This window comes from Paroedura picta, chromosome 4, assembly GCF_049243985.1.
Source record: "Paroedura picta isolate Pp20150507F chromosome 4, Ppicta_v3.0, whole genome shotgun sequence".
Classification (NCBI taxonomy): Eukaryota; Metazoa; Chordata; class Lepidosauria; order Squamata; family Gekkonidae; genus Paroedura; species Paroedura picta.
In genome coordinates, this window is record NC_135372.1 from 65,974,499 (window position 1) to 66,046,587 (window position 72,089).

Sequence of the window (72,089 nt, forward strand, 5' to 3'; positions counted from 1 at the left end):
ACTGAAGGTTTCATGCTGGGCTGCAGGCTGGAGTTTTAGTTGTGGCAGGTTGCCCCACCTCTTCCTGCAACCACACAGGGAAGCATTTGGCCCGGTGTGCCTTATCCACCCACGATTTGTGCTCCTGCACAGGAGCTGGGGCAGTAAAGTTCTCAGTGCATAAACGGTCCATGTGAGTGAAGAAGAAGAAGAAGAAGAAGAAGAAGAAGAAGAGTTGGTTCTTATATGCCACTTTTCTCTACCCGAAGAAGGCTAAAAGCGGCTTACAGTCGCCTTCCCTTTCCTCTCCCCACAACAGACAGCCTGTGGGGTAGGAGAGGCTGAGAGAGCCCTGATATTCCTGCTTGGTCAGTGTTGTGATGAGCCCAAAGTCACCCAGCTGGCTGCATGTGGGGGAGTGCAGATTCAAACCTGGCTCGCCAGAATAGAAGTTTGCACTCCTAACCACTACACCAAGCTGGCTCTTGGAAGAGGTGGGGCAACCTGCCATGACTAAAACTCCAGCCTGCAGCCCGGCATGAAACCTCCAGTGTGTAAATAATCAAAGTGGCTTACAATAGCCTTCCTTTCTTCACTCCATAACAGACACCCTGTGATGTGGGTGGGGTGGAGAGAGCTCTAAGAACTATAATTGACCCAAGGTCACCCAGCTATCTGTATGCAGAAAAATGGGGAATCAAATTCAGCTCTCTAGATTGGAGGCTGCCACTCTTAAAAAACAACAACAAAAACACGCAGTCTATGGTGTCTTGAACAACTTTCCAGGATGTGTTTGCCATCTTCTGAGATGCATAATGAATATAATTTACTCACAATAGTGTCCTGATCCAGAGCTCTTGATTCCATGTTCTTTCTCTTTAACAGAGCTAGTAGCTTCATGAAAGCATCCCTTTGTGGTCCTTAAGTCCCCCCTCCCACTGAGATGATGAGGCTCTGTGCCCTCAAGCAAGCCCTCAGCTGGGAAAACTAAATCACTTGTGTTCAACCTCAGCCAGTCAAAAGTGTATTTATCAGACATATCAAAGACCAAAAGAGTTACATATCAGGTAAGCAAGGTAATTTTGATGGTCAAGTTCCAGAATTAGAGTCAGGTGTTTGCAATGCAAAAGAGTTACAAGAAAGATAAAAGACTGAGTTTGAGGATTTAAAAAAATCCCTCTGAAGTATTATCTCCTACAGTCTGGGGGAGGAGGCTGCACAGGAGTGAGCTAAGAAAAAAACATAGCTTGCTTTTTAAATGAGTTCAGGTGCAGACAATAACATAGCCTATAGCTCCCAGTTAGGAAAATAACCTAACTGTGATGCATATCTGCATTATCAGTAAATAGAATACCTTTCTTATCTTGGTCTGCAGCAGAATTCTTTGATCTTCTGCTACTTTTGTTAGCCATACTACTGTGGTCTTGGTTAAAATATTTCCACTGTTGTGAAAGACTTTACCACTTTACAAGATATGATGTAACCATGCAGAAATAGCCATACCCTCCCAAGCTACAATCAATGGGGTATTTGTGCCTTATTATGATTAGTACAGAACTCAAAAAAGTAGGAAAAATGAAAAAAATACCACTGTAGTAAAAAAAAAAAAACATGTGAGAAATATTCAGCTGAACAGGCTGACACTGCAAAATCAGTAAATTAAAAGGTAGTCCACAAAATGCCTAAGGGTTCAGTCTCAAAAAATCCCTTTGACTAATCCATTGAAGTCACTAAGAGCTTTTTCACTGGTGTTAACCAGAATCATAGCTCTTTCCTGAACCTCAATTATGTCACTGTTATGGCCCTGCATTGACCTAATAGAGTTGTTGTTGTTGTTATGTGTGAAGTCGTGTCCGACCAATCGCGACCCCATGGACAATGATCCTCCAGGCCTTCCTGTCCTCTACCATTCCCTGGAGTCCATTTAAGTTTGCACCTACTGCTTCAGTGACTCCATCCAGCCACCTCATTCTCTGTCGTCCCCTTCTTCTTTTGCCCTCGATTGCTCCCAGCATTAGGCTCTTCTCCAGGGAGTCCTTCCTTCTCATGAGGTGGCCAAAATATTTGAGTTTCATCTTCAGGATCTGGCCTTCTAAAGAGCAGTCAGGGCTGATCTCCTCTAGGACTGACCGGTTTGTTCGCCTTGCAGTCCAAGGGACTCGCAAGAGTCTTCTCCAGCACCAGAGTTCAAAAGCCTCAATTCTTTGACGCTCGGCCTTCCTTATGGTCCAACTTTCGCAGCCATACATTGCAACTGGGAAGACCATAGCCTTGACTAAACGCACTTTTGTTGGCAGGGTGATGTCTCTGCTTTTTAGGATGCTGTCTAGATTTGCCATAGCTTTCCTCCCCAGGAGCAAGCGTCTTTTAATTTCTTTGCTGCAGTCCCCATCTGCAGTGATCTTGGAGCCCAGGAAAATAAAATCTGTCACTATCTCCATTTCTTCCCCTTCTATTTGCCAGGAATTGAGAGGGCCGGATGCCATGATCTTTGTTTTCTTGATGTTGAGTTTCAAGCCAACTTTTGCACTCTCCTCCTTCACCTGCATCAACAGGCTCTTTAGTTCCTCTTCACTTTCTGCCATTAGAGTGGTATCATCTGCATATCTGAGGTTGTTGATATTTCTCCCTGCAACCTTGATCCCAATTTGTGACTCCTCTAATCCCGCATTTCTCATGATGTGCTCTGCATACAAGTTAAATAGGCAAGGCGACAGTATACAGCCTTGCCGAACTCCTTTCTCAATTTTGAACCAGTCAGTGATTCCATGTTCAGTTCTCACTGTTGCTTCTTGACCTGCATATAAATTTCTCAAGAGACAAATAAGATGCTCTGGTATTCCCATCTCTTTAAGAACTTGCCACAATTTGTTGTGTTCCACACAATCAAAGGCTTTAGCATAGTCAATGAAGCAGAAGTAGACGTTCTTCTGGTACTCCCTAGCTTTCTCCATGATCCAGCGTATGTTGGCAATTTGATCTCTAGTTCCTCTGCCTCTTCGAAATCCTGCCTGTACTTCTGGAAGTTCTCGGTCCACATATTGCTGGAGCCTAGCTTGTAAGATTTTGAGCATAACTTTGCTAGCATGAGAAATTAGTGCAATGGTGCGGTAGTTTGAACATTCTTTGGCATTGCCCTTCTTTGGAATTGGAATGTAAACTGACCTTTTCCAATCCTGTGGCCATTGTTGAGTTTTCCAAATTTGCTGGCATATTGAGTGTAGCACTTTTACTGCATCATCCTTTAAGATTTTGAATAGTTCAACTGGAATGCTGTCACCACCACTAGCTTTATTGTTACTCAGACTTCCTAAGGCCCATTTGACTTCACATTCCAGGATGTCTGGCTCCAGGTCAGTCACTACCCCATTGTGGTCATCAGGGATGTTAAGCTCGCTCTTGTATAGTTCTTCTGTATAATTTTGCCACCTTTGTTTAATCTCTTCTGCTTCTGTGAGGTCCCTACCATTTTGGTCCCTTATCATACCCATCTTTGCATGAAACGTTCTCTTCATATCTCCAATTTTCTTGAAAAGATCTCTGGTCCTCCCGATTCTATTGTTTTCTTCTATTTGTTTGCACTGTTCATTTAAGAAGGCATTCTTATCTCTTCTAGCTTTTCTCTGGAATTCTGCATTCAGTTGGGTGTATCTTTCTCTTTCTCCCTTGCCTTTCACTTCCCTTCTCTCCTTAGCTATTTGTAAAGCTTCCTCAGACAGCCATTTTGATTTCTTGCATTTCTTTTTCTTTGGGATGGTTTTAGTTGCTACCTCTTGTACAATGTTGCGAACCTCCATCCATAGTTCTTCAGGCACTCTGTCTATCAGATCTAATTCCTTAAATCTATTTGTCACCTCCACTGTGTATTCGTCGGGGATATGATTTAGTTCATACCTGAGTGGCCTAGTGCTTTTCCCTACTTTCTTCAATTTAAGCCTAAATTTTGCAACAAGAAGCTCATGATCTGAACCACAATCAGCTCCTGGTCTTGTTTTTATTGACTGGATAGAACTTTTCCATCTTTGGCTGCAGAGCACATAGTCAATCTGATTTCTGTGTTGACCGTCTGGTGATGTCCATGTGTAGAGTCGTCTCTTGGGTTGCTGGAAAAGAGTGTTTGCTATGACCATTGTATTATCTTGACAAAATTCTACCAGCCTGTGCCCTGCTTCATTTTGTACTCCAAGGCCAAACTTGCCTGTTATCCCGGTTATCTTTTGGCTTCCTACTTTAGCATTCCAATCCCCCATGATGATAAGCACATCATTTTTGGGCGTTGCTTCTAGAAGGTGTTGTAGAGCTTCATAGAACTGATCAACTTCATCCTCTTCAGCAGCAGTGGTTGGGGCGTAGACCTGGATCACTGTGATGTTGAATGGTTTGCCTTGGATTCGAACTGAGATCATTCTGTCATTTTGGGGATTGTATCCCAAGACTGCTTTTCCTACTCGCTTATTGATTATGAAGGCTACTCCATTTCTTCTGCGAGATTCTTGTCCACAGTAGTATACCTGATGGTCATCTGAATTAAATTCACCCATTCCTGTCCATTTTAGTTCACTGATTCCTAAAATGTCGATGTTCAGTCTTGTCATTTCTTGTTTAACCACGTCCAGCTTGCCTTGATTCATGGATCTGACGTTCCAGGTTCCTATGGAATAAAAATCTTTACAGCATTCAGTTACTTCCACAACTGAGCGTCCTTTCGGCTTTGGCCCAGCCACTTCATTCATTCTGGCGCTACTCGTACTAGCCGTCTGCTCATCCCCAGTAGCATATTGGACACCTTCCGACCTGAGGGGCTCATCTTCCAGCGTCATATCGTTATGCCTATTGGAACTGTCCATAGAGTTTTCATGGCAAAGATACTGGAGTGGTTTGCCATTTCCTTCTCCAGTGGATCACCTTTTGTCAGAGCTCTCAGCTATGACCTGTCCGTCTTGGGTGGCCCTGCACGGCATAGCTCATAGCTTCACTGAACTACGCAAGCCCCCTTGCCACAACAAGGCAGCGATCCTTGAAGGGGGCCTAATAGAGTTGCTTGAGACTAATTTCATGTTATCTGTATTTAGTAACCCTCAATCCAGAATGCAATTCAATGATGACTCAAGTTAACAATAGATATCAGCAGTAGTGAAATTATTTCCAGATATAATTTTGAAACACAGTAGAACATGTCACCCATGTTCTTCTTTTGTTTCTTCCTCTTTCTTTGCACTTAACACTGCTCTTATGTGACCCTTGTACTTGCAAACAAATCAGATACCGTCAGTCCCAGCTACTTTCACATGGACCTTCAGGCACATTTTCTATATCTTCAAACACACTACTTCACAAAGATAGATTCTGTTGGGTAGCCATGTTGGTCTGAAGCAACAGAACATCCAGTTTAGAATGGTAATATGAAAAGGGCCTCAAGTTTGGAACAACAATGATAACAACAACAAAAGATTCTGGATCCTTTTGAGTCCTACTTAATAGTACACAGTTGACTTAGAATATTTATTTGTTTGTTTATTACTTTTATATACTGCCCTACCCTTAGGCTCAGGGTGGTTCACATGGAGCAAAGAACAAGAATAATACATAAAAATCCAATGGCTGTGTCAGATGAATAATAACAATAATAACAGTAATGAACAAGGAGGATAACACTCTAACAAGTAACAATCTAACAGACCCATAGTTGGTTAGTTCATGTGTATGGATTCATGGGACGGAGGTTTGGGGGCCCAGTCAATGTTGATTAGCTTTGGCTGACCTCAATCAAATGCCTGGTGGAGGAGCTCCCTTTTGCAGGCCCTGTGGAATTGTTTTAGTTCTGTTAGTACTAGAGTACCGCACAGACTACAGATGATTCCCGACAAATTTCTGTAGTATTATTCCATGATACTGGGAACTGTGGCTGCCAAAATTATCATTAATCTTGTCCATAGGTTCCTTGATACACAGGAATGTGTTGAAGGGCATGCTTATTCAAACAGTACCATAGATGTTTTAGATGAACATATTGAGTTTTTTGATTGAGAAGGTAATTTCTGCTTTTCGTGGGGACAAAGCTCATTTGTGGGTGGTTTTGAGGTAAGGAAAATGAACAAGCTTGATCTGCCCCTACTTCTAATTATCTTGTTATTAGAGAGAGCTTCCAAGTTTCTCCAGCCTGCCAATACAGCTTTCCTAATATTTAATATGATTCTGCTTTCATTTATGTCTTCCTGGTAGGTAGGCACTTCAATTTAAATGAGCTCTTCCTAAGAGACGGGCTCAAAGGATTATAGTTATGCACGCAAGTGTTGAAATAAGACATATCCTAACCTTTAATTATGAATCACTGACTATTGAAAGGGGTGGGGGAGAGAAAAAGACAGCTTAAATCATAGTGCTATGTTTTAAGAAGGTAAAATCCTGTGATTGAAAATGGAGTGTTCCGTTACTTTAAAATGCCATATGTCAAAGCCTTAGTTAATACAGATTGGCAGGGGTCACACTGTCAAGGGTAAATCATCATTCCTAAATCCTTTGTTTCAGGCTACAGTGAAACTTAATCCCTGTTGTGTTTTTGCCTAGCCATGCATGCATGTAGAGATATTTACCACATCTTTGGCAGTAGTGCTGTCTTCCAAGCACATCACTTCTAACTGCGAGGCATTTGATTTCTCGTAATTAATCAGCTCATCATACATGCTGCTGTCTCCCTGGGACCCTGTTCAAGTTAGTGATCCAGATCTGGCCCTGAGGGGGAAAAAAGAAACTCTTTATGTTCTTGGTGAATAGACTGAAAGGCCAGTAAACAGTTTTAACTAAATACTAGACAATCTTTTCTGTGCAAATGACATTTGGCTTGCTAATTTATTTCCATGTCTTGGGCATCTTTTGCTATACCCACACAGGATCTGCCAGGGTGTTATTTCCAAGTTTACCTTTCCAATGTTTCCACAAACATTGCCTGAAAGATGAGTGTTCATTAAGATAAAATAAAAACTTATTTCTTGAATGTTTATCATTCTTCCTTGATCACGGATGCCTTCATGTTTGGCTTTAGCATTAGAATAACTCCCTTACTGCTCCTTTTATCAGTTGCAACAAGAACACCTGAGCTTGTGTTTTGTTATTTTTCACGCCCAGAGAGGCAGCAATATGGGCCTCTTTTCAATTACTTACCAGTCAGCTTTAAGTGGTGTTTGTGAATTCATTTTTTATTAAAGAGCTGTGAGAGCTGTGGAAATCTTACCTAAAAGGCAGGCTCTGGTTCTCACTTCCTTCTTCTTATTTCACAAAGCAAAACAAAAAAATAAAAACAAAAGCCAAACCCCACAAACTATATTGCATTTTTCAGTTTCAAAGGCATCAAAAGCTCGGCTTGTGAGAGTAACCTGTTTCCTGATCTCTATCAGTTCCCATATTTATGGCAATCCTCATTGTTCTCCTAAAGCATTAGCATGCGGAACAGTTGTTTCCTGCAGTGACTAGACTTCCATCTTGCCAACATTATTCGTAGGCAATTTGGGGGGCATAAAATATGTTTTAGGCATATGTCTTTATTTCCCCCTCCCCCAAGGGCAAAGTCAAAATATCAAAATGAGTTATTTCACCTAATTGCTTCCCCCCACCCCTGGGCTGTTGTGAGAATTAATGTTTGTGATGTACATTTGAAGCTTAGGTGGGGGGAAAGTGCAAAAGCACAGTTATTATTGGTTTTCAGTTCATTACAAAGCTATCAAATGAATGAATAGGTTCCTACTTGTAATTTAGATAAAACTGGTCAGACTTCTTTGTTACTACAGATAATCGTTTCATAGTTTATTCTTTTTGTAATGATATTTTTTTCCATTTAGTGTCTGTCTTACAAGTTTGTTAAGCACCCCATATGACATTTGATTTAGCAAAATGACTCCTTTATTTTAAGAACATAAAGTACCATTACTAAAGATATTGAAAACCAATTATTTTATTTTGTTGGGTCATCCTGAAATGAACTATAGTATAGTAATTAATTTATAACTATAGTAATTAATTTATATTTCACAAATTAACTTAGTGCTACAACATACTGGTGTTGTTCATTAAGTTATAATTTTGCTTTGGGTGGCTTTGTTAAAATCAGAGGCCAGCGTGAATCTAAAACCTGCAGGATTCTGGAATGCATAAAAGTCCTCAAAATCAATGAATTTTCATCTTCAGGAAATCAGAATTCTCTACTATATAAGCCATATTGGTGATGGTTCATCTTTTAGTAGTGACTGCCAGGTATGGACACAATGCATGGCACCCTTTTTTCTGTGTGAAGTCAGCACATGGAGCACACCATCACCCCCTAACTGTATGTTCCCCTGACTAAAGAGCACCTATACTGAGTAGCAGCAGTGATGGTTGGGCCACATTGCAACCACCTTGGGTCTGCAGGGGAAGCATTTAAAGAGCCCACCAAGTAGCTGATCCTCAGGATCATAGAAGTGTATGAGGATAGTTCTTGAGGAAAGTGCCCCATTCACACATGAAAACTACTAGACCCTACCCATCTTCCAGTTCAGGATACTCCTTTGGCAAAGATTTCCTAAAGGTGCATACATGTGCTTTGTGTATAGTAAACAGCAGAGAAACTATGGTTTGCATGTGACTGGGTTTTTTTGGCTCATCCTTTACATTACTTTTATATGTCTCCTATCTGCTGTGACTGATGCCTTGTTGCATTGATGACATATTCAAGACCTGCTTAATAGGGCTGTCCCATTTGTAAGGTCATGTCCCACTCCAGTTTCCTCTTACTGCAGCCCTGAAGCTGGGAAACAACCTCAATACTGTCTTGTGAAGTCCGTTCTGACTGACTGTATGAAGCAAGAGTTTCACAAGAGGTTATACTTAGGAAAACATATCCACAGAAGAAACAGAAAATGAGATGGGGACAGTCCATGGAAATGTTTATGTTATTGTAAGTATTCAATTGTTGTTTGCACACCCTGTTTGCATCAGTTATGAAATTGCCAAAGTATACAAATATCACATTTCTACCTGGAAGATATATAGAGATATATAGATATACACATATATGTATTCTCAGATTTTTCTGGAGATTCTTATGGAAGGGAGTTTGGAAGTAAAGGGATAGAGACTGATAAAAATTGGAGCCTGTCAGATCAGGTGGCCCTTGGAGGTGCCTGATAGTTGGTTGGAAGCAAACAAAAAACAACAAAAATGTACAAGTCACTGTTGGCCAAATGCAGAAAATGTTCATAAAGACAGGATCACTGAAAAGTAAGAATAGGGAGAGAAAAATGTATGTGGGTTCTGAGTGAAGGAACCTTCTTTCATTTCATTCAGCTTTTTATCCAGAGAATGAACTCACCATTTCAGTCTCCAAGTCTAGCCAAACCTCAAGACCTAGCATCTCAAACACCGATGAGACTTGGTGTTGCCAAGACCCAGGAGGAGCCCAGAGATCTGATAGAATTATCAGTAATCTCCAGAGATCAGTCACCCTGAAGAAAATGGCTGCTATAGAAGGGGTACTCTATCATTGCACCCTGTTGAGGTCCCCCTCCAGGCTTTACCCCCCAAATCACGGGGATTCCAATAGAAACCAATAGAAACTGGTCACTTGGAGCAAAATATTAACAAAACAAGGAGTGAATGTAGTATTATTTAAGGCTATCAAATTTCCAGTACTCCTGCACTGTTTTTAATTTCTCCTGTTTCAGTTTGAGGCATACCATCAAGATAAGTAAAACAAACAACCCTGGGCTACAGATTAAGTCAAATATCAAAATCATTGAAAGCTGACCATGAAAGTGCACTCATGCTGAACATTTGGGGGTTATCATGATCAAAAAACACTGTAATATTTGTCCAAAAACATAGCCCACCATGGTTTAGCCTTCATTAACTTGGTATGTATTTGAAGAACTCAACAGCGCTAATGCAATCTGATTCTCTGCAGATTTTTTTCTTTTGACTTAGGAAAAAACCATTTATCCTCTTGGAGAGATATGTATCAGTTTATAAATGTTGTGAAAGGAAAAAATAATATAAGGCTCACATATGTGATTGGGTTCTCTGAATGCAATAAGCTCGACAGGGATGCATTATGCTTTTGTACGTGAAGAGTCAAGAATGAACTTGTCATTTCAGTAATACCGGTAAAGCTTATTTCACATATAATAGTGCATCCTGCTGTGTGCTGGATGATACATTTTTTTATAGCTTGGATTAAAAAAAAAAAAAAAGGAGAAGGAGGGAGGATGGGCCAGAGACAACTTAGGCAGAGTAGAACAGAACATCCAGCTAGGGAATAACATTCATTTTTAGATTTTTTGGTCATGGCTAAAAACAATAGTTCTTATACATAGATTTTCACTCCTCCACACCATCATTAGTACTATTATTAATGCTTGCTGAGGCTAAATTTTGTCTTAGGTGTGATAATGTTTAGCGTGGGGATTTTCTCTCTCCTTTGGACCAAATTCCTTGGAGGACTCCGGTTTCCAAGAAGACTACTCCAGCAGCAGGCCCCCAGCCCCAACAGAGCAGCGCCCCAGTCAGGGTAACTGCAGCAAAAGTTGGTCTTTTGTGAATGACTTTGCAGGAAAAAACAATAGGTACACACAGAACAAGTAATTGGCAAAGATGGAAGACAAAGGAAACATGAGGGTTTATATATACTCAGGCTCCTGCCCCCCAATAATGCACAGGCCCTGTGGAACTCTGTTTTGCAGGCCCTGTGGGTCCCAACAGGGACTGCAGCTCACTCGGGAGCTCATTCTACCAGGTAGGGGCCAGGATCCGAAACGCCCTTAATTTGAGCATGCCAATAGAATTCAGCTACACGCACCCCATGCTCAGAGTGTTCTGTTTTGTTTTTTAAATGCATTAACAATATACTTCAGACCAAACACTCATGGTTGAAAATAACATACGTGACATGAGTGAGACATGACATGAGGTTTCCCAATAAGTCACAAAGACCCATTATACATGAGTTGGAATGCCTGTGCTGGAGGGAGAAGAGCATCAGGGAAAATCGCCGATTATGCATGCCCCCACCACCAGCGTGGTCATGGCTTGGCCCAGGGCCATGGAAGGCCCACGTTATGGGAACGTAGGAACTTCCACGGTCCCCAGGATACCGTTGACGCTGGCAGGGGCTGGGGCGGGCCAGCGCCATGCATAATTGATAGTGCCGGGCCATTTGGACCACCCAGCCTCAACCTGCGGTGTCCCTGTGGGGACACCACACACCCCTGCGAGCTCCATGGAGCTGGCAAGGGCATCCCTCTGCCCCCACCATAGCATGGGGGGATGGGCCCTCCCCACTCCCCCCTGGCCACTACCATTACCGGTCAGTATCCCAGGCTTCCTTGCCCCTGTGCACAGCATGTGCGTGCACTACGCTGGGGCATCCTCATATGCTGGGGGAGCCCCATCCCCATGCATACACGGGGGAATGGTACGGCGGCCGCCCGGCGTAGCAACTGCTCTGCATAATGGGTCAAATGTAGGCAGGTTCACCCTATGCAATCATTTTAGTATGCTGTTATAAATTTGTGCACTGTGTGCCCTTGGATTACTGGAAACTGATCTCTGCTTCTTATATCACTTCCCTTTCTGTAAAGCATCTCTTAGAAGCCCTGAAATCTTTGCCTGCCACTCTTTTCATTTACTGGTTACTCTTGCATCCCACTTGTTTCTCTGACAAATGCCAAACCTCTCTGAACTCGTTGGATTTATCTGCAGCCTTTGATACAGTAGATCATGCTATCTTGTTGAGGCACCTGGCAATAGAAGAAGGTATCGGGATCTGTGCTGAACTGGTTGACATCATATCTCATGGATTGGACTCAAAGGCTTTCTATAGAAAACCAATCATCATCCGTGTGGCACCTATCTTGTAGGGTTCCACAGGGTACAATTATTTCCCCCATGCTTTAAATATCTATGCAAAGCCTTTAAGACAAATCATTCATACTTTGGGGGTGGTTATCATCAATATGCTGATGATACTCAGCTCTAGATATCCTTATTCAAATCTGGTAATGTGGTAGACGTCCTGAATCATTACCTGGCCACAGTGGTCAACTGGCTAAAAGTCAAAACTTAAATGGACCTTTGAAAAGCAGAGGTAATGCAAGTTGGGAAGGCAGTTTGTTCTCTCCATTTTCAATGGAGTTCAACTGACCCTTGTTGACTCAGTTATTGAAGTCATATTGGATCCAGCTTTATTATTAGAGAAGCAAGTTAATGCAGCTGCAAAAAAGGCTTTCTTCCAATCCAGCCTGGCCAATAAAATGGCTATGGAATACATTGTATATTGGTTTCCCCCTCAAAATCAGTTCAGAAACTCCAACTGGTCCAGAATGCTGAGCTTTGACTATTAGCGGGACGTAGATGGAACATAATACTTCTATTCTACAAACCCTCCATTGGTTGCCCATTTACTATGGAGCTCAATTTAAGGTATTGACTATCACAAATAAAGTCCTTCATCATCTTGGCTCCTATTATTTACAGGACCACTTATCACTCTGCTGCAACTTTGCTCATATCAGCAGGGGCTCTTGCAGGTGCTACCCTACAAACGAGCATATTACTGCTTTATGTTGCAGCAAGCAGGGTTTCTGGTTAGGGGACTGTACATGTAGAATCATAGAATCATAGAGTTGGAAGGGACCTCATGGGTCATCTAGTCCAACCCCCTGCACTATGCAGGACACTCACATCCCAATTGTTCATCCACTGTAACCTGCCACCCCTTTGCCTTCACAGAATCAGCCTCTCCATCAGATGGCTATCTAGCCTCTGTTTAAAAATTTCAAAAAATGGAGAACCTACCACCTCCCGAGGAAGCCTGTTCTACTGAGAAACCACTCTAACTGTCAGGAACTTCTTCTGGATGTTTAGACGGAATTTCTTTTGAAATTCGTTCTGGTCTGTCCCTCTGGGGCAAGAGAGAACAATTCTGCTCCATCCTCCATATGGCAGCCTTTTAAATACTTGAATATGGTTATCAGATCCCCTCTCAGTCGTCTCCTCTCTAGGCTACACAGAGCAAGCTCCCCCAACCTTTCTTCATATGTCTTGGTCTCCAAACTCCTCAGCATCTTTGTTGCCCTCCTCTGGACATATTCCAGTTTGTCAACTGGGGTGCCCAAAACTGAACACAGTACTACAAGTGAGGCCGAACCAGAGCAGACCAGATGTGGTAGGTAGTCTGTGTTCTTCCTCTTGCTGTCTAAAAGATTATCCTTGTTTCTTCATATTTGTGCTGGCATCCTACTTCACGGAATTCAAAATCATGCTTCTTCTTTGACATATGATTGCTTTCTCTCAGAGAGCTGTTGAGGATTTGACAGGAATATTTTCTGTGAATGTTTATTATCATCATCATCATCATTAACAGTAATAAAAATAAATTAAAGGCCCTAGTCTGCCATAGCAAGAGGTATTCTGTATTTCCTATCTCCCATCTCTTGTGTTCTGCTTGTGGGTAGCATTGATGTGATGCTAGGATGGGTTATCATCATCAGACTGTGTTTATTGGTAGCTTCTATATATGGTCATTGTGATGGAGGTGTCAACATTATGATTTATTGGTTGTGGTAGGGTACTATACACTTTTGTGCAACAGTTATATTTTGACTCCATGGAATTGGGTATTCCTAGTACATATTTCTTTTCTGCTTAGTGAGCTTCACTGACTAGAAGTCCTGGTACTGTACCACTATTGGTGATATACCAGACCTGGAGCTTAGGTTTAGGCTGCCCAGAAGGTATTTGTTTCACCCAGGGTACTATCAGTATTGTGTATTATTATGTGGTTTCTTGATCTTATGCAAGTTAGCCAATTTCCCTTGATTTTTTTTTTTTTTACTTTGATGAAATAGGAGCAATATGCAGTCATGTCCACTTCAGAATTATTAAAAGCTCAGAAACCTTTAACATCAAGATTATGGTTTCTTTGAAATTTCTTCCTTTAGAAGTAAAATGGAATTGCCATATTAGAAAAAAATCCATATTGATTTATATGAAGATTATAATTAGCCTGCTTTAATGTAAGTTTTACATTTAATTTCCTTCTTATTTAGAGGGAGAAAATGAATACTGGTCTAATTATGGGTTTAGCAGTATCAAATTCAGCAATCTGTAAATTAGATATACCCCCAGACTTTGAATAAAACTTTGGATTAAGCATAGGCAAAACTAGTCTCTTAAGGAGCAAAGCAATAACATTCTCTTGTGTGAAGAATTCTGGTTCACACATGCTGGAAAAGTCCTTGTGAAAACAATCTAAATAACATATCAAGGAAAGACTGCTTTTATTTATTAATGTATTTGCAAATAGTCCCCAAGTCATGATTCCAGGAAAAAAAAACAAATGATCAAGCAGTACTTCCTGATGAAAAATAAACTAAAATATCTTAATTAAACTACTGATTACTCTGTGGAAGTCCCGGCCCAACCACTCAGCTAAAGTTGTGGTGTATTGATTTGTGAATATTGATGTTGATGTTAGTTGCTAAGTCATGTCTGACCATCGTGACCCCATGGACAATGATCCTCTAGGCCTTCCTGTCTTCTACCATTCCCTGGAGTCCATTTAAGCAAGTACCGACTACTTCAGTGACTCTATCCAGCCACCTCATTCTCTGTCGTCCCCGTCTTCTTTTGCCCTCATTCACTCCCAGCATTAGACTCTTCTCCAGGGAGTCCTTCCTTCTCATGAGGTGGCCAAAGTATTTGAGTTTCATCTTCAGAATCTGGCCTTCTAAAGAGCAGTCAGGGCTGAACTCCTCCTCTAGGGCCTAGTCTGCACACATAGGATAATGCACTTTCAGTGTGCTTTGGCAGCTGGATTTTCCTGTGCAGAACAGGAAAATCTACTTTTAAAGCGCATTAAAAGTGCATTATCTATTGTGTGCAGACTAGGCCTAGGACTGACCGGTTTGTTCCAAAGGACTCGCAAGAGTCTTCTCTAGCACCAGAGTTCAAAAGCTTCAATTCTTTGATGCTTGGCCTTCCTTATGGTCCAACTTTCACAGCCATACATTGCAACTGGGAAGACCATAGCCTTGACTAGACACACTTTTGTTGACAGGGTGATGTCTAGGCTTTTTAGGATGCTGTCTAGATTTGCCATAGCTTTCAAGCATCTTTTAATTCCTTTGCTGCAATCCCCATCTGCAGTGATTTTAGAGCCCAGGAAAATACAATCTGTCACTACCTCCATTTCTTCCCCATCTATATGTCAGGAATTTGAGAAGGCCGGATGCCATGATCTTAGTTTTCATGATGTTGAGTTTCAAGCCAACTTTTTTACTCTCCTCCTTCACCTGCATCAAGAGGCTCTTTAGTTCCTCTTCGCTTTCTGCCATTAGAGTGGTATCATCTGCATATCTGAGGTTGTTGATATTTCTCCCTGCAATCTTAATCCCAATTTGTGATTTATCTAACCCCGCTTTTCTCACAATGCACTCTGCATACAAGTTAAATAGGCAAGGGGACAGTATACAGCCTTTCCGAACTCCTTTCTCAGTTTTGAACCAATCAGTGATTCCATGCCCGGTTCTCACTGTTGTTTCTTGACCTGCATATAGGTTTCTCAAGAGACAGATAAGATGTTCTCATATTCCCATCTCTTTAAGAACTTGCCACAATTTGTTGTGCTTCATATAATCATAGTCAATGAAGCAGAGGTAGATGTTTTTCTGGAGCTAATTCTAATAATGAAATATAAATTTACACTGCATGCCAAATTCATGCTATTGAGCTTCATGCCCACAACTATGCCAAAAGAGCTAAGAGAATTCTTAGCGGCACGACTGATAGTGGCGCAGAGATGGAAACTGACTATTTTGCCTGAAATAGAAGTTTGGAGGAACAAACAAGAAGATCGTCTCAATGGCCAAATTATCAAGCTTACTCTTCAGGAAATCATATATTTTGAAACATGCACACTTCAGTTCTTGCATATCCCAACAAAGGAAAGCTTGACCCTGTTTTGAACGGATAGCTACACCAGCTGCAATGTGAGTAATGATTAGTAAATTTCACAGAAAATATAAAAGAAGATGACTAATATTTCCATTGAATGAGACAATCTTAGGCTACTCCATAAAGGATAATAAGAATGACTTTTAGGTTAAATGCTTGAACAGGGAACTTAGTTCCCATTTCTATTTTGGAACAAGTTGAATATGCTGTTGGCACAGAATTTGCTTTTCTCCTTATCAGTGACTGTTGAGACCCCCCATCCTTGACTGGTTTCAAGAAAGCTTAAAAGTCTTCTGTGGAAGGAGTCAAAGATGCTGCAAGAAACAGAGGACATAAAAAGCAAGCAGCACAGCAAAACTTTCATCTGTTCAGCTTTGGAATGGGTGGATTGCAGAGCATTCATGTTAGCCATTTTATGCAGTTTCTAACAACAAGAAAAGTTAATCAAATCCATGATTGTGGCTTACTCACATAATGTCCTGCTAGAAAAACCAAGTTCCTGCTCTGTGGGGCTGTGCATGGAATAGTAATGCAGGTTGCAAAGCAAGTGGAAATCTTTCCAGTTCATGTATCATTGCAAACAGAGAACCGGTTACTACTGGTCAGTGGCAACACATCACACAATGTTCCTATATTGCCATTAAGAAGCCACCCGTCTGTAAAACATGTCATCACCAAAGGTGTCCCCAGGCCTTTAGTCCTAGGTCCATTATACTTAACAACTATGCCAATAAAATATGTCCCACCAAGGGCGACATGTTTCCATTATTTACTGCACCATGTTGATCATCAAACATAGCAAGTATGTTTATAGATAACCACATTAAAAAAATCCCAATAAATATGTGGTACAGGAGATCTATGGATGCTTACATCTATGTCATGTGTTTTACCAGCCTCCTGTTCTGTTATTCTTGATAATGCAATATATGCCGATAAAATGTATTTTCCTTTTCTATAATTAATATGACTGCAACATTTGTGCTAAAGTGAGCAGAGGTATTACCGTGAAGGTTAATTACTTGCATGTAGAGAAATGAGGTTGTTAATGGTAGCCACTATGGTATGAACAGACCAGTTTAGCAATCCACCTTAAAACTAATGTGATGGCAGTGCTCATTTTAAAGCTGTCAATCAAAAAATACATATATTATTTTTCTAAGCTGATAATAGCTGCAGTGCCTTTCAAACAAAATATTTACTAGCAGATGGGTCATTTCAGCTTTATTTCCGTTATTTAATTAGAAAACACAGCCGGGACTCATCTGAGCTACTGCTGATGCTGTCAGGATTGTAGAATCTCTGTCATAAATTAGCCTGAGTTCCTCCATGTCAGTTATATTACTAGATGGGGCCCGGCGCCTGCTAGTCCCGGCCTTGTAGTTTGTAAGCAATAAAATAGAATAGTGATGTTATGTTAACCTTATCTTGTTATGGGCAGAAAGGGCTGTTTGTCACCTCTTTCAAGGATGGGAGTTTGGAATCCTGTTTTGGTTTCACATATGTCTTTTCTCACTCACCTCCCCCCCTTGGGAACTGTCAAGTTTTGGGCGGGAGAAATGTATTGATAAGCTGAGGAAAATCTGGCTTCTAGTCAGATTTGACTTTTCAGTCCATTGCGTGTAGTGCAATCAATAAAACTATTTTTCTTTTGAATAAGTTTTGTTGTGAGTTTCCTGTGCGCTTGACATCAAGTCAAATCTCACAACTCCTTTCACCTGCAAAATGCAGGGCGAGGGACATACTTTTTCTGATCAGGGAGAGGGCCTGGATTGGGACCTCTCCCAGGCCGAAGGCGCTGGTGCGGGGCCGCACAGCTCGGCCATGATGCGGGCTGTCTCGGGGGCAACCCCGGGACCCGAGGAATTTTTGGAACGTCACATCACCCAGCGCAGGCGGTTGTCAAAATACGACCGCCCTACTGGGGATGAACGTTGGCCGGAGCACCTGGGACTGCCTAGCTACGCGCTGGAGCCTGTGGGTGAGACACAGGACTTGCAGTACAAGCTGGACAGGGTGACTAACTGGCTGCAGGACCTCTCGGGTCGGCTGGATCCGGAGGAGAGACGCCGAACACAACGCCTGCTAAAGGACGTGCTCGGTGGGGGTGCACACGATACCAGTGCACGGAGAGAGAGCGGTGGGTTTGCACTGCAGGAGCACGGCATGGCGGCCGCGCAAGCAACGGCAGAGGCGGCTGAGGCGCTGGCCAGAGCCCGGGCTCAGCTAGAGATCGAAGCCGAGGCGGAAGCACGCGCAAGGGCGCAGAGGGAGAGAGAAGACGAAGGCGAGGAACGAGAGGACGAAGGTGGCGCTGGCGGCGACGGTGCTGGTGGAGACGGCGCGGACGGAGGCGAGGACGCAGCAGCGGCGGCGGCGGCACGGGCAGCGGCGGATGTCGCGGGAGCCGAGGCGGCGGCAGCGGCGGCGGCGCGTGAAGCAGCGCGAGCGGCCGCGCGAGCAGCAGCAGCGGCGCAGGCAGCGGAGCGAGCGAGAGTGGCGGCTGGGAGAGGGAGAGGCATTGGCCGGGGTGCAAGACCCCCGGCCCCGGCCCCAGCACCGGCGGACTGGGGCCCAGGGCGCCTACCTGCCCACCTCCGTGGAGTGGAAATGCGGAACACCTATAAGTTCAAGGCAAAGTTTTCTGGGGACCCCTCCGATTTCCCCATGTTCCTGGTGCACCTCCAAGCCTACATGATGGACATGGGGTTCACTTTCCAAGACGACGCCGAACGGGTGCATTTCGTGGGGCAAGCCCTGGAAGGCAAAGCTGCCAAATGGTTCGTGGATTTGTACCGTTACCACCCCCAAGCCACCCGCGACTACAACCATTTCATGAGGGCCCTGCGCCAGATGTACGTGGAACCGTTTGAACGGGAGACTGCGGAGAAGAAACTCCGGGCTCACCGGCAAGGAAAGTTGTCCGTGGTTGAGTACGCCAGGGAATTTAAGGAGCTGGCTTCCTCTGTACCAGACTGGACGGAGCCCCAACGTGTGCTGGCGTTTGTAGGGGGCCTCAATCCCACTCTGGCTGACAAGTGCCTCCTCCTGGAAGACCCACTCACTGTCGAAGGGTGGGTCCAGCTGGCTGGAGAAATGGAAAACCGCTTGGAACGGGCCTCAATGGTGCAAGCCCTGGCCGGGAAAACCATGGCGAAGACTTCCACCCCGGTGAAGACCAAGCCCCGAACCAAATTGGAACCGGCGGAGCGCACTCGGCGCATGGAGAAAGGGCTGTGCTTGGGATGTGGCCAAGCCGGGCATTTCCTCGCACACTGCCCAACGAAAGCGGCATCAACCCCGAAAGCTGCGAGCAGCGCCCCATCGAAAGCCCTTTCTGCCAAGAAAACCACCACCAAGAAAAGCACCAAATCTCTCCTGGTTCCAGTGGCTGCCGTGCCAGCGGTGGACGACTCGGAGGAGGGAAGCGGGCTGGAGGACGAGGATCAAGCTGAGGAGCAGTCGGGAAACGAGGACGGTCTGCTGTAAAGGCGCCCCGCCAGCAGGCCGCCAACAGGGGCAAACGCGTGGTGAGTGATTCCCCCTTGCTACTCCTACCGGCCAACCTTTCTAACCCCAAGTCGGGGAAAACGGTGGGAATCCGATGTATTGTGGACTCGGGGTGCACCCAATCCCTAGTGAGCCCGGCACTGGCCGAGACTTTGGGGGTGGGGAAAGTGGCACTGAAAGAACCCTTGCCAATCACCCAGTTAGATGGGAAATGCGCTCCCGGTGGGGAAGCCACGGCAAAGACTCGCCCCATGGACTTGGACATAAAAAAACATTGGGAGCAAATCCAACCTTTGGTGGCCCCTCACTCTGCCTTCCCATGCGTGTTGGGGTTGGATTGGCTGAGGGAACATGATCCCCTTGTGAAGTGGAAGGAAGGGACTGTGGAATTTACCTCCGCCGCTTGCGAGCAGCACACGCGGCAGGAGGGTCCTCCGAGATCCGGGGTGGTGGCTGCTTTGGGGGTGGGGGTGGACGCGCTCCCTCCTGAATACCGGGACTTTGGTGATGTGTTCGCGGAGGTGGAGTGCAACCAGCTCCCCCCCCACCGCAAAACTGACTGTGCCATCGAATTAAAGAAGGGAGAGTCTCTCCCCAAAGCCAAACTGTATTCCATGAGCCCGCGAGAGATGGCAGAGCTTAGAGAATTTTTGGATAAGAACCTAGCGAGGGGTTTTATCAGACCAGCCACATCTTCCTTGGCAGCCCCAGTCCTTTTCGTAAAAAAGAAGGACGGTTCGCTAAGGTTGTGCACCGACTACCGCGGGTTGAACGCGGTCTCCACCTGCAACGCCTACCCGCTTCCCCTGATAAAAGACTTGCTGGGCCACTTGGGGAAGGCGCGCGTTTTTTCGAAACTGGACTTAAGGGAAGCCTACTATCGAGTTCGGATCAAGAAAGGGCATGAATATTTAACAGCTTTTAATACGCCCCTGGGGCAGTTTGAATACACCGTTATGCCGTTCGGCCTCGCCGGCGCTCCGGGCGTGTTCATGAATATGATAAATGAAATTATGCATGATTTATTGTACCAAGGGGTGTTGGTTTACATTGATGATATTCTTGTGTATTCAGAGAATGTTGAGAGTCATACTAAGCTGGTCCGCGAAGTGCTCCGCCGCTTGCGGAAGCACCAGTTGTTTGCTAAACTGTCAAAATGTGAGTTCCACCGCGAGGCAGTGGAGTTCTTGGGTTTCCGGGTCTCCCAGGCTGGGATCGAAATGAACCCTGGCAAAGTGCGTGATTTGCTGGCATGGGAGCCTCCCCGCACCAGGAGGCAATTACAAAGTTTCTTAGGATTCGCTAATTTTTACAGGACCTTCATCCCCAACTTTGCCAAGGTTGCGCTGCCTCTCACTGACTTGTTAAAAACCAAAGGGGGGAAGACGGCAAGCCGACCTGGGGCGCCTCTCCCTTGGACTCCCTCCTGTCAGGAGGCGTTTGATAAACTAAAGCTGTTATTCACGTCTGAACCTGTGTTGGCCCATGCCGACCCCTCTAAGCAATTTACAGTACAAGTAGATTCCTCGGACGTAGCAATGGGGGCCGTGATCCTCCAAGAGGGGGGGGACGGGAAATTGCACCCCCTGGCCTATTTATCAAAGAAATTTTCAGCGGCAGAAAGAAATTGGGCAATTTGGGAAAAAGAGGCGGCTGCAGTGAAATTGGCCCTTTCCACGTGGCGGCATTGGCTGGAGGGGTCCACAATCCCGTTTGTAGTCTGGACAGATCATAAAAACCTTCAGGCACTCAAACAGCCCCGCTCGCTTTCAGCCAAACAAATGAGATGGGCGGAGTTTTTCGCTCGTTTCAACTTCTCCCTAAAGCATCTTCCTGGCAAACTGAATTTTTTGGCTGATGCACTATCGCGCCTGCCTCAGTACAACAGCAAACGAGACCCATTGGTAGATACCGTCTTTACTCCCGCCCAACTGGGGATGGCCGCTGTGACGCGCAGCCACACAAAGACTGTTACGCCCATCCCAGGGGGCTGGGTCCAAAAGGACTTGTCAACTGACCCAGAGTTTTGTTCCCTCCGCCCTGATTTGTCTGAGAAGGGGGGGCTCTTTTTCAAAGGCGAAAGACTCTTTGTGCCTGCCGCGGCCCGAGGGAAGGTTTTGAAACTTTGCCACGATGCCAAAACCGCTGGACATTTTGGTTTTGTGAAAACTCTGCACCTGGTCAGGAGACAGTATTGGTGGCCATCCTTGCGTAAAGATGTGGAGAAATATGTGCAGGGGTGCCCCATTTGTATTGCCTCAAAGCCAATTGGGGGCAAGAGGAAGGGACTTTTGCAGCCGCAGCCCACCCCCTCACGTCCATGGACTGATGTAACTATGGACTTTATTACAGACCTTCCCCCCAGCCAAGGGAACACTGTCATATGGGTTGTAGTGGATGCTTTTTCCAAACAGGCTCATTTCATCCCCTGCACGGGCGTGCCCTCAGCACCAAAGCTGGCCTCTCTTTTTATTAAACACGTGGTACGTCTGCACGGGATCCCGACACGTGTCCTGACGGATCGGGGCCCCCAGTTCGTTTCCAAGTTTTGGAGGGAGCTTCTTAAACTATTGGGTGTGGAGCAAGCCCTCACCTCGGGCTATCACCCGGAGTCAAATGGCCAGACCGAGAGAGTAAACCAAATCCTGGAGCAGTATTTACGCTGTTTTATCAACCACCAGCAGGATGATTGGGTTTCTTTATTGCCACTTGCTGAATTCGCCTATAACAATGGGGTCCACTCCTCAACTGGGGTATCGCCCTTCAAGGTGGTGTATGGAACTGATTTAGTGTCAGCCCCCACTTGGGGACTTAGCTCCGCAGAGGTCCCTGACATAAACAAATGGGCAGCCTCCATCAGTACGGGCTGGCCAGAAATCGTTGCTAGCCTCAAGGAAGCCAAAGATGCCTATAAGGCTCAAGCTGACAAGAAGAGGTTCCTGCCCCTGATTGGAAAGTGGGTGATTTAGCCTACCTGTCTACCAAGAACTTAAGGTGCCAGCAGAAATCCAGGAAACTTGGTCCAAAGTTTGTGGGACCATTTAAAGTGGTGAAATTGATAAATGCTGTGACTGTGGAGCTAGCTCTACCAAAAACTTATAGGAATGTGCATCCGGTTTTTCATTCCAGCCTGCTGCGAAGAGCTCCAGCCCCGGACGAGTGGCACCCTCCTCCATCTATGCCTGTTCCAATTTACATCGATAAGGACACCCACTATGAAGTCAACCAAATCTTAGACTCTCGCTTGCATAAGGGTCGCCTTCAATATTTGGTCGATTGGAAGGATTTCCCCTCTGGGGATAAAGAGTGGGTTGAGGCTGGAAATGTGAAGGCACCCCGCCTTCTCCGGGCTTTCCATCGAGCATTTCCTGATTGTCCTCGCCCGGTTGATGCCGGCTAGGTGGGGGAGTGAAGTTAGTTTTAATGCGGAGGGATGTCAGGATTGTAGAATCTCTGTCATAAATTAGCCTGAGTTCCTCCATGTCAGTTATATTACTAGATGGGGCCCGGCGCCTGCTAGTCCCGGCCTTGTAGTTTGTAAGCAATAAAATAGAATAGTGATGTTATGTTAACCTTATCTTGTTATGGGCAGAAAGGGCTGTTTGTCACCTCTTTCAAGGATGGGAGTTTGGAATCCTGTTTTGGTTTCACATATGTCTTTTCTCACTCACCTCCCCCCCTTGGGAACTGTCAAGTTTTGGGCGGGAGAAATGTATTGATAAGCTGAGGAAAATCTGGCTTCTAGTCAGATTTGACTTTTCAGTCCATTGCGTGTAGTGCAATCAATAAAACTATTTTTCTTTTGAATAAGTTTTGTTGTGAGTTTCCTGTGCGCTTGACATCTGCGGAGGAAGGTAGGCGAAGGAGGATCCGGTAGGCAAGCGTTCCAAGTCACATGGCTGGCCACGGGGGGGGGGGGGGGGTGATAGGCGTGGAGCTACTTAAGGAGTTTTGTGCTCAGAGCCCGGCCTACTCTCAGCCGTAAAGCTAAGCATGGCCCACTCACCCACCCTTATAAGTTAATGCTTTATGGTTCATTACTGAATTATGGAATGTTTTTTAGATTGTTATATCATTAGTCACAGCTGTCAGAATAGGACAAGGAGAGGAGTCTGCTCGAGTTGAGGGTGTCATTTCAGGAGCACGTGACTCCATGGCATATGGGTCTCCATTGATGTGGCAAAACTGCAAATTGGGCCAAACCTGGCTGGGGAAAGTAAAGTATCTTGCAGGGCCAGATGGCCTGAGGTAGGCCAATGGAGGTTTACGCCTTCAGTAGCACCCTGGGTGGTACATCTCCCTGGGGAATAAGCTCAAGGACTAAGGTCTGTGTCTGCAGGTGAGCAATGCAGAGGAACCAGGATACCATTGGGTGAGGGGTATCAGTGGTTGGCCATCCACAAAAATGCACGCTCTCATTGGCTGGCCAACATTCCCTGTTTCAAATGTTAAGAAAGCTGTGGCCTGTTTGAAAGTCATATGAGACTCTGTGTCATTCCTGAGCCATCATATGCCTAAACGCGTAAATCAACATCAATAAACATTATCAGTATAAGAGCCAATAATTCCCCCTCCCCCCAATACACCATTGCTTTCAATGGCAACACAGCAAATCTATGAATTTTCTTAAATGAAATTGGAATGGTTCTTGCAGATAAACATTCCATAATATAGTCAACCAGGTTAGCTGTAGTTTAGACTGCAAGCCAACATTGTATAATATACATCAGCCCATTACAAGTCAAGGATTTAAGTGCTCAACTATCTTAGTTTGGGAGCCTAATGTATAGATGAAAAGTTTGTTTTCATCAGGCTTAGCAAATAGGTTTCAACTTAAAACAACCTTATTTCAAACAAAAATAGTTTTTGCAACTGGAAGGTTGTTTATTTTAAGCCATTTTGGAGACAGCAATACATAGACTATTGAATCTGAGAGAAATCCAGGCTCCAAATTGTCCTTCAGTCATGAGAAGTGGCCTTGGTCAAGTTACTTGCCATCTTTCTACCAGTACTAACACCAAGACTTTTTGTGGGTACATGTGAAACTTCAGTTGTTTTAAAAAAATGCTATATTAAGCCTAGGCCTTTTCACAGAAACTGGTATGGGCACCATGTTTAATTGAAGTGGGCCTGGCATATGAGACTAGGGGTGTGTACCGAAGGAAAAAGATATTTTCATATAGGGTGGGTGGGTGGAAGGGTGCTATAATTGTTCATGTAAGATGTTATTGGTTCAGGACTCAAATCCACTCTTTTTGTTTTGTTTTTGTTTTTGCAGGGGGTTCTTCTGCTTTGAGATCATTGTTTCCAGTGGAGAATCTGTTGGTGGGCCTGGAGTAGCTTTTTATTTACAAAGACATCAAATTAGCACAGAGCATATTCTCCCCTCCAATCTAAAGATGCCCCCTCTCCACAAGTTTCATATAATATATATAATATATAATATATATATATATATATATATATATATATATATATATATATATATATATATATATAATTATATATATAATATATAAGTTTCATATAATATAATTTTATAACCCCCTGAAGTAGATGCCTCTCAGCATATATGTTAGAATTTATGACATGTCCTAACCACTGATTCCCATTGGGGGGAGGGGAATAGTTTCAGCAACAAGTATTTTTAAAAAAATCTCCATTGTTTAATTTACTTATTCATATAGTCTGACAGTTTTTTTAAAAATTACCTTTCTGCTGAAAACTCGGCATTTGCCATGCTCCTTGTTGTGTTCTATTGTTGTTTTTTTACAAAGATTGTTTATGCACTGGAGGTTTCATGCCACACTGCAGGTTTCCAAGAAGACTACTTGTCACAACCCACAGAAGGCAGTCCAGCAGCAGGCCCCCAGTTCCAACAGAGCAGAGCCCCAGTCAGGGTAACTGCAGCAAAAGTTGGTCTTTTGTGAATGACTTTGCAGGAAAAAAACAGTAGGTACACACAGAACAAGTAACTAGCAAAGATGGAAGACAGAGGAAACATGAGGGTTTATATATACTCAGGCTCCTGCCCCCCAATAATGCACAGGCCCTGTGGAACTCTGTTTTGCAGGTCCTGTGGAACTCAAGGGTCCCAACAGGGCCTGCAGCTCACTCAGGAGCCCATTCTACCAGGTAGGGGCCAGGACCCAAAAGGCCCTTAATTATTGCACATCAGGCTCCAACCTGAGGTCTACGACTCTAGTGCAACAAGTTATAGACCACAGACCTGCAGAATATTCCTATGTGCTGCCACCATACTAGAACTTCTGGGCATGGAATTTGGAACTAGTTTCCATTCTTCCAGCCTTCCCTCCTCCTTGACAGTTTAATTTTCAACTCAAGTATCATACATCTTCCTCATTTTCAAGCATGTTTTACCAAAAATGTTTAGAATGGACTAATGCTGATCATAAAATCTTATGCTAGAAAGGCGTTGCAGTCCTGTTCTGGCCCTGAACAAGTGCCTCTGAGCTGAGACTGGAAGAACGTTGATCTGTACAATTGCAAGGGGGTACCATTGGTCAGCATGGCCAATTAGTTAAATTTAAACTGTGGATAAATTGGACAACTTGCTTCTACAGTGGTAAGATCCAAACAGATTATTTATCAGTGTAGTCTGTGAAAACCATCTTTCTGGGATAAGAAACACCTTATTAGTGGAGCTTGCATTTCTGAGGCATTCATTGGCCTTTGACTGGACTCTGTGACATCTTTGGTAATGGGTTTGGGTGACTGAAAACTCTGGGATACTTGGTGACTGGGCTTTCAGAAAGTACTGATTAGCATCTCAAAATGAGCTTGGTTCCCAACTATTCAGTTAAAACCTGGTAGTGCTGTTTCTTCACAGAATCACAGAACCATAGAGTTGGAAGGGGCCATACAGGCCATCTAGTCCAACCCCCTGCTCAACGCAGGATCAGCCCAACTTATTCTTAACCTATTACTCATCGGGCTGCATTTTTGTTGGATCTTTTTTTTTTGCCATCTCATCCCTGTGTCTGGTACCTCACTCTCTTCTTGGTCTGTTTATGGCTCACTGAGCAAGCCAGCATGAGAAACTACTAATCAAAGTGACTCAATGATGTCTCTCCATCATCTGAAACTTTGGGAGATGTGTTCTCAGGAACCATTCAGCTTCCAATGAATTCTGGATCCAACTTAGTAGCTTCCCTGGAGTGGTCCTCCCTGGTACCAGACAGAATAATGGCTAGTGATAATACTGAACCCTGTCTTCCCTCTTGAAGAGGAGTCTCAAAGTAGCTTACAGTTGCCTTCCCTTTCCTCTCCCCACAACAGTCACCCTGTGAGCTGGGTGAGGCTAAGAGAGCCCTGATATCCGGTCAGAACAGCTTTGTCAATACTGTGGCAAACCCAAGGTAACCCACCTGGCTGCATGTGGGGGGGGGGGCAGGGAATCAAATGTGGCTCACCAGATTTAGAAGACACCACTCTTAACCACTACACCAAGCTTGGGGTAGGGAGACAAATTGTGTTTGGAAGAATGTATTTATTATGTATTCTATATTTGGGGGGAGAGATACATGGTTCTCTCCTTCAGTCTTATTCTTATGAAGACTAAGATACATTTGGCTGAGAGAAGAGTGACTGACCCAAGGTGACCTTCACAGACTGCTTTGCTACTTATAGATGTTATGCCTAGCTATTCTAATGTAAACCATGCTTTTGCTGCCAACCTTTAAGTATGGTTTAAGTGTTCAGACACAATGTTTAACCTTGATTAATAAAAGAAACATAGTTAAGCCTTATATCAGCATGGGGGCAATGGGGAAAGAACTAAAGATTTGAATCCTAGTCTCTCTACCCTAATCCATTACTTGCTAGGCCATTGAGGGTCAACAGTTTTTTTTAATTATTTCTTCTTTCTAATGATTAATTATGTGGATAATTAAAGTAGAAGAAAAGAATAAACAGAGTCTTTTGCTCTCACTCCTGCTTGCCACTAAGTATTTATTTTGGGGTTCTGCTTGCCAACCAGATAGCTGACAGGATGTTTCATATTTTGGAAGAATGAGGTGGTGACATCATTTCTCATAATTTCATTACATTTTTGCTATATTGTTTATGGAAAACAGTGGCTATGCCAAATCTCTTTTTATTTCAGAGAATGTAAAACCACATTGTAGTATTAGTCATAGCTTTTAAATACATCAAAACATGTATATACATTTTGTCAGCTACACGGATGAGTCTCTAAATATATTTTGATATTCTTGGCATTTCCCAGTAGCTGATGTGGCTAATATCTTTATTTTCATCACTGTCTGATGGCAGCTTTTCCTTTTGGATAGAGACACAGCCATAGGAAACCACACATCATTGCCAAACAAATTGGAATCAAAAGCTCTTCCAGCCAGGGTGTTGATGACTTCTGCTGGAATGTGTTGTGCAGATGGTGCTTCACTTTAAAAGGGAAGCAATGCGACCGATTAGATGTTTGTTCCATGCAGCGTAGGTTTTAGCAACTTGGAAATAAGTGGTTTCAAAACCATTGAATGTCCTGTGTTGTGTCTAATATTACCTGTTCAGGTCTGCCGGATATTACAGCATGCTTTTATTTCCACTTATAACAGCTTTTATGGTGCTAGTCCAAAAACTGCGAGAGATCAAACTCTGAGTTTGCCTCTGTACTCCCATGTTTTTCCGTTTCCTCCATACAGAAAACAGAAAAAAAGGCAACTACTTCATAGAGAACCTGGTTTTCTTGAGCATCACTGTCATTCTACCAGATGGAATGCATACTGCACCCCACATCAAGTGCAGGAAGGCTTGTTAAGACAATGCACATTCTGGTGGCAATGACAGGAGAGAGCTTGGCAGTGCAGTTTGAGGCAGAAAACCCCACTCCATTGTAACTTTATTGTGCACTTTACTTGTCTCCCCCTCACCCCACCCTGTCATTGGAAGATAATTCAGGTTATTAGTTGTATTCTGAAGTTGAGCACCTTAAAAGCTTCATAGGTGTGCAGTGTTAGCAATGTGCTGGGAAAATATGTCTGCTGTCCTTGATAATTAGTACAAAGTTCCCTTGCTCTACAGTTCCCACTGCCCATGCAGCTCGTGTGTGTCCTAAGTGTGACCAGTCACACTCCAGGCAATTAAAATTATCTTTTTGTTCCTCCTGTTGCTAATAATTTGTTTTTTTCCTCTTGAAGCTATCACAGGCAGCATCTTTTCTTCTACTTCATGTAAAGGAGAAAAAGGCAGATATATGTATGTATACCTTAGCTGGATGCCAAATTTGTTCTTCTGCTTCAGACAAAACGTGGCTACCCACCTGAATCTATATACATGTACTTTGTTCTAGATGGGGAAAAATGGCAATGCAGCACCATCCACTTTCCTCCCCAACTTTCATGAGGGTGCATACACACCCTTCCTCTGGAAAGCAAAGGAACATGTTGTTGATTCTTTTTCCCACATCAAAGCAACTGTTTGCATCTTTCAGAGGACATAAAGGTATGTTTTCCCACTGTGGGGAATTACATTTTGGGTTGATGATGATGATTTGCTTGGGGGGGGGAGCAGCTGAAAGGTTTTTGCACACTGTAATTTTTGTACAAGCTGACATTTTGTGACTGGCTACATCCACCAAGCTGTCCTTTTGAGACTGCTCTATTGGCATAATAAACTCTTATAATAAATCAGTGACAACCTGAGTCTCACAAAGGCATGTGGAACACATATCTGCTCAGGGGCTCCTTGGACTCCCTCCTCTTCCCTCAGACATACACACACACACACACACACATAACTCTTTGGACCCCCTCCTTGGACCCCCTCCTCCTCCCTCAGACATACACACACACATTCATCCCCCACCCTCACCACCAATACCTTTGGCTTACCTGACATCCTTCCTGGTCCCTACAGTAGAATGACAGTTCCTAGGACCAAATAAATACTCTGGGACTGGAATGACAGCCACTAGAGTGAAAGTGGACTTCGTGATGTGGGAGTCTAATGACAGCTGCCACTATGGAATGATGGTCCCTGGAGCCATATAAACTTGCTCTGGGACTTAAATGACAGCCCGAGGAGTAGAAGGTCATTCCTGGAAGTAGCATAAATGTTCTTGGAAGGAATGTCTCTCCCCTGAGTGAAATGACAGCCTTTGGGATTATAATAAGTGCTCTTGGTGTAGGATTCCCAGAGTAGAATGATGATCCCTGAAAGTAACAACTAGTAAGACACCTGGGGCCATTCCGCACCAGGATCTATGTGGCAAATTGGTTGCGGGATGAAAAAACGCCATTTTAAATAGTGGAATTCGTTGTTATGCATACTGGCTTTGTAGTGGAATCCAGTTGCGTTTCTATAGTTTCCCACAGGTTTCCGGTCTCTGCAAAAATCGCTAGCAAGGAAGCGATATTGCCGAGCTCGTCCCGCCCCTGGCCGTCAAGCAGACAATGGGCGGCCGTTATCATGATCCCAAAAAGCCCTTTAAGGAAGTTAAAAAAAAAACACGTTGCAACGAATTTGCACTGATTCGTTGCAACGGAGAGACCCATCTAGGTAGCAGGTGGTGTTTGAGCTGCCATTTCATCGTTACCACGCACCCCCCCTGAGTGAAAAAAAAATAACCCCCCCCGGCACGGGCGCGATTTTCGGCCGAAAATACAGTAAAAAATAAAGGGAAAATAAACCAGCAAACGGGGCTGTGTGTTGTTTTGTGCTTAGTGACTTAAAACAGCTCTGCAGCCAGGGAAGCCTCACTGGGTAAACGAAGGCTTGCTGGTGCGTTTATCTCCACTCGCTTGGAGAAAAAAAATGGCGTTCGCTTCGCCGGAAGATCAGAGGAGAGAGCTAGGGGGAGGGACTTTGCAGAAACCGCAACAATGGTAATGCACAGAACTTTTTCGCTAGTGTTGCTGATTGGTTGCAAGAGTGTAGCGCTTTCCGGAGGGTGAATCCACTTTTTGGGATTTCCCCGAAAGCGCTACAACGAAGCGCTTTTTGCGGATCGGTTTCAGGAGTGTTGCAGATTGTCAACGACGTTGTGCATAATGGCAAAACTGTAGCGATTTCAATTTGTAATCATTGTGCTATTTTGGACGAGTGCGGAATGGCCCCTGCTATTGGGCAATCCTAACTTTCCTCTTTGCGAGCAGTCATTCCAGTCCCAGATCACTTATGCCACTCTGAGGGAATGTCATTCCACTCTGTCAGATGCCATTTCAGTTCTACAACAGTTTATCTGATCCCAGGAACTATCATTCCACTGAGGGAATATTATTCCAGACTCAGCAGATCCGGGCAACACCCTTCCTCATTCAACATAATGTCACCAAATATGCTGTCCTCCCTCTTCTCTCAAGACCTCCTGAATCTCAAGCACATTTTAAAATGGGGCTCTCTTTTCATGGACTCTGAAATAGGTGAGTTCCTGCACATATGCTCTGCAGACACCATTATTTTCAGTGGGTAGCCAGTTCCAGAGTCTGATGAAACAGCCATTAATGATAACAGCAAAAGTGATTGGCTAGAAGTGCTCTGTGCTCCTTCCATGCAAGGATGAAATAGGGCAGAGTCTGCACTTACTTTGTTTATTCCTTTGTCAATCCTGTTGAATTCAGATCGCTTTGAACTCGGGTCTTCATCTCCCCCCTCCTCCCCATTGAAACAGGAAAGTCTTCTGCACGTGGTTAGGGAGGCTCAGAAGGTGGGGGGGTCTTTCTTTCTTTTCTTGAAGGGGGGGGGAGAAGCCAAGCAGGGAGCCTCTTTCTTTTCTTGGAGGGGAGGCAGATAGGATCGAAAAAGGCAGAGGAGGGAGGAAAAATAGAGGACCGACAGAAGTTGAGAGAAGTTAGGGGCTTCTCCTTTAAAGCTAGCGTGTCACATGACCAGGTGTAGCCTATCAGAGGTTCTCTACCACTTTCTTTATTCAGGATTAACAGCAGTCTCAGATAAAGCACAATAAAGGTAGGGTCACTCCGGATCAATCTTTCTTGCTGCAGAAGGAAAATTAAAATCGCCCCAAATCCAAACGGAAATCGCATTCTGTGTAGAGGGCAGGGACTGAATCGATCTGGGGTTGGAATAAAAACTCCGTGCAGTTTACACCTAGGTTGGAAGGATGACATGGTCTGGAAAGCCAGTGAAGTCAAAGGATAATACAAGGACAGTCTATGCCATTAGCCTCCAGGCCACATTTGCAGGGTGGGGAGGGTGGTATCAAGGAGAGCTGTTCCTGCCATAAGCCCAGTTTGGCAGGAACCCGCAGCTGTGAGACGTGTAATTTTCCATGAAGAGTGGTCAGGGTGGGGTGCAGCCCAGGGCCTAGCTTGTTATAGGCGGTTGGAACTGCTAGCTGGCCTCTTTACCTGGCCATGCCTGCAGCCATTTCCCACCATCCCTCCCTCTACTATGCATGTTTGTTCGGTTCCTGTATGTCTTGCATTTTCTTTTCATTGTCGCAACTGGCGATTATGGTCTAGGCAGATCAGTTTGGGGTGGGGTCTGTGCCTGAATGCCAGACCCCACCATAAGCGGGGCCTCCTTAAGAGACTTGGTACCTTGTATTTTTTTGGTAAGATGGTCATTTTGTTTGACTAAGAGTCATAGATTGTGAATAGAGTTCCAAGAAACCAACATGACAAGTCAAATCAGAGATTTTTTAAAAACATATTTTCAGTTCCTTATGCCAACCCAAATGTACCCAAATAAGAATCACATAATGTAGCCTCCAGTGTATTGTCATTGTTATACTTTAGCAAATTAAATGTTTCCTAAACTCATGATGCAGTGCAACTTTGTTTTAAACAAAACAAAGATGTAGTAATACAGAAAGAAAAGATACAAAACTCCCAAATATCTGAAAGCAGAAGGGTTTTCTGGGGATGTTGACTGCATAGGATTGAGGAACAGGATACAAAACAGAAGTTCTCCTTTGGATTTCACATAGAATGATTTCAATAGGTCTCCTGCCTATCATACTTGATTATGTATGGTAGTGGTATTATTAATACTGTGGATGGACTAAAAGAAATCTTAAATTAGACACTGTGGGTCCCAGCAGACATCAGAAACAGCAACACAGAGAAATGCCAGAGTGATGACAGGGAGGGAGGGAGGATAAAAATTACAGGATTGGCAGACTGGTGAGAGGTTCGTGTGCTCAGTATGGCCTGTCAGCCACATATGAGAAACAGGGCATAAGACAGGATTAGCCAATCTTCAGAAAAGACAAATGGTGGAATAGGATGAGTTTACAAGATAAAATGATTAAGCTGAGAAAGGAAGTATGCTCCTTTACACTTGGTTATGACACTGCATGACAAGCTTTACTTTCTATACTGAGGACAACTGTGACAAATGGGAAGCTGTCCTGTCCTTGAAAAGAGAAACAGCCACTCAGCTGTTTCCTCCTTGATGCCATGGGAATGCTGCTCCAAGATCCAATCATCTTTCCAAATGGAGATGGAATGTTAGAGGGAAGCACAACAGGAGCAAACAGTTTGAAGGGTAACTGCCTGATAGCAGGGCAGAATGGTTTCACTCTACTTATGGGTAGGTAGAATGATGCCAGGCATATGGCTGAGGCCAGGGCAGACTCCCAGCATTCCATCTGAGGATCACCCCTCCCCCCTGGTCTATTAGACCTGCTCCCACTCTCACTGGAAGAGGACTTGGCCTCTGGCTGAACAAGGTGGGATAGGACTGGGTAAAGAGGATGTGACCACTGCTGCCTTTGTTGTTGTAATTTGGGAGGATTTCATGGATCAGACCCAACAACTTCTCAGGGACTTAAAAATCACACACTCCTGATAAATGCTTATCCAATTTCCTCCTACAAATGTTCAGTGAAGGAAACTCCATCACCCTTTGAGGTGGCATATTCCATCTATGAAGATCCCTCACCATCAGAAAATGCTTTCTAATACTTAAGTAGAACTCCCTTTCCCATAATTTGAATGTATTGATTCTAGTCCTTGTCTCTAATGTTGCAGTGAACAAGTTGCCCCCTCTTCTAAATGCCTACTTTTTATGTAGTTAAACATAGCTATCATATCACCCATTGCCCTCCTGTTCCCCAAGCTACACATCCCCCACTCTCTCAATCTTTCTTCACATTCAACCATCCTTGTTGCCCTTTTCTGAACACGTTCCAACTTGTCAATATCCTTCGTGAACTGGACACAGTATTCCAAATGAGGTCTAACCAATATGGAATACAGTGGTATTATAACTTCCCTTGCTCTAGATTTTATGCTCCTAGAAATGTAGCCTAATATTGCATTAACCTTCTTCGCTGCCAAATTGCACTATTGGCTCATATTCATCTCATTGCCCACCAGAACTTCTAAGTCTCTTTCACATGTACTACTATCAAGCCAAGTATCCCTCATCATATATTTATGCATCACATTATTATTACCCAAATGTAATACTTTACACTTCTCCAGGGATTAGATCAGGAAATCTATTTGGGACCAGTACAGTATTAGCTGAGTTCAGGATTTGTTTGTTGTTTTTCTTGTCTGACTTATCAACTCATTAGCCCAGGGTAATATATGGCCTATTACACATGCACAGTTTATGGCAGATCTTCATAGTATTCAGGTTGTGAAGCTTCAATCCAGATTCTGTGCTTGCATTTCATAGCCATTGTTTTTTTCTCCATTTTTTTCTGAATTGGGTATATTTATATGCAGCCCCAAAAAAAAAAAAAAAAAGCTCCAGATTTTTCCTAAGCAGTTGTTCTATCATGGCGGTGCAGTTGCATCAAGGTAAAACCTTTCATCTCATTTCCTGGTGTTTGTGCATGCACTTTCATGTTAGTTCACTGATTGGCTGCTTTGGCTTTAAGCCTCTTTTTCATCACTTGTCTTTGAGACTTTCATTTGCACTTACTTGCTGGTCACCATTATGGTAGGGCATTAAGGAATTTCTGCATGTTGATTACATCCCTTCGTCCAGATGGATCCTGAGCAATTTCAAAATCTGCTGTATATATACATTCTAGCACTTTGCGGGGAAAATATAAATGTGTCTAGCAGTTATTGCTGTTGGAAAAGGCAATAACTAGTGAACAAAGAAGAAGACCCTACAGGGGGCAGCAAAAAGACTATTAGATAGGATAGTGAGGTCAGGACCTTCTCTCCTGTTAAGTGGCATTCCTTGTCTGTCTTCAGAAGGCAATTTCCTGCTTTTTTTGGAAGCCAAAGTTCAGTAGACATGTAGTTAGCAACTCTCTCTTTCTCTCCTCTGTTCTATCAAGTATGTTAATTTCTGAATAAACTTTTATCTAATCATTAATCAGGTTGTGCAGCCTCACTGCCTTATTTACTCTGCTAAAAGTTGCAAAATCACAACATGGGCTCGTTGAAGTAGATGGTTGGGGAAAGCCCCTCCTATCTACTTCTTGTCTCTGGAGAAAGCAAAGCAAAATAAGGAAGAAACTGGTTAACAGACAAAGTATTTAATCAGTTGCAACGAACAAAGTCTCCCACAGCCCAACACCCCAAGCCTTTGAAGAGTGATAAAAGAGAGAAGGAGGGAGCAGACAAGGATGAAATGGCTTGAGCTGAAGGACCAGTTCCACTGCTCCTAAAGAAAGTTGGCTAAGGACGAAGAAGACTGATCTTGCCCAGAACTGAAGTGCTGTTTGTCTCAGTGCTGTTTACTTAGCCAAGCTCAATTCTTTAGGGTCAGTGAAACAGAAGAATGGGGTGGACTGGTGGTTGAAGGGGATGGAGACATGGGAAAATGATGCTGCCATCTTGAAATTAATCGCCTAAATTCCAGCTGGAGCTAGTAGTTACTCTATGAGTAAAAGGGTGAAGCCTTGACTGAACTCTCCCTTTCTTGAAGCCAGCTGCTAGATATCTCAAACACCCCCCCCCCAACCATTCTTTGAGCCAGATGGCACCAAGAAATCACACACACACAACACATATATTCACACAGTTTTTAAAATGCAGATTCTGGTTTCCTTGAGAAGATAGACAAGGAAAGGAAGGAGATAAGGGAGATGCAGGAAGCAAAAGGTATGAGGTACTTTGATCCTGTGCACCTTTACTCAGAAGTAAGTCCTGAATTCTGGGGCTTTTACTCCATAATTCATGTGCATAGGATTGGCACAGCATTACACTGGAAACTGGGTCCTAGTGATTTAAATTCTTGATTAGTATTCTATCATTAGTCTTACAACACTAGTAAAAAAAACTATGGGGGAAATTAAAAATGGTGGTTGTACAGCAATGAAGGAGTGGGGTGGCAGGTGATTGAATAGGCAGAACAACTGTGATGTTGGTTCCAGCTGTTGTCACAGGAGACATGTTGCTGCTCTGCAGATGAAACACACACCAAACAACCGGGGAACAGTTTTCAGTAGCCTTCTGTTCTCAGCCCTCTCTGGCTGAATTGCACCAGACAAACTCTCTGATTTCCCACCCTCAAAGTCTGATGTCTCAAATTCTCTCAAGAGGATAGATGCAAAACTGCCCCTGTCACTATTTGGGTAGGAATGTGCTTCAACTGTAGACAGCCAAATATTGTGTTCATAAATAAGACATGATAAATATAGATATCCCATGGTTTCCTACTTCCAGATTCTGGTAAGTTGACACATCCTGACATGTTAGAGCTGTGACTCATGATTCTGTTTTTATTTAACTTCATATATTCATATACCTGCACATATGATGCATTGTGGAACTTGGATGAGGGATAATTACTGCATCTTCCCACATATCTCTGCTTTCCAGTGAATTAGACACATACATTCACCCTCCGCATGCCTGATATAGTTGCTCAGCTATTGTAATGAGATTACAGCCATAGACTAGAAATCAAGCCAGGCTTGTCCCCAGTTCTCACAGAGTTGTTAAGCAAACACGAGAGCCAAAACCAGTGTGCTTTCAGTTATATCTACCAGTAGCTGTTAAAATGGTATCTTTTTTGAGACATGTTCATTTATTAATAAATAACTCTTCTGAGTTCAGGAGAACTTACTCTTAAACAAATGTGCTCAGGATCACTGCCTCATACCAAAGTCTCTGTTAAATGTTCTTAATTCATTCCTCCAGTCATCGGTGCACCCGGTGGCTCTTAGGTGCAGGCCAGATGTTTTGCTGTCAACAGCAGCTGCTTCATGCTGTTGCACTGAGAGCTTTTCCTTAAATGAGATGCAACATGACATGTGCTTTGGGTTATACTGCATCACATGAGACCACAATCGGATGAAACACCAAGCTTCAAAATTAATGTTTTTCAGATTTAAAGAAATTGTGTTTTTTTTCTTTTCAGAAAAAGGAGAATAAAACAATATGTCTTTTATTGCTTTGGAAATGGAATTATACAGTATGTATACTATGATTCTTATTAAGCATAAAATAAAGTAATATTGACTGTCCCTTACTCAAGGAACAGGAAAGATCAGATTTATCTTATTTCTACATTTTTCTTTTATTTTCAGAGGGAGAGCTGCCTGCCTTCTTCAAATGAGTGTTGTCATTTTGAAATTGGGTCAAATAAATTAATTTGCATTAGGGAATGGATTTTAAAAATTTTACAGTAATGTCAGCTGATTTATACCTACTTAATACATATTTAGAGATAAATTATTAAAGGGTTCTTAAGGATTGTAAGTCACAAATTACTACAGAATTAATGTGCAGATTTTCTTCACATCTAAGCATGTCTAGCTCCTCAACTAGCCACTCAATCATACCAAATGTGGGGAAAATATACAACCATTTTCTTTTCAAGTGAGCCCTCCCTTTGTTCATATTTAAATTGCTTGTAGCCAATTTAATACAATTGGACAACATCTTTCATATCCTTATTCAAGTAGTATAGTTCCTAGCCAGTATACAGACGTATTGGTAAATGGCTGTGACCTACACTACATATACTCCCAATGCCCCCAAATCATATTCTTTCCCAAGCAGTGCTTCTAAAATGTGAGTAGTCACCCTTCTCAAGGCTGTCAGAAGGCTGCATCCTTTTTTCTTATAAGACAAAAGGCTGATAATAATTACTCAGCAGCAGTGCAAAGGTTCCTTGTACATGCTTAAAAACATCTGACTTTCCTTCACCTGTTGGAATTGAAAAAGATACTGGGACTAAGCACTGTCATGTTATCTAGTAGCACTGATAAGACACCTGGGCGTTGGTGGAGGGTAACTATAGTGATCTCAGATTTAGGAACGTGATATTACTTGTGACTAATGCTAATGAAGCCCAAAAGGTGGCACAGGTTTCGTTGTTTTTGTTTAAAGAAGAAGATAAAGTTCTAGGCCAAGCAAATTAAAGAGATAATGAAGGAAGGGAAGACAAGAAAAAATACTACTCTGCTCTCTTGCTTGACCAGCAACAGATCTTGTATTCAGGTCTCTGCCCAATATCCATGCTTATCAAAGAACAATGTTTCCAGATATGGGGCATTTCTGACATTCTCCAAAGCCCATGTTTCTGTTATACATACATATTTTAAAATTCAAGTCATCAGAAGAAATTACAAAAGCAGAAATGCTTAGTGAGTCCCAGTCCCAGACACTTGGTTGCAATATTTATTGTTCCCTGTAGATTTTATATGGCTCAAGGATGTCAACTCAAAACCAGCAAAATATTTTTAAAAGCCCAAACACTGAATATTGATGGAACATTATACAATTTAATACTTATAACAATGGATGGAGATATTGACTTTAGTTGAGGTTCTCTGTTGCTGTTAATCATCTGGAACAGGCTTTCTCATCCAGTGTTTCATGAAATTCTTGGGTTCTTTGATGGTCCTGGAAGGGTGTTCTGAATGGGTGGGAGTTAATTAATTTTTAATATATATATATTAACTAGTTAAACATTTATCGGGTGATATGAACATGTTGACCTGCCTCCCTCTCCCAAAATGGCCCATCATGGGCCTGGAGGGGGTGAGAAGGAGAGATGCCCTGGGTGGGTGTGTACACAGCTATCCTTCCCAGCCATAGTCTGCATGATCATGCCATTTATTTCTTTAAGCCTGAATAATGTTTCGGGGGTTTATCTACAGTAAAAAAAAACAAAAAACTGAGAAAGTCCATCAAGGAATTGCAGTCAATTGACAAAGAAAAAGCTCAGAAGCAAAGTGGCTTAAAGAAATTCATAGCAGTAGTAGTTAGTATTGCAGTCTTATGCAGTGCAGTGTTATGCAGCGTTACTTCAGTCTAAATCCATGGATATCAATGGACATGGACTGAACTATACATTGAATGGTCACTTTAAACATTACAATAAGCTTAAACTTTGCTAAGCAGATCTACTGAGCACTAATCAGTTATTCAGAGAGGCTTACTCCTAGAATAGCACCTTTAGTATTAATGATTGGGGAGAATAAGGGGGGGGGGGGCTATGTGTAATAGAACTAGACCTCAGTATCAAAAATAATGCCTAAAACGGTATTATTGTTTCATTTCTCTGACTCTATATTATTTTAGTAAATTCTGAAGTATCATATGATCATGGGTGAGATAAAATAACATTTTATGTGCTTCTGACAACATTATTTACAATTGCTAAAAGGCTACAGATTGCAGCAGTATAATTTCCTTAAAATAACTAATCATAGCATTATTCTTGCACTATTCTTGATCAACCTGAAAAGTATTATTTAATAGAAAAATGAACTGCTGTCTTGATACAACGTATACTGGCAATGTTATTGTTGACAACCAAAATTGCTTCTTTAGGGGATACTTGATTTTTGTCTTACAAACACTATTGATATTGATAGATGTTGTGCATGAGTATTGCATGGTACCGTGACTTTTGTACCAGGAAAAAAAAACCCTGCTATCTAATTAATTTACAAGTCAACTGCTCAAGAGTAAAAGCTAGCACACTGGCACAGCTTTGCAAGTGGGTTGAATTCAGAAGGGATGGGTATATAGCACTATCTGCCTCACTGTAATAGGCTGATTCTTGCCCGTAAAGAGCAAACATTTTGTTGTTGTTAGGTGCAAAGTCGTGTTTGACCCATTGCAACCCCATGGACAATGATCCTCCAGGCCTTCCTGTCCTCTACCATTCCCCGGAGTCCATTTAAGTTTGCACCGACTGCTTCAGTGACTCCATCCAGCCACCTCATTCTCTGTCGTCCCCTTCTTCTTTTGCCCTCAATTGCTCCCAGCATTAAGCTCTTCTTCAGGGAGTCCTTCCTTCTCATGAGGAGCAAACATTATGGATCCCAAATATCGCTGCATTAAGAAAATCTGTATACACTTAAAATAGTGTCTGTGAAACATGTACAGGAATAGTACTTCATACCTATTCACTATGCTAAATAAAATTCCAAATCCAAATTGTTACTAAGCAAATTCTTATTTGTGGTGACAGCGTGTTTCATAGTACCCAAACATTGAAACCTCGATATTAGAAAACCGATATAAACCAACACTAGCTGTTAAGCAAAACAACAACTACTACTACTATTGTTTGCATCAGTTTCCTTTGCGAAAAAAACAACAAAAAAGGGACTTTTTAATCCCAATACATTTTATTTACTGATGTTAAAAAAAGGACTAGAATGGTGAAATCAGTAAGTTTCTGGGGTCTTTTTTTGCCCCAAATGCCATTTTGTTGACATAAAGAAGTGCTCAGTGGGACATTGTCTATTGATGTGCAGGTGACAATACCTCAAAAGGCATTGTAGAACCAATTCTGTTTGCATGGTCCCAAACAAAACTACAAGGATTGAGCTATTCCATGCTCAATCAATGACTATCCCAGAAAGACGAAAACACTGCAGGAGCTCTAAGAAGCCTATTTGGATGAACAGAGAACTTCAAAAGGAACTAAGAAAGAAAAGAGAAATGTTCAGGAAATGGAGGGAAGGACAGAGCTCTAAAGAAGAGTACCTACAGGTTACTAGGCACTGTAGATCAATCATCAGAAAGGCCAAAGCTGACAGTGAGCTAAGATTGGCCAGGGAAGCCCACTGTAACAAGAAAAGATTTTTCAGTTACGTGAGGAGCAAACGTAAAGTAAAGGAGGCAATAGGCCCACTGTAGGGTGCAGATGGACAAACTCTAACGGAAGATGCAGAGAAAGCAGAAAGGCTCAGCGCCTATTATACATCTGTTTTTCCCCACAGGTCAAAGGGATTAGGCACATCTAGAGATGGCAGTAGCCAAAGGATAGTGTCTGGGTGGCAGATTGACATGGATAGAGAGGTTGTCGAGAGGCATTTAGCTGCACTGGATGAGTTCAAATCCCCTGGGCCGGATGAAATGCACCCGAGAGTGCTCAAAGAACTTTCCAGAGAACTTGCACAACCCTTGTCCATCATCTTCGGGACCTCTTTAAGGACTGGAGATGTCCCGGAGGACTGGAAGAGAGCAAACGTTATTCTGATCTTCAAAAAAGGGAGGGAGGATGACCCGGGAAACTACAGACCAGTGACTTTCACCACTGTTGTGGGGAAGAATGGAGCAGGTATTAAAGGAAGCGATCTGCAAACATCTGGAGGACAATTTGGTGATCCAAGGAAGTCAACATGGATTTGTCTCCAACAAGTCCTGTCAGACTAACCTGGTTTCCTTTTTGACCAAGTAACAGGTTTACTGGATCGTGGAAATTCGGTTGATGTCATTTACTTGGATTTTAATAAAGCTTTTGATAAGGTTCCCCATGATGTTCTGATGGATAAATTGAAGGATTGCAATCTGGATTTTCAGATAGTTAGGTGGATAGGGAATTGGTTAGAGAACCGCACTCAAAGAATTGTTGTCAATGGTGTTTCATCAGACTGGAGGGAGGTGAGTAGCGGGGTACCTCAGGGCTCGGTGCTCGGTCCGGTACTTTTTAACATATTTATTAATGATCTAGATGAGGGGGTGGAGGGACTACTCAAGTTTGCAAATGACACCAAATTGGGAGGACTGGCAAATACTCCAGAAGATAGAGACAGAGTTCAACGAGATCTGAACACAATGGAAAAATGGGCAAATGAGAACAAGATGCAATTTAATAAAGATAAGTGTAAAGTTCTGCGTCTGGGTCAGAAAAATGAAAAGCATGCCTACTGGATGGGGGATACGCTTCTAGGTAACACTGTGTGTGAACAAGACCCTGGGGTACTTGTGGATTGTAAACTAAACATGAGCAGGCAGTGTGATGCAGCAGTAAAAAAGGCAAATACCATTTTGGGCTGTATCAACAGGGGCATCACATCAAAATCACAAGATGTCATAGTCCCATTGTATACGGCACTGGTCAGACCACACCTGGAGTACTGTTTGCAGTTCTGGAGGCCTCACTTCAAGAAGGACATAGATAAAATTGAAAGGGTACAGAGGAGAGCAATGAGGATGATCTGGGGCCAAGGAACCAAGCCCTATGAAGATAGGTTGAGGGACTTGGGAATGTTCAGCCTGGAGAAAAGGAGGTTGAGAGGGGACATGATAGCCCTGTTTAAGTATTTGAAAGGTTGTCATTTGGAGGAGGGCTGGATGCTGTTCCCATTGGCTGCAGAGGAAAGGACACGCAGAAATGGGTTTAAACTACAAGTACAACGATATAGGCTAGATATCAGGAAAAAAATTTTCACAGTCAGAGTAGTTCAGCAGTGAAATAGGCTGCCTAAGGAGGTGGTGAGCGCCCCCTCACTGGCAGTCTTCAAGCAAAGGTTGGATACACACTTTTCTTGGATGCTTTAGGATGCTTTGGGCTGATCCTGAGTTGAGCGGGGGGTTGGACTAGATGGCCTGTATGGCCCCTTCCAGCTCTATGATTCTATGATTCTATGGAGGAGGGTGGAAAAACTACAAGGAAGGTGGAATTCCCTCCAACTCCTATTATTTAATCAAATAAATGTAAACACTCCTACCAAATAGAAAACTACCAGTGATATGGCTACCTTTGATATTTGTGAGACCAAGAGAGGTTTAAATCCTATATGGAGATATTTTGCTAAGGTTTCAGATTGTTTCCCCTCTTTAGTGCCGTGCATGTAATGAGAAAGAGAAATATTTATGAAGTGTGTTGGTATCTTTAAAAAAGACTGCATTTAAATCTAAAGGAAAGGAGCAGCTAATTATCCATTAACAAAAGTACCGGAGGCTTGTTTCTTTCATTCATGTGGCACCTTTGAATCCTTGTTAGAAATTAAAAGAACAGCAACATGAAGATTATAATGAAACTGATCCAGAATTATAGCATTATAATGTCCTTTTACTGCGGCAATCATATTAACAAAAAACAATATTATATCTCTAGCACTGCAAACCTCAAAACATTATGGATAATAATTTAGAGGGTTTAAATGCTGCTACATTGAATTGTAAAGTGCTGCTACTTGAACTCAAAATAATAAGTTGCCACAAAATGGAGCAGAATGAAAAAGAAATGTGCTCTTTTACCATGCATACTAGATCAATCTTCAAACTCTTCTTCCAACATAATTTTAATTTATTTCAATATATTTGAAGTAGAATGATTGATTTATTCGGTAAAATATTTCTACTCTGCCTTTCTCACCATCTATGACAACTCAAGACAACTTACAAAGTACAGTGCTGTCAAATAAGATTACAATTAACCAGTTCAATGTGCTTCATGAACCACATTTAAACACCACAGCAGGTACAGAAAAAACAACCACCCTGAAACATAGAAAAGTATCAAAACAGTACATGGAGAGGTCTGCACTGTAAACCTAAACATATTTTAAGCCTTTTAAATTTCAACTATGGATTTAAAGTGTTGTAATTATGTTAAGAGCCTCTAGTGGCACAGAGTGGTAAGGCAGCAGTCTGAAAGTTCTACCCGTGAGGCTGGGAGTTCAATCCCAGCAGCCGGCTCAAGGTTGACTCAGCCTTCCATCCTTCTGAGGTCGGTAAAATGAGTACCCAGCATGCTGGGAGGAGGGAAACGGTAATGACTGGGGAAGGCACTGGCAAACCCCGCATTGAGTCTGCCATGAAAACGCTAGAGGGCGTCACCCCAAGGGTTAGACATGACCCGGTGCTTGCACAGGGGATACCTTTATCTTTAATTATGTTATTCAATACAAACTATCTTTAAACCTTCCCCCGCTCCGGAGGAGTGGGAGGAATAAAGGAGTAAGGGCAAGTGGGGAGGAGTTAGGGCAGGCCCTGTCCAGGATAAAAACTCGGAGGGCCCAATCAGGAGCTGTGAAGCGGCTCCTGATTGGGCCCTCCGAGTGTCACTCGAGGGACAAGCAGCCAATGGGGAGCTGCGCAAAGCGTGGCTCCCCATTGGCTGGTTGGCCCAGCCTTGCCTGGGCCGGCCGGGGAGTTGCCGCTCAGAGGAAGAAGCCTTCCCCACCGGTAAGTCCTCCGGTCGGCTTCCCCACGCTCGCCTGCCCTTGGGCCCGCCAGAAGGCCACAAAGCCCACTCCCGAAGTCCCGAGCCTTCTGCCAGGCCCTGAAGCAGCCGAGCCTGCTCCTAGGCCTGGCAGTAGGCCGCGGAGCCCACTGCCCCCGTCCCGAGCCTTCTGCCAGGCCCTGGCGCAGCCGAGCCTGCTCCTAGGCCTGGCAGTAGGCTGTGGAGCACACCACCCCCGTCCCGAGACTTCTGCCAGGCCCTGGGGTAGCCGAGACTGCCCCTGGGCCCAGCAGAAGGTCCCAAGCCCACCTACTTTACTCTGTTCCTCCCTTCCTCCCAGCATTCCCTTTCTCCTTCCCTTCCTCCCAGCATTCCCTTTGTTTTTCCCTTTCTCCCTTCCTCCCTCTCTTCCATCTGCCTCTTTCTGGCTACCTGTTTCTCTCCCTCTTCTTCTGTCTCTATCTTCCTCCCTTTCTGTCTTTCTGTCTCTCTCCTTTTCCTCCTTCCTTCGCCCCATCCCTCCACCCACCCATCATGCTAGGGCCCGCTGTATTTTGCCCACAGCGGGCTTAATATCTAGTTTGGTATAAAAGAAACCTATAACTGACTGTTATCAATTAATTATAAATACCACTGCAATCAGACCAGCCCATAAAATCTTTGAATGATCAAACTTTGCTACTTATGCTCACCTGCAGGGGGTGGGTAGGGGGGAAATCCTTTGTCAGGGATAGCATCCAAAGAACACAATTGTGTTACATTGTCTGGTTCAACAAAATTATGGACATGTTTAAGTTCAATATTCTCTGTCTGAATGAATAATGACTTTGAAAAACAAATGGGATTTTTAAGCTCTGTGGAAGCTGGACTGAGTGTGCTGGACTGTGTGATCATGATACCATACTTACAGGCACACAAGTGACTATGAGACAGACAACAATCCAATAAATTAAACCCAGAAATCTGTTTTATGTATAATACAATATATTTTGTCTTTTCCCATGTTGTATGGGCTGCTGGTTATTTCTGTGACATCAAAATAAGGCACATGCTGCAATCTAAAATGTTTAATTGATATTACCCACTTTATTTTAACATTTGGTCTAAAGTGTAACCAATTCAGTGTCTACATTTTGAGTCTCAGAGTGCAGGAAACATTGCTGCCTGTATGTGAAACAGTGCCAGCTGGGAGTGAGTGAATTATTAGCATTGGGCAAAGATCCAGCACTTGACACTTCACTCATTAGAAAGTCTATTGTAATTAATGTAATTGAGATCTATTTGGTGTGCCATTGATGAATATGCCTGCCTCTAGAGCCCTTTGTTGTTTTCCAGGAAGCTCATTGGTGAGAAAATGATGTGCTGTGAATTAGCTATATTGAAAGTGATTCTCTGGTGGCAAAAAGCTTTTTGTTGCGTTGAGTGTCTTCTCAACAGAGGCCTTATTTGCACTGGTGGTTTCCTCTGCTTTCCCACTGAATTCCCATCTGAATTTTTTTTCAGTTTTGCAGTTGGCTCCACTTTCTGATTGGATGTCTGTCAGCGTTATCCCCCCCCCCCCCCCGTATTTGTTTTCCTCTCATCAAGGTTCAGGGTGCATTCCATTCACATTTTTCTGGCTTTTTAAAGAGTGGTGTTGCTATGATGTTTGCAGTATATTCACCCCAATGCCAGTTATTTTAAAGCAGAAACCAACAATCAGATCCCTCCACCCTTCTACAGTTCAGTGGAGGATGGCCCACCACTCCTGTGTTATTCAGATTCACAGTGGGCTGCCTGCTGTGTGCATACCATCCTCCTTCTGCATTTATAGATGTGCAATCACCCATACACACACACTCACACCAATCTGTTCCAGGCTCTGCTTCCTGTTTGGTATCTCAACCAGCCCTTCCAGTCAGGCTGAAATGCTGAGCTGCTCCACAGGCCACCTCCTTTTCTGGGAAGCACTTCTTTTCTCAGATTACCTCCCCCCTATCCTATCTGTGCTTGGCATGGATGGGGGTGTGTGAGTATGAGCCATTTCCTGGCTGGGATATGAAGTACCCTGGAGAGAAACTCAGCAGTGCAGCTGGCTGGAAGGGCTGGTTAAGTTCTCTCCCCCCCTTCCAGCTGGGCTGCTTATTGGCTAGCCTCCTTCCCCTCAATGCCAGGATCCACTTCCCACTTTGCAAAGCAGGAAGCAGAGCACAGAACAAACAAGAGAGGAAGGTTAGCCAAGAAGGGATCTGTTTCTGGGCAGAGGAGGAGGTGGTCCAGAGAGGACCTCAGCTGTGCAGCCCAGCTCAAAGGGCAGCTGCTGGGATGAGGGGGGAGATCTGCTTTTATTTGACAAAAGGAGGATTAAACATTTTAAAGCTTGCCTTGTCAATTTTTTCCCCCAGTGATCCAGATCTTAAGAATACTGGTCCCCATTTTGCAAAGAGAAAGAAAGAAAGAAAGAAAGAAAGAAAGAAAGAAAGAAAGAAAGAAAGAAAGAAAGAAAGAAAGAAAGAAAGAATTTAGTTTCTAAAATGATGAAGGGGAGGGGGTAGCCAGGAAGATTCAACAAACCACTACAGTGGCTACCAAACCTAAGTACAGATGGAAAAAGCCCTACCTTGAATCACAAAAAATACACCCTGACTGAAACTGACCAATAAGGATAGAATCACCATGTGATAACTCCTCCCCCCCCCCCCAAAAAAAATGTGCCCTTTTCTCATTGGGGTTCAAAATACATAGTTCGTGATTTGCAATATAATTTTTTTTTAAGTATAGAATGCAGGGACAGGATTTTAGTTAAAATAATAGCAGAAGTAAGCTGTGAGTGCAGAAAGGGCCAGAGTCCGGTCTATTCCACACAAGTTTAATGTTGCAGGAGTGTGGCAAATTGTAATCGCTACTAATATGCAGTTATGCACGACCCGTACACAATCTGCCACACTCCTGAAACAGTCCCGCTAAAAGCACTTCGTTGTAGCGCTTCCAGGGAAATCCCAAAAAATGGATTTACCCTCTAGAAAGCGCTACACTCTTGCAAGCAATCTGCAACACTAGCGAAAAAGACCTTTGCGTTAACATTGTTGCGGTTTCAGCAAAGTCCCTCACCCTGGCTCTCTCCTCTGAACTTCTGGCAAAGCGATCACCATTTTTTTTCTCGGAGCGAGCAGAAAGCAACGAACAGGCAAGCCTTCATTCACCCAGTGAGGCTTCTCCAGCTGCAGTCCCTCCACAGAGCTGCTTTAAAGCTCGCCTCAAGTCACCAAGCACAACACAGCCCCGTTTGCAAGTTCCCTTTATTTTTGGCCGAAAATCGCTCCTGTGCACGGGGGGGGGGGGGTTTCACTCGGGGGAGCATGGCAATGATGAATCGGCAGCTCACACGCCAGCTGCCAGCTAGATGGGTCTCTACGTTAGGAGGAAGCAAGGAAGCAAGGAATCAAGGCATATTCATTGCAACGTGTGTTTTTCTTTTTAAAAAACCTGTTCCTAAAGGCAAAGGGGCTTTTCTGGAGCATGGTAACAACTGTCCATTGGCTGCTCGCTTGATTGACAGCCAGGAGCGGGACAAAGCACGGCAAAAATAGCTTCCTTTCTAGCAATTTTTGCCGAGACCGGAAACCTGTGGGAAATGATTGAAACACAACTGGATTCCACTACAAAGGCAGGTATGCATTACACTGAATTCCACAATTTAAAATTCTGTTTTTTCTTTCCGAAAGCAATTTGCCACATTGAACCTTGTGCGGAATGGGCCTCAGTGTGAGAGATGACTTTGGAATGTTCCATACAAGTTAGTGGTCTAAAATACAGTATAGTCCATTCCTTGCCCAGAATGATGTGGCAGAATGGAACACAAGTTTTCATGGTGGCTGATCTTGGCTTTCGTGTCTTATGCAGCCAAGCCAAATGAAAGAAGATTTGGGACCATCTTTCCAAGGCAGCTTTGCTTCCCACCTGAAGTAAGACAGATAGAAGGACGTGTCCAGAAATAGTGTTACTTTTCTGAGGAGTGAAGCATAGAAATATGGGTTATTGTCTCCAAGCATTTGAGAATCAGGCACCCAGCAGTAGAACAGCAGAGGCAAGAAGTAGCACAGTGAATCATAGAATCATAGAGTTGGAAGGGGCCATACAGGCAATCTAATCCAACCCCCTGCTCAGTGGAGAAGACTCAGAATATGGCTCCAGGATGGCATCATTTGGTCACCCTCTCTGCTGACTCAATTTGTTCTAAATTTTATAGTCACTTGTGATTTCAGCTAACTCAGGCCTTTTGTTATGAAAGTGACTTGCCTGGTCGGATAATTTTATTAGAGGCTCTAGAAAAAGAGCTGATATTAAAATCTAGCGAAGGTTTCTATCAAATGAGGTCTCCTCTGAAGGGTAGGGCGTCAGACTTCAATGAATTTAAATGAAAAATCCGAGGGATTTAAGTGACATATAGTTATAAAGCAGCTATTGTGCTATGGAATGACAAGCTTGTATATATGGATAAATAAAAGTGTGTATGGATTTGTTTTTATAAATAAATTAACTGCAATCACATCAAGCATGGAATACTTACCCCAGAGGCATATAAAGAAATCCCGTGAAAAGAAAAATATTATGGGTAACACATGAATAATGGTTTTTAATAGAACCTCAGAAGATTAGTATTGACTCCAGGGATATTTTGGTTGGAAAACATATGTAATACAATTACAGTGTGGTTAGGAAGGGTTTCTAAAGTATTTGACACCCAGGGATACATTCAGGAGCAGTTGGAAACCTTCCCATCTGACAGTTATTCTCAATGTCTACTTTTGTTTTCCCAGGCAGCAGGAGATGGGAATACTTGGAGTAATGAGGGGGGAGAATGACTCACTGACATATATAAGCATGATGAGAGCACCATTGGGTGAGAAGACTGTTGAACAGAACTAGTCTGATAAGTGTTTTTGGTTCTATCTTCTACCAGATCATACCATTTCAGTAGCATGGTAAAGCTTTCTGATTCTATATGAATACTGATCCACATGACTAAGTTACAAACTACCAATCTGATGAGATGTAGGAGATCATCCATGTTTAAATAGGCATAGCAGGGGGACTAGGTAGTATAGTGGTTAAATAGCAGCAGACTCCCAATTAGAGATCTGGAGAACCAAATCCTGGAGAACCAGGTTTGATTCACCACTCCTCCACATGCAGCCAGCTCATAGTTCTCTGAGAGCTGTTCTCATAAAGGAGTTCTCTTAGAGTTCTCACAGGGTGTCTGTTTTGGGGGGATGAAAGGAAAGATGTTTGTAAGTCACTTTGCAACTTCTTTGGGCAGTGACAAGCAAGGTATAAAAAAAGCAGCTCTTCTTGTCTTATCCTGAACATACCATGGCTTTTTTTTTATGATGGTACTCACTAGTATCACCATCTTAAATGTGAGTACTGGCTCCTGAAAAAAGCACTGCTTACTCCTGTGCTTCAAACATTCTCCACCTTCCCCACTTGACTTTTAGTATCAAAGTTGAATTGTGAGGAAAATGTTGAAGGAAATGAGGCACACCAAGATAAGGCTTGGGGCAGGATTAAGCTCCCTTCTCCTTTGTGCTCCATTTTGTTTAAAAATAACTGTCTACCTCTGCTTCAGGTACCTGAACAAGGCAGGCAAAGGTCACTCACTATGCCTGTTCTGAAAGTGAGGATGTAGTTGCCAAAACAACAGGGACATTTTATTACATCTGCCTCATATTTGGCAGGAAGGAAATCTAGAAAGCTGTACAGTTTGTGACAATTTCATCTTAGTTGGGTGGGCAGGAGAACACTTACACAGGAAATGAATGGAAATATCCATTGGACTGATTTCCTAATGCTACTAGCATGAATTCTGATATATTTTGAAGCAGCCAATTAAAGGTTGGATCCAGCAGTCTAACAGCAAAAGGAACTGATGTGCATTTTCCCATTTCATTTCATTTCGCTAGCAGTCCTTCTGCTCTCTTTAGAGTTGATTCCTGAGGTTACAGGATGCACATGGTCTAATGGCCATACAAGCTGAGAGGTTTAGGTAAGAAGTGCATTAGATAGTCCTTATTCCATCAGCAGAGTTGTGCCCGTAGAAGAGAGAGAGAAAGTGAGAGGATGAAGAAGAAGAAGAGTTGGTTCTTATAAGCAGCTTTTCTCTACCTGAAGGAGGCTCAAAGCGGCTTACAGTCGCCTTCCCTTTCCTCTCTCCAAAACAGACACCCTGTGAGGTAGGTGGGGCTGAGAGAGTCCTGATATTACTTCTCAGTCAGAACAGCTTTACCAGTGCTGTGGCGAGCCCAAGGTCAACCGGCTGGTTGCATGTGAGGGAGCGCGGAATCAAACCCGGCTTGCCAGATTAGAAATCATCACTCCTAACCACTATACCAAGGTGGCTCACAACCAGGGCAGTTTCACCTCCTTTCCTAACAGCAATCTTCTAGCACCATATGGTTGTTTTGCACCAGCTGCAATTTCTGGATCAAGCCTAAAGGCAGGCTTGTGTAGAGTGAGTTACAGAAATCTATTCTGGATGTGACTGTCACATGGTTCACTGAGGCCAGGTGTTCAGAAGACAGGTAGGGTGCTAGTAGCCGAGCCTGGCAAAGATGGAAAAATGCCTGGCTAGCTATCCTCTTGACCTGTGCCTCCAGAATTAATGAGGCATCAGTGGTCACCCACAAATTCCTGGCCTGGGGTGTGATCTTAAGTTGCATCCTCGCCTGGGAGGGCAGACACACTTCCTCAGCCGACCCCTGACCTCCTAGCCAGAGGACCTCTGTCTTGGAGGGGTTGAGTTTCAGGTGATTCTGCTTGAGCCATTCAGCCACAGCTTCCAAACATCTGGTGAATGGATCCGGGGTGGATTCCGGGTGGCCATCCATGAGGAGATAGAGCTGGGTGCCATCAGTGTACTGATGGCAACCCAGCCCGAAACTTCATACCAGCTGGGTTACAGGGTGCATAAAGATGTTAAATAACATGGGGGAGAGCACCGAGCCCTGTGGAACCCCACAAGGGAGCCAATAAGGGCCCAACAACTCATCCCCCAAAGCTACCCCCTCTATCCGGTTATGGAGAAAGGAACATATCCAGCTATGAGCTGTGCCCTGTATCCCTGTCCTGGTGAGGTGGTGTGCCAGCAGTTCATGGTCAACCTCATCAAATACAACCCAATCAAGCACAGCCAACCCGCCTCAATCCAGCTGACACTTCTAATGGGGGTTATGAATAAAACCCATACATGGGGAAGAATTGAGGGACACCATGCCCCTTATAGATCCCATAGATCACAACTATAATAATGCCCTCTGATTACCAGGACATAAGAAATATCCAGTGCATGGAGAATTCTAAGTATCAGAAAGTGATGATAATGTTATTAACTGTGTGTGTGTGTGTGTGTGTGTGTATGTATGGGGTGTTTGCAAGATGTGCCAATGTTTCACACATATAGGCGATAGGACCCCCGGTGCCTCTATTGTCAAGCAGTGATCTTCAGTCATGGAAGTGTGTGAATTTTATTACTGAGAATCCTCAATTTCCAGTCTCTTATGAAAACAATAGGCCACATCCTTTTAGAATTCCTGTAAGAAATATTAGCATAAGAATGCTAAGGTAGTTGGCAAATGCAACACAAATATAATGTATTCAAAGTGTATTTGGCATACTTTTTGTTCCTGCAGCTTAAAAATATCAAGGGAGGCAAGAGTAAGTACTCCAACCTAGACCATTCCCATATTTGTGCACAGGAGATACATCTTTGAAAGTCATGATAAGTATAAGGTGTGATGGCTTCACCTTCCTACATCTATAAAATGTCTTCAGTCATCACAGTGATTTGAAAGCTCTTTGAAGTTTCTTCAGTCTCATTTGATTGTTCAGTATTTCATCTGAAAAGCCCCATTCCTTTGAGTTCTTGCAATGACTGTCAGTCAGGAAGACTGTGGTTTGGACAAATATTAGTTTCTTCTGTGAGCCTCTACATGGCATCCAACAGAGCTTCTATGTCACTTTCTATTATAATGTTTGTAGACTTTAGCATTTTTCTTCCCTTTGATATGAACTGCAAGTCACTTCTTCAAAGCACTGACAAGTTGTTTCATATGACTGAGCTCATATGCATTGGAGCAGGTATGTATGTCCAGTCCCCTACCATGCACACAATTTGGGGCTCTTTCCCCAATTCACACATGCACATGGCGGGTGGGGAAAATATACTCACCTTTTCCTTGTGCAAAGATTGAATGACCCACAGAGACAATTGCTTGCAACAGACTTCAAACAACAGTATCACTAGATCAGTTCCCTTGGTCATATGTATTTTGCGTAAGTTACTGGATTTCTCAACTGAGCATAATAAGAAACTTCATGTTCATCAGCTAGCTAAGGCAGCTCACTCAGCTGCTAATTACTCTGTACCACAATTTGATATGGGCCACTCACATACACACTCTTGAACTCTAGAATAGATGGGAAATTTCTCTGTCTGCATAGAAGCGGCCACATGTACATATCTCTTTTTACAATAGATAGAAGCAAATACTTAAAACCACAGTATTTCTGTTAGTGTCATCTATCTTCCCTGTTTTATTCATAACTAGGAATAAAGCCCATTTTAAAGGGAAATAAAATGGGTGCTAGGGCGGGCAGGAGAAGGCTGTGCAGTCCCCCCCCCCCACCGGCAGGTCTTCCGGAGGCTTCTCCTGGCCGCTGGAGCGGGCTGGCCGCGTCTTTGACGTGGCCAGGCTGCTCCAGCGGCCGGGAGAAGGTGCCGCATGCCCCCCCCACAGGGAGGTCCTTCGGAGGCTTTTCCCGGCCGCTGGAGCGGCCAGGCTGGGGAGGGCAGCCAAGGCTTCTGCCAGCCCCAGGTGCTCCTTCGCTGCCGCGAAGGAGCGCCCGGGTCTGGCAGAAGCTGGAGAAAGGCGGCGGTGGGCGGGGGAGGCTTCTGCCAAGCCCGGGCACTCCTTCGCTGCCGTGAAGGAGCGCCCGGGTCCAGCAGAAGCCGGATAATGGCGGCGGTGGGAAAGGAGCAGGGACGCCACGTCTTCGACGTGGCGTCCCTGCTCCTTTCCCTAGTGGGAGGAGGGCGGCTGGAGGATTCACCGGGCAGGCAGTGTCTTCTGTCTGTCTGGTGACTCCCCAGCCAGGGCAAGCGAGGCTCGGGCAAGCGGCCAATGGGGAGCCACGCTTCGCGCGGCTCCCCATTAGCTGCTTGGCCTTGGATGGACACTCGGGGGGCCCAATCAGGAGCCGCTTCGCGGCTCCTGATTGGGCCCCCCGCATTTTTATCCCGGACAGGGCCCGCCCTAACTCCTCCCCACATGCCCTTACTCTTTTATTCCTCCCGCTCCTCCATAGTGGGGGGGGGGGGGGTTAAAGATTAGAAGGGCTCAAGAAAACCGGTCTTTTATTTATTAAAAGAACCCTGAATTAAGCACAGAACAGTTAAATCATGATTCTTCTAGAATAATTATTTAAATGTGTTGTTGTTGTTATGTACTTTAGTGCACAGAAGAAGCCTGTACCCCACTGGAATAAGCCCCTAGGGCCTTGTGTTCTTGTGTAACTGGCTCTCCTTGAAATTGGATTTGTATTGATTAACCTACTATTACTCTTTTGTAACTTCTCCTTTCTCCTCAGGGTCTACATTTAGGGCCTTTTCGCACAGGGATCTTTGTTGCAAATTGTTTGCGGAATGAAAAATCGCCATTTAAAATAGTGGAATTCGTCGTTTTGCACACCTGGCTTTGTAGTGGAATCAGTTGCGTTTTTTAGCGTTTCCCACAGGCTTCCGGTCTCGGCAGAAATCGCTAGAAAGGAAGCGCTATTGCCAAGCTCGTCCCGCCCCTGGCCGTCAAGCAGCCAATGGGCAGCCGTTAGCATGCTCCCAAACAGCCCCTTTCCCTTTAAGAAAGGTTTTTTAAAAAAAAACACAGACCCATAGCAACGAATCTACGTAGATTCCTTGCACTGGAGAGACCCATCCAGCTGCCTAATGTGAGCTGTCGTTTGATTGTATGATCGTTGGCACGCTGGCTCGAGTGATAAAAAAAAAATCCCCCCCCCCTTTCACGGCCCCGATTTTGGGCTGAATTAATGTGTAAAAAATAAAGGGACTTTATTTAAGCAAACGGGCTTTTATGTGGTTTGTGCTTAGTGACTAAAGGTGAAGGAATGAAGCCAGGGAAGCCTCTAAACAGAAAGAGGCTCGCCGGTGCGTTTATCCCCGCTCGCTCCGAGAAAAAAAAATGGCGATCGCTTCGCCGGAAGTTTGGATGACAGGCTCAGGAGGAGGGACTTTGAAGAACCAGCAACAATGGTAACGCACAGGTCTTTAGCGCTAGTGTTGCAGATTGGTTGCAGGAGTGTTTCGCTATCCGGAGGGTGAATCCACTTTTCTGGATTCCCCTGAAAGCGCTAAAACGAAGCGCTTATTGCTGATCGGTTTCAGGAGTGTTGCAGATTGTCTACGACGTCGTGGGTAATGCCAAATTAGTAGCGTTTTCAATTAGCAACCATTGTGCTATTTTTAAGCTGTGGGAAATGGCCCTTAGATTGCAGATGCCTTGAGGTACAGATCATTTTGATTCATGTTTGTGAATACTACACTAGATAAATCAGTAGCTCAGGCCCGAAGGTTGGCACATACCATCAAGAAGTCATGAGACCAGTATACCAGAGGGTGCAGCAAAAGAGCCTGATAGCCTGGACTTCCATGGAATGAGGGAAACGGTGCAAGCCTATGGAGAATTTACACTTTTCTAAAACCATTGTGGCGCAGAGTGGTGAGCAGCAGAAATGCTGTCTGAAGCTGTCTGTCCATGAGTTTGGGAGTTCGATCACAGCAGCCAGCTCAAGGTTGACTCAGCCTTCCATCCTTCCGAGGTCGGTAAAATGAGTACCCAAGCTTGCTTGGGGGTAAAATGGTAATGACTGGGGAAGACACTGGCAAGGCCACCTGTATTGAGTCTGCCATGAAAACACTGGAGGGCGTCACCCCAAGGGTCAGACATGACTTGGTGCTTGCACAGGGGATACCTTTACCTTTAAAACCATTGAAGCCAATGGGTTTGGTGCTGGAGTTAGTGACTCAGCATGCCTGGATACTGGGTGGTACTACATCACTCTATGATTCAGTAGGGGTTATCTACTTGAATGGGATGCCGCTTTTTATCTTAACCTAGGAGCTGCCTTCTAACCCTTCCTGTCTCTTATGTTGTCCTCTTACTCCTCCTACCTGGCCTTCCATGGAGAGACATGCCTCTGCAGATCTCACCACTAGATACAATGCCCTCATACTCCCACACACATATTGCCGGACAAGCTGGCCATTTGTGATAGGGCCAGTAATCTTTAGGTTAGACTTCTCTCTGTTTCTTTCTTTTGACAGCAACCTGAATATGCACTGGATCTACATGAATAAATGTAAGTTTAGCCTTTTTGCAAGATGTTTTAAGGTGCAGTCACTGCAGTCAGTATCAGGCTCCTGTGACTGTGCAAAACTGTGCTTTATTAATCAAATTTCCCAATACTTAGAAGAATGCAAACATGCAATCCAAAGGACGTATTTCTTTCTACAAATGAAATGGGACTGAATTCTGTATAGATCTTAGGATGAGTGCAGCAGATCTGGAAGCTTTCCATCACATGGCCCTCAGATACCACTTGATTCCAGAGATCAGAAGCATTGTGGGATACTCTGGGGATATTGCCCTTTGGATTCCCCGCACTCCCCATTTCCAACTAAACGTTCTAGTGGTGTACCATCCCAATCACTCAGACGATTCTCCTAATCCGAACCCTGTGTTGACTGACAACTGCCATCCTCATAATAATGGAATAATGTTTTCCTCAGTAAGATGACTGTGTAACTTTTCATCTGCACTAGTGCCATTTAAAACTGATGTTGAGTTTTCAAAATTATATCCACACTGATGCGCTGCCAATGCAAACTTGGCACTGGATTGCGTAACTGCGTATTAATTTGTTATTTTAGGTTTTTGCCCCTCTTAATAATGAGAAAAATAATATTGATTTTGGATGTAATCCTGAAAGAATGAAGATTAAAAATTGCAGAAATGTTTGGTCCCAGCAAAGTCTTCATAATACTCATGAAATTTTGAACCTGTGAGCTTTTATTACCTCACAAATCATTACGGTTAGGCAGCCGTAAATTGTGAAACTGGCAGGGTGCCTAGCAGAGCACTGAGATCAAGCCTCTCTTTGCTTGTAAACTGGAACCCGAGTCTTTGCATCACAAGTACACAATTTATGGAGTCAGGAGATGGGCAATAATCTTTCACTTGCCCTTTGCTTTTCTACCTGGCTGTTTTTGAAACTAGGTCATATAGGAAAGTTATTTGTGGAATCAAAATTGAATACACCAGTCTTCCAGTAAGCTACAGTCAGCAGCAATGAAGACCAGCTGTGTTAGCCAAAAAAATAAAGAGTGAAGGGCACAACTGCAGCTCCCATCTGGGCTGCTGTGTGACACAGGTGATAACACCAGAGAGATGCGATGAAACTCTCAGAGTGTTTAAGTGCACTAATTTCAATTACAACAGTTACCTCATGACACAGGAAGGGCCATGTGGGCAGATCCCTGATGTTCCTTTATATTATGATCTTTGTTTTCTTGTGTAAAAAACCAAAAACCCATCCTGTCCAGTCTGTATTTGTACTGGCTGTTACTGTCTTCCTTTACATCATTTTCTTTGCTGTGTTCTTCTAGGAAAAAGAAGAGAGTTATTTTTAATATTTTGATTAGTTGGTTTCCCCAGTTAATGGTTGGTTCCCCCAGATGGTTCCCCCAAATGGGTTGTTCTCAATATGTTGATTAGTTTGTTCCCCCAATTGACCAGGCAGCATACTTTTAAAAAATGTTGGCAATATATTTACAAAACTTATTTACAAAAATATAATTATTTACAAAAATTGGTAGTGGTAGATGCCTGGGTGTTTAAATTAGATGTTTAAATGAGAAGGGGAGAGGGACTAGATTTTAATTTTGTCTTAGCTGTATTTTATTATTGTAAACCACTCCAAGCCAATTTGTTGGGAGGGGAGGTATAGAATTTAAATAAATAACCCTTGAAATAGATATCTCACATACATAAGAATTCAGTTTTTAAGATGGTCAGCAGTATAACACACACATACATGACTTAGGGGAAAAAATGATATATGAAGTATAATTAGAAATTTCAGACTCTCACAAATTTTTAAAATGTAAATTTCATATATTGGGTAATATAATTTACTATTTTAAGTTCAGAAATAGGAGTTAGTGAATGTTATACATTTACTATTTTAGCCCTGCAGCATTCTGCACTTTTACAACTTCAGTGTAGATTAATGACTATTGAATATCTGTTTTCTACCAAAAAAGAAAAGTTTCTGATGACACTTTTTGCTACCTTAGATTAATTTCAGTATATGTAAAGGATTCTATATGCACATCATAGTGAGGCTTTCTAAGTCAGATATATAGTTGTGCGAACTGGCAGCCGAAGCGGCCCTTCCCGCCAGTAGCAGCCAGTGCTAAGCCACGGGGGGGGGGGAGGGGAGGCGTCTCCCCCCCCCACTGTAGTGTGGCCCTGGCTGCTACTGGTGGGAACGGTTGCTTCCCACAACCCTTATAGCATTTTAGGATTCTCCACAGGAAGAAAAAAAAAAGATAATATACCTAAAGTTGTTTGGTGTACCTCTTCTTCATAGTAAGGCACTGTGCAGTTTTCATCTGGAGCTGGGTGTTCCTGGAAGCATCAGTCATTAGTAAGGTACTGTCCCCATATTATTCAGAGAAATCATGTGACAAGCTATTCTAAGAATTACAAGTGAGACAATAACAAAAGTTATCAAAAGAAATGTGAGGGAACATAGCCAATGTTAATTTTCCCCCACTAAGTAGGGCCTTTGAATATAAAAAGAAAATTGATTGCCTCAGATCTCAAACATGGATAATTTATCCATAAACCAGAACACATACCCTGTTGCACTGTATTATATGGAAAAACAATGCAACAGGTTTTCAATAAGTCTGTACTCTTATCCAATCAAGATAGTTCATGGGGAGGAGAAGTTGCAGCTGTCTGAGACCTGTTGACAAAATGTCTAACTACTTCTGTTGAAAATACTTCTTGTGATGGACACAAACCCAGAAAATGCAGTTTAGATTGTGATACATGGCATGTACAGTTCATAAACCACAGACCATCATGGGTTCTTTTGCACTAGATGAACTAGTTCAGTTTATGAAGTCTGTGATGTGCCACAATGGTCACTTGGTGTGCTAGAGACACAAATATTGCCATGAATCTCCAGCTGACTCTCTTCTACCTGCTTTCCAAATTTAGTGAGAATTGGTCTTACAGTGTTAGAGTTATGCCCCCCAAAGTAGGTGCACCCAGGAATGTGCTTTCTGGGGAAATTACTGCACAGGTTTAGGAGGTTTGGGAATGTATATAATAGGTCCCATGCAAGCTATTGATACTTAGCTTGCAGCAAATCTCTACGTGACTCTCTGCTACTGGCCCTACATACATGCTTGGCAGGAAGGGCACTCCAGCCCCACCAGACCAGTGGAAATCTGATTTTTCCATTTAAAGTGAGGTAGGAGTTGTGTTAGAGCCTCTTGTGGTATAGAGTGGTAAGGCAACAGACATGCAATCTGAAAGCTCTGAACATGAGGCTGGGAGTTCAATTCCAGCAGCCGGCTCAAGGTTGACTCAGCCTTCCATTTTTCCAAGGTCGGTAAAATGAGTACCCAGCTTGCACAAACTGCCACAAAGCACCAAAGTTTGTGAAATGATCATGCCAGGCACCCTGCCAGGAACATTGCCTGGTGAACCACAAATAGCTGAAATTCATGACAAACTTCAGTTTAGAGATAGTATATGCTCATTATGCCCTAAAAGTCCAGAAGAAAGTTCAAGGTATTTGGAAGCTCCGTACTTTAAGTAGTTAAAAAATGAAAAATACAAATTGAAATTATTTATGCAGTTGGTAAAGTGTCATATTATTGAGAAATAAAACTGGATCTACTAACACAATTTTCCAAGTTAATGTTGGCATCCAGTTGGGCAGCCACCTTGTTCTTAAGGCAACTTTTTTGGTCGCATAACATCAGTATATATTGGATTTTAATTAAATTTAACAAACTGAATTCCCCCCTGATTAATTCTCTTCAAGTTAATGGAGTTGCACCTGCCTACATGAAGTCTGAGTTCACCTTGGTATAACTACTTCAAATACTGCCAAGCAAACCTTGCAAACTTAAGCCTAGAAAGGCGGCGATATCAGCTGGCTGACCTCTTTGAAGTCTAACATGTTCCCCTCAAGTTTTGGTCATTAAAATACACATTTTTATGTTTCTTTTTCAGATAAAAAAAATAATTATGCTGCCCAAGTTCATGCGAGCTCATTAAGAAGTCAATGGAGTTCTGAGATTTATTTTTCTGTCCAAGAGTCAAAACTATTTTAAGAATGATTCATTGCTTACAAATTATTTCCATAGAGAAGTTTTTAATGTGTTGTATGAGTGCATAAAATCTTTACACAACTGTATAAATCATAAAGGATTTCTAAGAATAATGGAATTTTTAGCTGCAAATACACATATACAAGTAGGGAACCTGCAAAAACATACAGAGGCATCTCATCCCCTACCCCAACTATTTCCTTTTCCCCTTTCCTGAAAGCCCTTGCAGCATCTGCATCTTTCCTACTTTATTCTCTGCTTCCTACCCACTAGCCAACGTCAACCTTATCTGTCTCCCATCCTCAGCTTTCCGTCCCTCCCCCAGATCCTGAGAAAACTCTGCTCAATTTGTGTGGGACCATCTGCTGAGCCCAGCTATTTGGTGCCAGCCACCAGGCCTGGCCTGAATTACACCATGGGGTGCTCACAAGGACTTGTGGGAGGGCACCTTATCTTCCCCTGTATTCCTTTACCTACACTATTTCCTCTTTCATTCCTTCTGGTGGCTCCATAGGCAATTTCCTTTCCCTGCTTCCTTCTTTCCGTCCCACCCGCCCACTTTTATCTGTTCTCACCCTTGCGTTATATGCATTATTAATTTACTTCATTTTTATTCCACAGTGAAACCCAAAACATCATTATCCCCTTCTTAATTTTATCTACACAGAAACCCTATGATGCTGATTAAGCTCATTGTGTAAATTGTCCAAGGTCAACCAAAGCACTTCCACAGCAGAGTATGGATTTCAAAATGGGGCTCCCATATCCTAGCCTACTTTGGCTTTTGTGTGGTGTCTGCTGTTGAACAGTAGTGAGCAGTGGGGTTTTTATAAGTAATGGAAGTTCTGTGGTAGCAAGTCACATGGTTACTGCAAGCTCAATCCAATGAATCCTCCTTCAAAAGCTGAAATAGCCCTGGAAAGGGCTCTACTGCCTCTTCTTGCCTTTTACTGACAGAAACATGACTGGCAACATCCTTATGGTTGCCTAGCAATATCCACTGAGGGCATTAATTCTTAAAGCTACAGGAAATGTTTCTACTATTTGGGAGGTTAATCCCCTGATATACTTATTCAGATTTCAGACCATTTCCGCAAGAGGAATATGTTCCTGGACAACCTTAGAATGTTGGCAGCTTTTAGATCCTCCTCCACGTAACATCTCCTGCATCCTGTGGCTGTCCAGTAGCCGAGTTGAGATTTGGCCACTTATAATCATGATTAGGGAAATCTCCAAAATGGATTCACCACGATAAATCCCCTCTCCATTTCCTGCTCTGAGTATTTTTTTTTAAATGGTGAGGTCCACATTGCAGTGCAACCGTAAACCTACATTGTTAAAGGTGAAATAAAATCTTATGTAATGTTTCCATGGTTTTATTTGAGATAAGGCAGGCAAAACACAATGAGTTGGGAAAGAGGGGAGGCGAGTGATCCAGCAGCCTTCTCCCAATCATACAGAGGTCTGAACATCTTGTTTTTAAGCCAATCATTTACACAAAATATTTTTGGAGTTTCAATTACTATGTGCAGCCTTCTCACAACTCAGACAGGAAAAACACCGTATTTGTGTTTTCTGCAGGTGGAAAATGAGCTGGGAAAGGGGAGTGATCAGGCTGCCTTCTCCCAATTATACAGGGGTCTGAGCACTCTGTTTTAAAGCCAACCACCAGCGCAAAAAGTCTTTTGGGGCTGCAGGGACCATGTTCAGTGTCTCAGAAATCCACCCAGACAGAAATGAACTACAAAAGAGGAGCCAGCATAGAATCATAGAATCATAGAATCATAGAGTTGGAAGGGGCCATACAGGCCATCTAGTCCAACCCCCTGCTCAACGCAGGATCAGCCCTGAGCATCCTAAAGCATCCAAGAAAAGTGTGTATCCAACCTTTGCTTGAAGACTTCCAGTGAGGAGGAGCTCACCACCTCCTTAGGCAGCCTATTCCACTGCTGAACTACTCTGACTGTGAAAAACTTATTCCTGATATCTAGCCTATATCGTTGTACTTGAAGTTTAAACCCATTACTGCGTGTCCTCTCCTCTGCAGCCAACAGAAACAGCATCCTGCCCTCCTCCAAGTGACAACCTTTCAAATACTTAAAGAGGGCTATCATGTCCCCTCTCAACCTCCTTTTCTCCAGGCTGAACATTCCCAAGTCCCTCAACCTATCTTCATAGGGCTTGGTCCCTTGGCCCCAGATCATCTTCGTCGCTCTCCTCTGTACCCTTTCAATTTTATCTACGTCCTTCTTGAAGTGAGGCCTCCAGAACTGCACACAGTACTCCAGGTGTGGTCTGACCAGTGCCGTATACAATGGGACTATGACATCTTGTGATTTTGATGTGATGCCTCTGTTGATACAGCCCAAAATGGCATTTGCCTTTTTTACCGCTGTATCACACTGCCTGCTCATGTTTAGTTTACAATCCACAAGTACCCCAAAGTCTCGTTCACACACAGTGTTACCTAGAAGCGTATCCCCCATCCAGTAGGCATGCTTTTCATTTTTCTGACCCAGATGCAGAACTTTACACTTATCTTTATTAAATTGCATCTTGTTCTCATTTGCCCATTTTTCCATTGTGTTCAGATCTCGTTGAACTCTGTCTCTATCTTCCGGAGTATTTGCCAGTCCTCCCAATTTGGTGTCGTCTGCAAACTTGATGAGTAGTCCCTCCACCCCCTCATCTAGATCATTAATAAATATGATAAAAAGTACCGGGCCGAGCACTGAGCCCTGAGGTACCCCGCTACTCACCTCTCTCCATGAGGCCCAGGAGTGGTGATCAACAAATATAACAACAATTAAATAAATAAATAAACCAGGACATAGATTCCTAAGTTGGTCCTCTGACCATCCTCCAGCTGCAGCTCCCTGCCTTCTCAGCCCACCTGGCTCACCTGAGCCAATTAAGCAATGCTAGTTATGTGCTGAAAGAGAGCTCCAGTCTGAAAGGCACTACACCATTTTAACAATACAGTTGCTGACTGCAGAAGACAGAATGAGGACTGAAAGGCTGATGACAGCCTATATTAACTTGAGGCTGGGAGGCCTGGCTTGTGCATACAACCTGTGACCTGCTCCTTCTATTGATGCCCCTGGACTGCCTGATGGAACCCTTGACTCACTGGACTGAGTTAAGACATTTATTGCATTCTGTCTGTCCCTTGGCATTCTGTTTTTGAAATATTGATTTTCTCTGCCTCCCTTGCAGCTCACCTGTGCTTCCTTCCAGAAGAGAGCTGAAACCTGATACCTAAACAGGAGGCAAAGGATGCAGCTGGCTTCCAACCCTTGCTTGGGGGAGATGGAGGGTGGGGGAAGAGGCAAAGAATGGAACAACTAATCAGTAGAAGGGCTTTTCAGAGAGGCCAACACCTCTTCTACCCAGTAAGCAGCAAGAAGAAGATGAGGACAGATAAGCACCATGATTGGCCCTCAAGTGCTCTCTCCCTATTGGTGGCACACCCAGGAAGAGCCAATCAGGGAGGGAGTACATTTTCCGCATGCAATTTAAACAAATTGGTCCTCACTGACAGAATGTAATTTGAACTGATTGGCCCAGGAAAGGCCAATCAGGTAGGGATTGAGTTCCCTGCATGCAATCTCAAGTGATCAGCCCTCATTGGCAGATTACAATTTTAACTGATTGACCCTCATTGACAGAGTGCAATTTGCATGGCTTTGCCCTAATTGGCAGAGTGCAGTTTGAACTGTTTGGCCCTCATTGGCAGAGTGTTCTTTCCCTATTGGCTGCACACTCCCAGGGAGAGCTAATCAGGTAGCAATTCAGTGGTTTGCATGCAATTTGAACTGCTTGCCCCTAATTGGCAGGGTGCAATTTGAACTGATTGACCCTCACTGGCTTAGTGGTATTTCCCTATTGGCAGCACACCCCCAGGATCAATCAGGTAGGGAGTGAATTGGCTGCACGCAACTTCAGCTTTATAATGTTTAGTGCTAGTGATGTTGGGCTTCTGGTTCCAAATACCTATTTGTGTTACAGTGCAATTGTAAACAAAGTTGTGTTATTGACTTCAGTAGGGATAGAAGGCTATAACTCTGTTTAGATTTATACTTGGGCTATTATTATTATTTGTCGCAATCAGGTATTTGACTGGTAGATGGTGTTTTGTTAATCAAGATCTAGCAACATTCCTGGGATGTTGGCGATCTTGGGATCTTCACTGGATTCTTACTGTTCTAAGCAAGCCTGTATTTTGGAGATGAGCTGTTGTTACTTGTTCAGTGCCCAAAATATCTAGGTGTTTCCTGAGATTTCTAGGCATGCATGTATGGGCCCCAATGACAACTAGCATGATAATAAAATCAGAGTCCAGTAGCACCTTTAAGACCAACAAAGGTTCATTCAAGGCATGAGCTTTCGAGTGCAAGCACTCCTTGAATAAATCTTTGTGGTCTTAAAGGTGCTACTGGACTCTGATTTTATTGTGCTACTTCAAACCAACATGGCTAGTCATTTGAAACTAGCATGATAGTAACCTTTTCCCAGGGGAACTTATTATTTTGTGATCATCAAAATAGGGGTAATTCATAATAATTTTGACGGATTTTATATGCCATTAAAGGTTTTTGAAATTTGATTTTCTCTTGCTCTTTCTTTCTTTTCTTTTATGCTGGCTCCTGGGATTGCAATAGCAATCAGTACCACAGAACTATCAAATGGCCATCCTAGCATGAATGTGGCACTTGGAAGGAGCCAGATATTTTGGATTGTCAAATGCTACGTTGTATCCCAGATGAAGAAGGGGGATAAGATTAATGCAGGCTGATAACATATGGAGGGAGACTTTCTCTCCCCAGAGCTCTTTCATTACCACATGGAACAAACAAAGAGCCAGTAGCCTGGAAGAAGACTTCATAGAATGATGCCATAATGTTTAATTTTTACAATGCTATACCATCTAAATTCAAAGAACATGTCTTAGAATAACACCAGCCAGGCTTTGCAGGAGGGCCAAGAGTACTGGCACTCTTAGTGTGGGGGGAATCTCTAATTGACCAGCCAGTTGCAGAGAAAATAACATCAAAAGTGAGACAACACATCTGTGAGCCTCACAGATATGAATAAAAAAAATATGAGCAGAAAATCAAACTGATGACTGATTGCCTAGACTCCTCAGAAGGTTTATGGCTGTGTCTGTATGCTGATCTTGGTTTGTAATAAAGAAATTGATTGATTGACTGACTCCTCAGAAGGCCAAAACAGTTCACTGGTCTTTCTGTTTGTTCCATGCCATTCATTGAAACCGTTGGTTTAGAAAACTTTTGGACATCACTAGAAATGTTGCAAAATGTGGGGTTTTCCTATCGGCATCATTCTATATCAGGCTTTCATGAAACCCTGGGGTTTCTTGATGACCCTGGAAGGGTATCACAAATGGATGGTCATTAATTAATTTTTATATGTTTTATTTTTTAAGCATCTAACAAGTGATATGACCATATATGGTTGTGTTGAACTGCCCCTTCCCAAAATTGCCAATGATGGATCTGGAGGAGGCGGAAAAGGGAGGGGCCCTGCATGGATATATACATGGGTTTATCATCACCCCCAGATTTACATCTGATTGGCATAACCGGGAATAGATGAATTGAGGAATAAGAACGGTCATCTTTGCTGTTCTTATCTGTTTTATATTGTATTCTTATGGTTTTTAAAATGTTTTTACTATGTTGTGAACCGCCACGAGCCAGCTTGTCTGGGAGTGGTGGGATAAAAATCTAAGAAATAAATAATAATCCTAATTCACCCTACAGCTGCACCTTTGAGGAAATATTAGTAGCAGTGGGCAAACATATTTTCATGAAATCTTGCCCACCATTACAGGTGCTTTTTTCTGAAGAACCTTGATAAGGCCCAGGGTTCCTTAGAGCAGGCACAGTCAACCTGTAGTCCACCAGATGTTCATGGACTACAATTCCCATGAGCCTACTCCTGCCTTAGAGGAACTATTTCCCATGTCATGATTTATTCTTAGAGCATGACTGTTTATGAAACTCTGTGTATCCCAAATTTGGTATTCATTAACAAATATGTTTTTTGTTTTGTTTCAGAAGTTGAAAAAGGAGTGATTCTCTAGTATAAAAGAGATGTTGGTTTTGCATTTGATTATGTAGTGCAGGCCTTAAATGTTTAGTGCTTGGACCATCAGTCCAAGTTTTAAAAGGTTTAATCCACTGTTTATTAACCTAGGTAAAGGTAAAGGTATCCCCTGTGCAAGCACCAAGTCATGTCTGACCCTTGGGGTGACGCCCTCCAGCGTTTTCATGGCAGACTCAATACGGGGTGGTTTGCCAGTGCCTTCCCCAGTCATTACCATTTACCCCCCAGCAAGCTGGGTACTCATTTTACCGACCTCGGAAGGATGGAAGGCTGAGTCAACCTTGAGCTGGCTGATGGGATTGAACTCCCAGCCTCATGGGCAAAGCTTTCAGACGGCTGCCTTACCACTCTGCGCCACAAGAGGCTCTTGTTTATTAACCTAAGGTGTACTTAATTGGAGCTCAAATGATTTGTGAACAGTGGTTATGAATGCTTCTTTTATTTCCCCTTCATCTAATACATGACAAAAATATTTGCTTAAAATGCTGATGCCACAATTAGTTTCTAAAGGCATGATCCAGAGGCAGTTGGGTTTCTCTCTCAACAACTTCCTACATCAAACTCCCACAAGGCAAATACCATGAAAACTGTATTCAAGTTCTATTCATGGTAAGCAGCAAATCTCTATGGGTATAAGTCAAAGGTGTATGCATAGTGCAGCGGAGTATTTTTAGAACTTGTCTATTAGCAGTTCTCCCAACTGTGCTTCAAATGTGCAAGTCTTGGGAATTAGTGGGTTTCTAATTTTAGCTTCAGTAAGCTGCAGTGTAGACAAGTCTTTTGTCTGCATCTGAGTTATGAATTCTGTACCTAGAATTGAATTTGCAATTATAAATCTAATGAACAAGATGAGTGTTCAAATTTCTTTGATGAACTTTCAAACTGTTTCATCTTCACTGAATTGAAGGGGGGAAAAAAGCAGAAGCACCCTACAAACTGATGGTTGTACCAAATCACATGGAAACAATTTTAATGATTCAGAGTCAGCTACTTGCAAAGGTAATGAAAAATATGGTGTAAACAAATGAGATTCTCTGAAAGAACAAGAGTATTAAAAGAGAGAATATAATAAAAAAAACTCTGAGCGAGTGGAAGAAATGAAAAGAGGAAGATGTATATATTTCGCCGATGAATTTCAAAACCTTCAGCAAGAAAATGTAAAGCTTAAAATACAGTCTCCATGATGCTGTGAACATTAAGAAGATTTCAAACAGTTCTTCAGAGAAAATAACATAAGATTATTTGGAAGAAGGCTGGGAAGAAATGACCCCATCTAATGCAGTTTTCTAGGGGAGCATGATTAAATGTATACTGCAGATTATATTACCAGATAGCCCTATGACCATTGTAAGTACATGAAGAATACCAACTAGAGAGTCAGTCTGGGCAACAGCTGCAAACAAGTTGTCCAATCAAAATTGTGTTTCCTCAGTTGTATAGCCCTTTTTCTAGTATTTGTGTGTAGCTATGTCATTGTAAGAAAAAAAAAAACTTATATGGATTTCAGAGTAGGTATTAATACACATGGCAGAATTCAGGAGAAAAACATTCTATGATTGTCAACACAGATTTATTTCATTTCCAATGCCTCTCAGAGTTCAATAAAATGTACATACACTAGTAAACATCAAATTAAACAATAAAGTGTGATTGCCTATGCATGTGCAACATGATTAGTTGCTTGAAAATGTATATAATTCCATTTCAAATGGATATAAAATTAAAAGTAATTATAGGAGCAGATTATTCAAGGAGCAGTGACAATCAGCAATGACATTGCATTCCTTCCTGGCATTACATTCTATAGGAGCATCCCTTAAATTAAACTTACCCCTCAAGAGTTTGAGTGAATGCAGTTATACACGAGATTAGCAGTAGAATTTTCAGGAAGAGGGACGTTTTGAAACCAATTTAATTACATCAGGGAACAAAACGAGATTGCCAGGGATTTTCATGGGGTTTTTTTGTTTTGTTTTTAACCTTATTGCCATGGCTACTGAAAATTACACAGAAGATATAAGGAGAAGGTGTATGTATGTCAGGAGGGAATGGCAGTTACTGCAAGCATCAGTGCTACTGTGGGATGCAATATATTTTAGAAGAATATCCTAGGGATAAAGTACTGGATAAAAGATTTACTTACAGAATGATCCAAAGTGCCACCCATACCACTAGCATAAATGTGAAGTCACTAGACTATTCTCTACATGGTTCCAACAAAGAGGCAGGAAAAAGACCAAGAAGAGGGGCCAAACAGGTTGCAACCACATCCCCATTGACCACAACGCTGCCTCCTGTATGGGTCACAAGGCTGTGATAGACAGAACCAATTGTGAGGAGGCCTAAACCTGTGCATGTTACAGCCAAAGTACAGGGAGGTGTGAGGCCATGGCCCAGGGCCTTTTCCACAGCACACCCTATCCCCTTAAAGGAACACAGCCCTGTCAAACTGTTATGGGGCAGCTGATAGAGTCAGATGAGACTCCAGCAGTCTTTCACCAGCAGTGACTCCAAAAAGGTCCATGACCATTCAGTCCAAAGCCTAAGAAAGGGGCATGGGGATATGACAATGAAATAGTGCCCAGTCAGTGATCTCCATTGGTACCCCCAAGCCAGCCCCACTGGTGCTGGAGCAGGACAGGGACTGCCAATAGCATTTCAGTCTCCATCTATACATACCAATGTACGGCTGCAGCAAATGCACCTTCATTAATCCTTAACCCATTAAGAAAGCCTACCCTTCAGCTGCTCCACTTGATTCCAGACCCTATGCCATCAGTATTAAATGTCATGGTATAAGGACTGAAAGGTATAGTGGGGGGAGCAGAAAACAAGAGGAGTTGTTGGGGGCAGCTGTACCTTGCAGACCCACAACTGTGCTCCATACCCACAGCCACTTCATATCTCTAATCCCCAAGCCCTGCAGTTTACAAGAAATGTTACCCAAACTTCCTTGTGAAAGCATTCATATTTTTAATCCCTCCTCCATATTTGCTTTTGCTTTAGGATGCTTTGGGCTGATCCTGCATTGAGCAGGGTGTTGGACTAGATGGCCAGTATGGCCCCTTCCAACTCTATGATTCTATAATTCTATGATATTTGCTGTTGCTATTTTGATGCTATTTTTACTTTAATTACATTCTAGATAGAATCATAGAATCATAGAATCATAGAGTTAGAAGGGGCCATACAGGCCATCTAGTCCAACCCCCTGCTCAACGCAGGATCAGCCCAAAGCATCCTAAAGCATCCAAGAAAAGTGTGTATCCAACCTTTGCTTGAAGACTGCCAGTGAGGGAGAGCTCACCACCTCCTTAGGCAGCCTATTCCACTGCTGAACTACTCTGACTGTGAATTTTTCCCCCTGATATCTAGCCTATATCATTGTACTTATGGTTTAAACTCATTACTGCGTGTCCTCTCCTCTGCAGCCAACAGAAACAGCATCCTGCCCTCCTCCAAGTGACAACCTTTCAAATACTTAAAGAGGGCAATCATGTCCCCTCCCAACCTCCTTTTCTCCAGGCTGAACATTCTCAAGTCCTTCAACCTATCTCCATAGGGCTTGGTCCCTTGGCCCCAGATCATCTTCGTCGCTCTCCTCTGTACCCTTTCAATTTTATCTACGTCCTTCTTGAAGTGAGGCCTCCAGAACTGCACACAGTACTCCAGGTGTGGTCTGACCAGTGCCGTATACAATGGGACTATGACATCTTGTGATTTTGCTGTGATGCCCCTGTTGATACAGCCCAAAATGGCATTCACTTTTTTACCGCTGCATCACACTGCCTGCTCATGTTTATCAGATGTACCAGAAGAATGAGCCAAACAATTACAGGCCAGGTAATCAACAAAATTATGTCATGATGTTATAAAGTGGATTTTTTTTATGGTGTCACTGTTGGCAAACAAATATAATCAGGATATGACATGTTAGCTGAAAAGGCAATCCAGGTTGAATTGTTTGAGGGAAACAAAAGCAGTTCCTAAATAGGGTAACACTTCTTTTTATAGATGAGCACTTCATACTTAGTTTAAGCATCCCTGAAAAAACTGAGGGCCACCTTCAATGCTTCTGATAATGTTTATGAAAACTGCCCTTCTCTTAGCTCAGCTATATATGACAGCACTGTCCATGAACACCTGTAATAAGCAGAACATCCATTACGTGAATCATGTGTTGATTTCACATTCATTTGTAACTACTTGGTACTCCGTAAAATTAATAAAATGTTGAAATTGACATTTTACATTTAGATGAGGTACAGTTTTAAATGTATTTTTAGATTGATGCTGACATTAATTTATCTTGGGATGAGAATGAAATTCTATACATTTTGTGCCATTGTGTTCCAATTATAATGCACATAATACTTCAGATTGGGCATGAATGAGGCCATAACATTGCCATGCAGAGATTCACTCTTCAGCAAGTAAGCTTATATATATGAAAAACATTATGCAAATTAATTTTCTGTGTACAGCTGCAGTCCAAAAGGTCTACTTAGTGGGAAATGAGGATCAATATTTCTGAAGAAAAGCAAATTGAATCACAGCACTTCTTCAATTTTTAATGGTCCTAATGTTGGAGATAAATAACAAAGTTGTTTCAGATTGTTTATTGCTGGATGTTCTAATTTCTATGCTTTGTATATTTTTGCACCATTTATTGCTGACATCAATGCCGCACAGCAATTTACTTTGAATGGGAATATGTTACACATACAAAGCAAAAGTGGGATGTGTGACAAATCTCTTAACCATCCATTTAACTAAAAATTTGGAATGACAGACACGCAATTATGCTAATTGTATGCTGAATTTATACTGATGATAACATTTTCTGTTGCCACATAAAAGTCTGCCATGACTTACACTTTACTAATATTCTAACATCACAAATAAGATTATCAGAGCAAACTACATATCACAAGGGCTGGCTACAATGGAAGGATTTTCTATTATTCCATCAGAAATTTGTTCTCCTGGATCAGCCACAATGATTGGTGAAAGGTATAGGGAACTTGGGATTTTGAAATTTAAAAAATGGTTGGATGCAAGGAAACCAGTTCCAGAATTTATTTGGCCAAATCCAAAAAGGTGAAGGGATACTTGTGCATTTCATATTCCGTCGAATTTTTCGCTGCCAAATCTGAAATGGTACTTTTTTTTTTTTTTGGCATATGCTTAGTTCGTGGATCAGATCAAGAGGCATGGTGTGATAGCATCATGCTTCCCAGGCATGTATAGAGGAGATTTAGATTGAACAATGGCACCTGGTGAAGCAGGATTAAATGTTCTATGCATTTAACATGCAGTTAACCCTGAGAATGGAGGGAGGATATTCATATGTGAAATACATGGGGGCCACAGCAAGGAGGGAGGAAACGTGAAATTATCTTCTCCTGTGGATAGAGGAGCCAATGCTCTGCAAGAATGATAGGAAGGTATATTTGTGGTTACCTGCTTGAAGAGCAACCCATGGAGAAAGGATAGAGAATATGTTACTGAAGGATCCTGATCATAGTGTAAACCAGAGTTATGTACTTCTAACTCAATGAGTTTAGGAATGTCTAATTTTGCTTGACCTGTTTGAACTGTAAATGACACTTTATTTGTATAAATAGAATAATAGAACTGGAAGGGGTCATACAGGCCATCTAGTCCAACCCCCCTGCTCAATGCAGGATCAGCCTAAAGCATCCAAGATAAGTATCTGTCCAGCCACAGGGAGGAGGAGCTCACAGAATAATAGAGTTGGAATGGACATCCAGGGTCATCTAGTCCAATCCCCTGCACAATACAGGAACTCATGACTACCTGCCTACCAACAGTGACCCCAATTTCATTCCAAGTGACTTCCCCCCAACCAGAAATCTCCAGAATCCAGCCTGGCTTACAGGAAATTCACCTACCAACCAAGAGTGGTGATCAACAATTCCCTGAGTATGCAAGGAAGGGCCACAAGAGACAAACACTGGCACATTCCTTCTTGCCCACCCACTGACAATTGGCCTAAGTTCATAAAATCAGCATTTCTGTCAAATGACTATCTAGCCTCAGTTTAAAAACTGCCAAAGAAGGAGAACTCACTACCTCCCAAAGAAGCCTGTTCCAATGAGGAACTGCTCTGTAAAGAACGTCTTCTGGATGTTTAGCCAAAAATGCTTTTGAATTAATTTCAACCCATTGGTTCTGGCCTGACCTTCTGGGGCAACAGAAAACAACTCTTCTCCATCTTCTATATGGCAACCCTTCAAGTACTTGAAGGTAGTTATATCACCTCTTATTTATCTTCTCTCTAGGCTAAATAGACCAATCTTCCTCAACCTTTCCTTATATGACTTGGTCTCCAAACTGCTCACCATCTTTGGAGCCTGCCATGAAAACGCTGGAGGGCATCACCCCAAGGGTCAGACATGACCCGGTGCTTGCACAGGGGATACCTTTACCTTTACCTTTACCTTTACCTTTACCTTTACCTTTACCTTTACCTTTACCTTTACCTTTACCTTTACCTTTACCTTTAAAAGAACCTGTTTTTGTTATTTTTAGCATTTCATGCTAGCCAAAGTTCATACTGAGCTCTAGCTTTCCTAACACTCTCCCTACATGCATTGGTTATTTGTTTATATTCCTCCTTGGTTATAAGGTCCTTCTTCCATTTGGCAAGCACCCTTAGCAGAGGGTGGAGCTCACAGTCAGTCCCAGGCAAAACTCCCAACTAATGCAAATC